The 71,405-nt window shown below is 47.1% G+C and overlaps 1 protein-coding gene and 1 pseudogene across 2 annotated transcripts; one reads left to right on the plus strand and one right to left on the minus strand.

Annotated features, from left to right (window-relative positions):
* Positions 1-3,596: 3,596 nt before the first annotated feature.
* On the plus strand, positions 3,597-15,331 carry LOC119088257 (annotated as a pseudogene).
* Positions 15,332-30,286: 14,955 nt separating this feature from the next.
* Cd2 (CD2 molecule) lies at positions 30,287-44,088 on the minus strand. 2 transcript variants are annotated; one of them, XM_037206937.1, is made up of 6 exons: positions 43,858-44,088; positions 43,446-43,748; positions 38,160-38,390; positions 37,866-37,965; positions 34,921-35,043; positions 30,370-30,633 (listed from the first exon to the last, which is right to left on the minus strand). In XM_037206937.1, exons 1-6 carry the CDS (start codon positions 43,910-43,912, stop codon positions 30,456-30,458), a joined length of 990 nt encoding a protein of 329 aa, XP_037062832.1. In that variant the 5' UTR covers positions 43,913-44,088; the 3' UTR covers positions 30,370-30,455. The 2 variants fall into 2 exon arrangements, with proteins under 2 accessions (XP_028733102.1, XP_037062832.1); XM_028877269.2 differs by lacking the exon at positions 37,866-37,965 and having other exon boundaries at positions 30,287-30,633; positions 43,858-44,069.
* Between the last annotated feature and the right edge of the window lie 27,317 nt (positions 44,089-71,405).

The following is a 71,405-nucleotide window of genomic DNA, read 5'->3' on the forward strand; positions in this document are numbered from 1 at the left end:
TGAGGGAAGGAAGGGATGATCAAAAGGAGTGGGGTGAGTCTTTAGGGCAGTGGACTCTATTGTATATAACATGATAATGGTGGCTACATCTCACTGTATATGGGTTCATATAGAATATGTGAACATACAGAATATATGGATATATAGACGGCATAGCAATGAGAGCCTTGATGTAAACTCTAGATAACAACATAAGATGGTCATTGAAACAGGTGTTCTAGTCTGATGGGGATGTTGATGTGGAGGAGGTTATAAATGTGTGAGCTCGAGAGTATAGGAAATCTATACCACCCTCTCACTATGCTACAAGCCTAAAACTGCTCTAAAATACATGGCCTATTAATCAAAAGAAACCAAACACTCACACCCTTCTGGAATATTTGCATTCTAACAGCATTCAGACCCTTAAGTCAAATACAAACAGCCTTCCTAGCATACCCTTTGTTTTCTATTGAAACAAAAATACAAGGAAAACAACAGAACACCATACAAACAGTTTCTAATTATATTTATTAAATTTACTTATTTATTTACTGTGTGTGCATGCACACACATGCACACAAGTGTCAAAGTGTACTTGTGAAAGTCAGAGGACAAGCTGGACATGATGGTGCACACCTTTAATCCAACACAAAGGCAGGTGGATCTCTGTGAATTTGAGACCAGCCTGGTCTACAGAGTGAGTTCTAGGACAGCCAGGGCTACACAGAGAAACCTTGTTTTAAAAAAAACAAAAACCAAAAAGTCGAGGACAAATTAGTGTTATTGATTCTCTCCTTCCACCATGAGTATCTCAGGGATCCAACTCAAGTTGTCAAGATTGGTGGCAGGTGCCTTTACTCACTGAACCATCTTGTCCAACAATCACAGCCAATCTTTACTCTCACGGACCTTTTCTGTGCTTAAGGCTTACCGTACAATTGTGACTGAATGAAAGACTGTCGGGGAAATTGGTCTGATTTGTAGCCACTGAATGTTAATATCCACACATTTGTCCTGGAAGTTGTTCCCCACTGGCAGTTCTTGTATGTGGAACCCTATCCTCTGGTTGCTAGTTGGTGCTACATGCAGAAAAGCATGAAGTTACTAATAGTGGAATTTCGGTTATCTATCGGTGGCATACCATCAGATAGATAGGAAGGCAGGAGGTTTCCTAATCTCTTCATGGTTCTGATCCCAAGACACTGATCTCTATGAGGTATAGGAGATCTTCACCCTACTTCCTAACTAAAGCTTCCCACTTGCCTGAGAGGTGAGTGAGAGGACACCCTGATGGCAGACGCATGCCCAAGTAGCAAGCATCTCTGATCTTTTACTCTCCCTTGCTCTCTCAGGAAGCCCTGTGTCTAGGGTATAGCATGCCACACTTGAATTCCTTTGTCAGCTCTGCAAGTACAGATGTCGGCGGAGTGACCAACTGAGATTGCAACCACCTGTCTTCCTGCCGGAGACGGCCTCACCCGATGGACGTGCTGGCGTGGGATCCATTAATCCACCAGGACACTGCTTATCTATCAGGCCTGCATTGAGTAACTCTGTTGTCATGGGCTGCCACTAGTGCTCACAATTTTAAGGAACATGTTGCCACTTCACCCCCAAACCATCCTATGGTAGCCTCAGTGTCCAGACCTTGAAGCAGGAGCTGCTCAGAGCAGTGAGTCTGTGTTGTCCTTTGTTGGCAGGCTACTCCCTACAGCTACCCTCAGCACTGACAGTCTCGTTCTACAAGTATGTGGTTTCTTTCTTTGCCCCTTGAATTTTCTTTTACTGTGGGAGCCCACAGTGACTCAAGTTTGTGGCTTGATTCCATCTAGACTTAAGGTCAGAGAGTTCAAGCTTGTCTTTGCTCTCTCTCATTGCTATGCTATCTATATATGCATATATTCTGTATGTTCACTGGAGCAAAGACTGGATAACAGGATGATTGGTCAAAGGTGTAGTTACTAGATATTTTGAGAATTAAGGAGATGTTTACGCTTACTTGTTTGTTCCTTAAATCATGATAAGGAGGTCCCCCTGCATCCCGCCTACCCCCGTGCTTTGTGTATAAAAAGCCTGTGAGAAATAAATTCGGGGCTGCTGAGGTATGACTCTGAGTCCTCCCGAACCTATCCTGTATCTCTGTCATTTCTTTTTGTCTCTGTTTTTCCTATCTGTTTTTTCTCAATCCTTACTCCCCTATTCAAGACTGTTCGACAGGTTGGGTGGGACCCAACATCTCACCAGATTGTTGCCTCAGCTTTCTTTTGGACCATATTTGCTTGATATTCATCCTTTTTTTTTATTTATTTAAATATTAGTACATTTATTTACATATTCACACACAGGTGTGTGTACGCCTGTGTCATGGTGCACTTGCGGAGGTCAGTGGTCAACTTGCAGGAGCTGGTTCTCATAGCCTACCATGTGGGTTCTGGGGATCAAGCTCAGGTTATCAGGCTTGGCAGCAAGTGCCTTTACCAACTGAGCCATCCCTTTGTTCCCATTCTTTTATTTTTAATCTTCCCATATTCTTCTGGGACAAAAGTCTTCTGTAAGCAATATATTGGTAGTTCTTTTAGACCATACATTTGGAGATATTCTATTTTTTTGAAGATTTATTTATTTACTATGTATAGAATCTTATGTCTGCATGTATGCCTGAATGCCAGAAGAGAGCATCAGATCTCATTACAGATGGTTATGAGCCACCATGTGGTTGCTGGGAATTGAACTCAGAACCTCTGGAAAAGCAGTCAATGCTCTTAACCTCTGAGCCATCTCCCTATCCCCTGGAGATGTTCTATTTTGTGATGTTCAAATTCATTTACATTTATTGAAATCATTTTATATTAGGGCCTATTTCTACAGTCTTACTCCACCTTTTCCACTATTGATAACTTTTAAAACTCTCTTTGCTTAGATCTGGAGAAATGGGCCAGTGGTTCAGAGCACTGGCTGCTCTTCCAGAGGACCAGGATTCAGCTGCCAGTCCAGAACCATCTATAACTCCTGTTCCAAGCAACCCAACAACCTCTTTGGCCTCTAGAGACTCAACGTACATACACAGTGCACAGCCATATGTGCAGACAAAACACCCATACCCAGAAAATAAAAATAAATAAAATCTCAAAAAAAAAATCTTTTTGCCTTAAACTGAACTGATTTGATTTTTCTTTTGCTGGTATAAAAATAACATTTTATATTTGTTCTTTCAGTGACGCTCTTGAAACACATTTACTTATTTATCCTGACTTATTAAATTTATGACTATCTACTTCTTCACCCACAAAGCACAAGTGGTTCAGCCATGTTCTCTTTCCTTCTTCCCACTCTGAGTACACATAATGGCAACACACACACACACACACACACACACACACACACACACACACATACACACACACCTCATGTAGTCTGGATAGAATTTTAGTTTGGGTTTCTTATGAATATAATTTTTTTCTCCATTTTCCACGTCCATCTTTTTTGCTTTTGTTTTTGTTTTCAAGAATAACTTTCATTTTATTTTCCCAGATGTTTTTTCTTCTGTCCTTGTGAAGCTACCTCTTTCCACCGGCTTTGGTGGGGGTCCCAGCATAGCATCAGCAGGTTAAATCATGGTGGGAGTGTTTAGTTCCTCGGAGCTCAACGAGACCGACCCGGACTACCTTGCTGTGAATGGCGCAGCTCAAGCAGCGGTGCAGCTGGACATAGTGAGAGGCACAGACGAACGGAAGACACTTGCTCAGATTTGTCCCCGACAGCAGTGGACTTTACAATATTCCAAGTGACAACATTCTTGTCCTTAGGCATGCCCTGGGCATAGTTCCTGGAGCGAATTGGCTACACATGGCCCAAACACCCACACCCACACACACCCCACACACCCTTATTTTTGAGCCAAGACTTGAAACAGCTTTGCTTTCTTAAAAGACAACACTAAATAGTTTGTTAACTGTTCTAACTTCACATTTCTCTACAGCAGTGTTTCTTAGCCTTCCTAATGCTGTGACCCTCTAATACTGTTCCTCATGTTGTGGTGACCCCCAACTATAAAATTATTTTGTGGCTGCTTCATAACTGTAATTTTGCTACTGTTATGAATCATAATGTAAATATCTGTGTTTTCCAACAGTCTTAGGCAAGCCCTGTGAAAGGGTCATTCCACCCCCAAAGGGGTCACAACCCACAGGTTAAGAACTGTTGCTCTGTAGCATTGTTGGATTTATTTTCCACTAGCTTGAATATTTCTTCCAAAGGTTTTTAAAAGCACAGGTTCTGAACCTTCACGGGCCAGAAGATATTACTACACTCAGAATATTTTTTTCATTACATCTTTCTATTTAGGTGTTAATTTTGCTGGGTATAAAAGCCAATGTCCATCGCTTTCCCTCACCACTTCCTTGTCTTGCATCCAGTGTTACCACCAGGAATTCTGAGGTTCATCTGCTGCTTGTTCTTTTGTGTAAGAGCTCCTATTTTTCTCCAAAATATTCTGTGTTTTTTCTTAGTTTTCAACGATTCTACTGCACAGAAACCGCCTAGTTTCAGAGGCTTATGACTCTGCACCACAGACTCTGTTCTTTCCTCTGTATTATTTTCCCTCCTACTGAATCACTATCATCTGGATACTAGAATTTTCACCCTTTTTTTACCTTGGCCTCTATCCCTTTTAATTTCTCCTGCCTTGTGGAATAAGTTTCATATTGATTTTGCAGCTTCTTACTGTGTCTTGTCACTGTGTGTATCTGTGTGTGTCTGTGTGTGTCTCTGTGTGTCTGGGCTCTCGTGCCGGCTCTTACACCTTTTGTTTCAGTCATTGTATTTGACAAACCTGATGTTGCCAGGTGGTTGTTCTCTCATCATATCACCAATGTTTTCCCCCGTTGAGTTTTTTGACAGGGAATGAACCAACTTGTATTGCCGGCCTCTTCCTCCAAGACTGAATCGCTCATAATTGGCAGTGCAGGGGGAGAAAGCATGGACATGAAACCCTAGCGTACCTGTGAGAGCCCCCTGAGATGCTGCTGTGACCCAGAATGTGAGCAAGGGCATGAGTTGTAATCATCTGAAATTGAAGACAGAGAGAGTGGGCCGTGGAGAGTAAACAACTTAGTTCCTCTTTGCCCTTGGCCTGCTGTCTGCCTCCTCACCACAGCTGTGGTGCTGCAGAGGTTTTGTCAATTTGACACAAACTAGAGTCACCAGGGAAGGAGGGAACCTCAGTTGAGGAATTGCCTCAACCAGATTGAATGGGCCTTTTCCTTGATTAATGATTGACATGGAAGGACTCAGTCCAACATGGGTGGTGCCACCCCTGGGCAGATGGTCCTGGGTTGTATAAGAAAGCAGGTTCAGCCGGAGGGTGGTGGTGAACACCTTTAATCCCAGCACTCAGGAGGCAGAGCCAGGCAGGTCTCTGTGAGTTCGAAGCCAGCCTGGGCTACAGAGCAAGATCGCAAGATCTAGGATAGGCACCAAAACTATGTGGAGAAACCCTGTCTTGAAAAACCAAAAATAAAAGAGAGAGAGAGAGAGAGAGAGAGAGAGAGAGAGAGAGAGAGAGAGAGAGAGAACGAAAGAAAGAAAGCAGGTTCATTAAACCATAGGGAGCAAGCCAGTAAGCAGCATTCCTCCATGGCTTGTGCTTCTGCTCTGCTTGAGTTCCTACCCTGACTTTCCTCAGGGATTGACTATGATTGACATGTAGAAGCCAAATAAACCTTTCTTTGCCCAAGGTGTTGTTTGTTTATTTGGTGTTGGTCCATGTTTTTTCACAGTAAGAGAAAGCAAGCTGAGTGGGTAGAGGGGCCACCGGAAAAGTCAATGTGAAAGCAGAACAAAAAGAGAGAGGGGCTGGAGAGATGGCTCAGAGGTTAAGAGTGCTGGCTGCTCTTTCCAGAGGTCCTGAGTTCAATTCCCAGCACCCACACGGTGGCTCACAGTCATCTGTAATGGAATCTGATGTCCTGTTCTGTCTGATGCAGGCATGCATGCAAATAAGCAAATGAATGAATCTGAGAGAGAGAGGGTGGGGGAGGGGAAGGAGGAGGAGGAGGAGGAGGAGGAGGAGGAGAAGAAGAAGAAGAAGAAGAAGAAGAAGAAGAAGAAGAAGAAGAAGAAGAAGAAACAGCAGCATGTGCACTTGTTATCCACAGTAGCTGAAGCCACTGCAAACCCGAGTTAGTAAATACCGAAACATTGCTCTCAGGGGAAATACAGGGTTAGATTCCTATGGGCCACCGATCACACTTTACTCAACAATCAATATGTAACTTTGTGTTCTGTGTATTTCTCTTTGCAGACATATTTAAGATCTACTACTGATGTGGTAACACTGAACTCACAGCCAACACTATAATTCTTGCTCCCCTGAAGCTTGTGTAACGGGAGTTTTCTCCCCATGGCACATCAGTCTGTCCTAACGAGCACTCGACAGCACCCCGGCCCTGCTATAGACGGTGGACCTCAGATCCCAAGATGAAACTGCAATCTCAGTTAGGTCAGTTGGGAGCAGGCCCTTTTTGTAAGGCCAGCGTCCAAAGGATAGGTCCCAACACAACGCCTTGTGAGAAGAGGAAGAGGCCCCGGCGAGTAGATGCAAAGGAAGGGCCATGAGGGTAAGGAAGCAGCTGCATGTGGTGGTGACCACCTGTAATCCCAGCACTTGGGAAGTAGTCCGTCATAAAGGAAGTCGGGGTAGGAACTCAGGGCAGGATCTGAAGCACAGACCACAGAGGAGCTCTGCTTCCTGGCTCCCATTTCATCCTCACTCTGCTTGCCTTTTCATATAACCCAGGAGAACCTGCCAAGTTATATGACATGCCCCCCACCCCTATAGCACAACCTAATGGACATATTTTCTCAGTTGGGGTTCTAGCTTCCCAGACGACTCTAGCATACATATGTCAAGTTGACAAAAAACAAGCCAGCTTGCCCACCCTGACTATCATGAGTTTGAGATCCTATGAGATTTTGATCCACAAATCAAAAAGAAAAAAAAAATGTGATCTGAAATAGAGACAGAGACCAAAAACCATCGCCACCTGGACCTTAACCTTGGGCTTTCTGCCCTTGGAAAAAGGAGGAAGTGGATTTCTGTTGCTTAAGCCACCAGGACCTGTCAAGGCAGCCTGAGCAGACGAACAACGCTGTGCTGGGAGCCACTTTCAAGTTCAAAATCAGCACTTCCTGCTCTTGCAACGGACCCAGGTCTGAATCCTAACTCCTGTATCAGGCAGCTCACACGTGCCTGCCACCCCTGCTCCGGAAAACCTGACACCCTCCTCTGGCAGCTGCTCTTACCTGTACATATCCACACACATGCACATGATTAAAACAAATGTTAAACACTAAAGAACTGTTTTTAAAATAATTTTTATGATTATCAATCAAAGAGATTTTTTTCAAAAAGAAAAATCTGCCTTAATTTTTTCATCTTTTCTTTAATAAGTTTAATTTTTTACTTATGTTAAGGTTTGTTTTTGTCCAGTAAAGAGTCAAAAAACTCCATATGTTTTGTCTTAGGTCACTTGGCTTTGCTATAACAGAAATAATGATACCAGAGACTGGGCAATTTGTGGAGAACATGGGTATAGTTCTTATAGCTCTAGAGGCTAGGAAGTCCAATTTCAAGAAGCTGACTTCTGATGAGGACACTGTGACTGCACCATTCCATTGCAAAGAAGAGAGGGAGAGAGAGAGAGAGAGAGAGAGAGAGAGAGAGAGAGAGAGAGAGAGAGAGAAAGAGAGAGACTCTGTTATTAAGATCTGATCTCACTGGGAGCCCAGGTTGACCTTGAATTCACGATTCCCCTACCTTAGCCTCCACGTGCTGGGATCATAGTCGTGTATTGTCACACTTGGATCCATACTCACATTAAAAAAAAAAATGTTATAGGTGTTTTAGGCACATGTATGCCTGAAGAGGATGTCAGATCTCCTGGAACTGGAGTTACAGATGGTTGTGAGCTGCCATGTGGGTGCTGGGAACTGATCCCAGGTCCTCTGCAATAGCAGCCAGTGCTCTGAACCACTGAGTCATCACTGGCCCCTCAAAATTCACTTTATAACAACCTGTCTCCATGACAGCATTGGTTAACCCGTCCAAGAGTGCACCTAACCTAATTGTTTCTTTTTAAATGTTTTCACATGTATTTATTTATCGGGAAGGTGTAGAGTGCATGTGTTTCAGTGTGTGGGTGGTCAGAACACTGTGTAGGAGTCAGTCCCCTCCTTCTGCTATGTGGACACTGGGGATGGAACGGTGGTCATCAGGCGTGGCAGCAAGCACCTTTACCCCTGAGCCACTGGCCCACGTAACTGCTTCTTACAGACCCTGTTCCTCTACTCTGTTGCCCTTAGAACCATCTGCAACACACAAACTTGGGGAGGCACATTACAAAGCCAGTGTTCTACCAGAGGCCTCCTGATGCCCCTTTCCAAACTCCCCACTCCCAGGAGAAGGCCGCCTTCAGTTCTTCACACTGATTCTTTCAGCATTTCATATCATTTCTCTCTAAAACATAATTATGCACTTGCTTCCTGATTGCTTTTTTCTTTCATTTTAGTCATTAGTGCTAGCCTTTTCATCCCTAATCCTCCCAGGAAAGCAATGCTTTCATGTCGAATAGATTAATATTCAGTGTTTATATTATTACCGATCATGAGACTGCCAGGCCCCGCTTAGTGATCTCATAGGCAATGATTTGCTTTGTCGAGCGGGTTATTCTTTTCTCTGCCATTAATTACTATCTTTGGTTTGTTGAGTCATGTCCTCTGTATTTAGGACTTTTTTTTCCTCCCCAATCTTTTCCCTATGTGCTTCAACATGCCAGGTTAGTTAAACTCACGTCCCTTTTTACTCACTTCCCCCTGGCTGCCCGCTACACCTGCTTGGCGGGGTCCTGTGTCTGTCTGTCTTTCTCTCTCTCTCTCTCTTTCTGATCCCATTGACAAAGCACATTACTCTAGCAGCTGGCTTGTAAAGGCAGAAATTAGAGGGAGATCTTTTCGAAGCTAGCCGCCTTTGAAAATGCCTTTATTCCAGCCTCCAGCCTAGTCCATTTGAACTTGAAATGTTACTTTGTTGTCTTTTAACTTTGGTGTAGCTGTTTCCATCTATTTCTTCATAGTTTTGTTGTTGTTAGTTTTGAGGCAGGGTCCCTCCTGTGCAGTGAGGCTGACCTCAGACCAGCTCTGCAGCTGAGGATAGTCTTGAACTCCTGATCCTCCTGCTGGAACCACGGAGGTGTGCCGCAGTGTCTGGCTTCTAATTCTTTAGCTTTTGTTTAATTGATCGACTGCACAGGGACAGACCCCGAGGCCTAAGGCCTGGGGTCCATGTCCCTTCCCCGCTTACTTTTGCCTCTGTGTTCTGGAATTTAAGTTACATGTCTTAGTCTGATGCATGCGTTTTCTTCCTTGGTGCTCTATCCTTAGTGAACACTCCAAGGAGAGGGGGCTTTCAGGATCAGAACGCATTCAGATTTACAGCACAAGCCAGAGGAACGACAGCTGTCCCGTACACCCTGTCCATGACCGCTAGCTGTTGGTGTGATAAAGGCCATGACCAAAAGCGACCTGAGGAGGGGAGAGGTCGCGTATCTTAAATTCCACATCACAGCCTCACATGGAGAGAACTCAGGGGAGGAACTCAAGCAGAGGCAGAGGCACACACCGCAGAGGGTCGGAGGATCGCCACTTACCGTAAGGCTTGCTCTCCCTGGCTTTTTCCCTTGCTTTCTATACAACCGGGACCACCTGCCCAGGGCTGGCACCGCCCACAGTGGCCCGGACCCGCCCACTTTCATCATTCATCAGGAAAACACCTCACAGACTTGCCTTCCAGCCAATCTGATGGAGGCAGTTCCTCAACTGAGGTTCCCTCTTCCTAGATGACTCAGCTGTGTGAAGCTGACAAAATCAGCCCTGTCCCACGTGTACACGGCCCTTCTCATTACCAACATGCCCCACCAGAGTGGTGCGTGACCATCATCAATACGATTAAACTGATGCCTTGTCTCCCTGAGCCCATGGCCAATACCAGAGTTCGCTCTCTGTTGTCCATTCTGTGAGTTTAAACAAATGTATAAGGACACATACCCACTGTATCATGCAGAGGGTTTTCTGTGCCTTAAAAAGCCCCTGTGCACCTTCTACCACCTTTTACCAAACCCTAACAACCATAGGTCTTTTCATTTTCTGTCATTTTGCCTTTTCTGAAAGGCCACGTAATACATTGGCTTCATTCACTCACTAATATTTGTTTCTTCCACCTTGTCTCATAGTATAATAGTGAAATTATTTAGCCCTGAATAATATTCCATTGTTTGAGTTGGACATGCAATTAGAAGGCAGAGGCAGGCAGATCCTTGAGAGTTTGGGTCTAGCCTGGCCTACAGAGTAAGTTACAGGGCAGCCAAGACTACATAAAAAGATCCTGTCTCAAAAAAAAAAAAAAAAAAAAAAAAAAGTTCGTCGCTTTCAAAGTTGAGCAGTTAGTAATATAGCTGCTATAAATATCTGTATGTAGGATTTTGTGTGAACTTTCAACTCCTTTGGGTAATGGTACTTATATTGAGTGTAGTTGAGGATTGTATGGGAGGAAGCCTGTAGAGCTTTATAAGAACCTGCCAAACTGTCTTCAAAGATGGCTGCCTCATTCACATACCCACCTCTAATGGCTGCTTCATTCACATACCCACCTCCAATGGCTGCCTCATTCACATACCCACCTCCAATGGCTGCCTCATTCACATACCCTCCTCCAATGGCTGCCTCATTCACATACCCACCTCCAATGGCTGCCTCATTCACATACCCACCTCCAATGGCTGCTTCATTCACATACCTACCTCTAATGGCTTGCTTCATTCATGTACCCACCTCCAATGGCTGAGAACTCCTGCTGTGTGACTCCTAAGCGGCATTCAGTGTTGTGGGTATTCTGTACTCTGGCTGTTCTAACGGGTGTGCAGCAGTATTTCATTTGTGTGTGAATTTTTGTCCCCCATGACATATGATGGGGAGCTGCTCACTTATTTAACATCTATAGACCTTCATGAGGTGCCTGTTAAGGTCTTTGGCTCAATTTTAATATGGTTGTTTGTGCTTTGTTGAGAAGTGTTTTCTTTAAAGATTTCTGTATTATTTATTTAAAGTGTGTATGTGTGTGCTGTGAGAGTATGTACATGCACCATGTGCATTCAGGTGCCCGAGAAAGGCAGAAACAGGCATTGGATAACCTGGAACTGGAGTTACAGGCAGTTGTGGGTGCTGGGAATCAAATCCAGGTCCTCTGCAAGAGCAGCAAATGCTTTTAACAATTGAGCTGTCTTTACAGCCCTGTGGTGGGGTTTTTAAGAGTTCTTTATATATTTTGGAGAACAGGGGTGACCTGACAGGTATCATGCAAATATGTTCTCCCAACCTGACACTGTCCTCTCATTCTCTTGACTGCCTTTTGCAGAACAGAAAAAAAAAATCTTCATTTTAAAGGGCTTTAGACTAGCAATCTTTTTCATAACCTTATCTTTCAGATTGTACCTAAAAAAAATCTTCAAATCCAATATCATCTATATTTTCTGCTGTGTTATTGTGATGGCTGGTGTCAATTGTCAACTTTACAGAACCCAGAATCACCTGAGAGATGGACCTTTGAGATGCCTATGGGGGACTGTCTTGATTAAGGTGAAGCAGAAACCCCACCCACTGTGGACAGTGCCGTTCCCTGGCAGGGTCCTGGTTGACACAGGAGGAGAAAGAAAGCTGAGCAGCACACAGTCACGGTGCTGTTGTTTGTGGATGTGATGTGACCAGCGACAGCACGCTCCTGCTGTCTTGTCTTCCCGCCACAGCTGACCCCTGACCTCTGAGACAAAATAAACCCTTTCTCACTTAAGCTGCACTTGCCAGAGGATTATACACGGCAACACAGGAAAGACAACTAAGGCTTTGTGTTCTTGGATTTTTTGATAGCTTTACCCTTGAAACTCAGGTCTGTGATCCATTTGGATTATTTTTTATGGCGCTTATAAGATCTGTATCTAGGTTTCACTCCATGTGAAATATATCTAGTTGTTTGGTGGAATCACTTGTGTTAAAACAATATTTCTGACTGTACTGCATTTGCCTTTTTATCAGAGGTTAAATAATTAATTTTCATGGATTTATCCCCAGACTCTCTCTTCTGTTCCGTTTATCTTGTCTACTCTTTCTGCTACAGGCTGCAAAAATAGGAAGCAGGAATTCAGTTGACTATAGCAAAAGCTAATACCTGGAAGAAGCAGGGCTCTTCCAGAGGGAAAAGCCAAGTCTCAAGGAGTTTTGGTGATATTAGCTTTTAAATATATATTAGCTGGTTCCTGCGATGATTTTCTTGTGTGCTATGGTAGCTTTCCCAATTAATTCTTCTTCTAGGAACTTCTAACAGTGTATTTTATCTGAGTTACCTCTCAAACATCCAAAGACAAATGGCAGACAGGATAAACATTCCAGACCACCTGCTAGTCTCCTGAATTAAGGTAAATATCTATACAGAGACACTTCCTAGGCCTGGTGGACAATGTGAAGGCTAGGTATATAGCTTTGTTTCTTGTGCAAATTAAGCTCAGATCCTTCTTTCTTCCTCAGGCCAGATGGTACCCCCAAGGTCTCCTCCAACAATTAGCTCAGAACAAAAGGGCTTTTTTCTTCTTACCAGGTGCATTCAAGCTATGATGCAGATTTCCTAGCTACCCAGCAGACTCACCCCACCAGACCAGAAAGCAGCAGGGCAGAGGATTGCTGATGGTATGTGTGTGGAGACAGTCACGAGAAGAGGAGAAGAAGGAACAAAGATGGAGAGAGGAACGAAGACAAAGATGAGAATGAGATGGAGAGAACTTAGATAGAACTATGAGAGGACAGGAGGAGAAGGGACAGAAAGGAGCTAAGTATGCGAGGAGAATTGAAGCTGTGTCGACAGAATTTTGTCTCAAAAGAATAAAGTGAATGGACTAAAGACTTTTGTGTAAGTAGATTCATTTGCTATCTCTCAGATTAGTATCCTTGCCACTTGTAGTGTCTTCCCCAGGACTCTGGGAGACATCTTCTCAGGACAGGCACCTGAGGGGATTCCATGTCTTTTACCAATATCACACTGTCTTGACTCTTTTGTTTGTTTGTTTGTTTGTTTTTGAGACAGGGTTTCTCTGTGTAGCTTTGTACCTTTCCCGGAACTCACTCTGTAGCCCAGGCTGGCCTCGAACTCACAGAGATCCTCCTGCCTCCGCCTCCACCTCCGCCTCTGCCTCCGGAGTGCTGGGATTAAAGGCATGCGCCACCACTGCCCAGCCTTGTCTTGACTCTTAAAACTTATGTCTTAAAATTGGACAGTTCAGTACTTGGATCTTCTTTTTCTCCTCTTTCCCCTCTCCCCCTCCTCCCTTCTTCTTCCTCCCCCCCACCCCCTTCTTCTTCCTCTTCTTCTATATCATGTTGTCTATTCTGGGTCTTGTGACTCTCCTTATACACTCTGAAACAGCCACAAAATAGCTGGTTAGAATTTTGGTTGGTGTTTGTAGTGGTTTGACTGAGATGTCCTTTCTAAGTCCCAGACCTTTGAATACAAGGTCGCCAGTTGGTAGCTGCTTGGGAAGAAAGTATGTTACTGGGAGTGGACTCGGAAATTTCAAAAGGTTTCCTCTGTTTGAGCTCGCCCTCTGCTTCCTGCTTGTGCCTGCGCCCACCATCATGGACTCTAACCACTGTAACCATAAGCCCAGTTAAAGGCTTCCTTTCATAATTTGCCTTGGTCATGGTGTTTTATAACAGCAATAGGAAAATAATTAATATGGTGTTGAATTGACTCTGTAGATCAAACTTGGAAGAACTGACGTCTTGACTACATTGAGTCTGTCTATACATGAACACGGACTATTTCTTAATTTACCTAATTTTTCTTTGATTTCTTTCATTGGAGTTTTATATTTTTCCCCCAATAGACTTCATACATATGTTTTAGGTATTTCATTTTTTTAGTGCTAATATAAATAATAGTATATTTTCAGTTTCAAATTGTACTTCTCATTGCTGTGTATAAGGGAATGATATACTCTCCCGTATTAATCTTGTTCTCTGCCACCTTGCTACAGTCTCATTACTGCTGTGGTTGTTTGTTGAGTTAGATTTTCTATGCAGATGATTTGTGTCCTCTGCAAAAAAAGACAGCTGTGTTCTTTATTTTGTTCCTTTCATTTCTCTTTTCTTTTGGCATTCCTTAGGAGTTCCGGTGTGATGCTGAAGAACACTGGGAAGAGGGACTATCATCACTGTGTTCCCAGTTTGAGTGAGAAAGTTTGGAGTTTTCCATGACTACGTATGATGTTTTCAGTACATTTTTTGGTAGATTTCTTTGTCAAGTTGAGAAGGTGTTTTTCTAGACTCAGTTAATGAAAACTCTCTTTTCTATTTTAAGTTTTGATTTGTTTGTTTGTTTGCACGGTCATTGCAGTACATTGAGCTCCACAGACACAGCACCGGGTCAAGCGAGGGTCAGAACGGCCCTGGGCAACTCTGCTTCATGGAAGAAAATCAATGGATGTGGGCAAAGGAGACCCTAAGAAGCCGAGAGGCAAGCCGGGTGGTGGTGGTGGTGGTGGTGGCGGCGGCGGCGGCGGCGGCGGCGGCAGCGCACGCCTTTAATCCCGGCACTTGGGAGGCAGAGCCAGACGGATCTCTGTGAGTTTGAGTCCAGCCTGGGCTACAAAGTGAATTTCAGGAAAAGGCACAAAGCTACGCTACACAGAGAAACCCTGTCTCAAAAAAAAAAAAAAAGAAGCCGAGAGGCAAATGTCTTCCTATGTATTCTTTGTGTAAACTTGCCAGAAGGAGCACAGAAGCACCCAGATGCTTCTGTCAACTTCTCGGGGTTCTCCAAGAAGTGCTCAGAGAGGCAGGGACTGTGTCTGCTGAAGAAAAGAAATGAAGACATAGTAAAGGCTGACAGGTCATGTTAGGAAAGAGAAATGAAAACCTATATCCCTCCCCATACACAAAAAAGGGAAAACCAAAAGGAAGTTTAAGGACCCCAACGGGCCAAGAGGCCTCCTCAGCCTTCTGGTGGTGTTCTGAGCATCGCCCCCAAACCAAAGGAGTACTTCCTGGCTTGTTCGTTGCACAGAAGCTGGGAGAGCCATGGGCCGGTGTGGCTGACAGGCGGCCCCGTGAGAAGAAGGCTGCTGAGTGGCTGCCCACAGAGCTCAAGGAAGACCTGGGGCCCAGAGAAGGGGAGGGGTGGGGCTGAAAAGAGCCAGAGAAAGCAGGAAGAAGACAGGAGGAGGACGAAGAGGAAAAGGAGGAAGATGACTGATGACGAATAGAGGTTCTAACGCAATTTCTTTTCTTGTCTATAAAGTATTTTTAACACCACCACCACCACCCCACCCCACCCCCACCCCCGCCCCCGCCCCCGCCCCCTGCACACAACTCACTCCTATTAGGGAAAAAGAAATTGAAATGTGAGGCTGGGTAAGAACTGGTTTTAAACTGTAGTGGGTTTTTTTTTTTTTTGTTATTGTTTTTGTTTTTTTGTATTGTTAATACACTTCCAAATGTGTCTTTAGGTAGCGCTGTCCTGTGGAGTTTTCAATAGCCACTAACCATGTCCAGTGGAGCCCGGGGCTGTAAATTGTCATGGACATTTAAAGCAGGTTTTTGTTGGTGCATAGCACAAATTAGTTTTGTACAGAGATAGTAGGGTGGTTAAGTTGTCTCCGATGCACCTTTGTGAAAATAATTGTTCTGTTAACTGACTACTACTCTGTAATTGTAAAAATAAGAAAAAACAACACAGCTGTTTTGTTGACATTCTTACTGTATCCTTTTCATAGGTCTGAAAATTTTCTTCTCCAAGGGAAACTCGTCTTTTGCTTTTGCCCATTTTGAGTCACATGGATGATCCTTTCATAGAGTTAGCTGGGGGGAAACAGCTTTTGTCTACATACCTTTCATATTGTGATGAGGGTATTAAAACTTAGAACATTTTCAACCATTGTTTAATCTCCAAAATCGCGACCAGTTGGATGAGAGATTTCACATAACCCACTGCAAAGCTAAGAGTGATCCATCCTGTCACACCATGGATTGTCAGACTCAAGCTGAATGTTGTCCTTGAAGGACTAAGAGAAAAGCATGTTCTAATCCTTATGTGAGGACTCTGCGTTCTTTAACTATCGTGTGTGGTCTTAAACTACTATGTAATGGCAGTTATATTCTGCAGTCCCCCTATGAAAGAGGACCTGAGAATGTATCCCCAAAAGCATGAGCTTAAAATCTAAGACTGTCATATTAAACTTTTTGTTGACATTAGTCCCAGTGAAGGCTATGAGAACACTGATTACAATGCTTTTCCCGTTTATGTAAATATGATAGCTTAGGAACCTTGACTGTTTAAAAGTATTTTTGATTAGTTGAGCCAGTTTTTATTAAAAGTATGCCACATTTAAAATTAAAGGCAGGGTTTATTTTCCTCTACTTTTGTCCCTCTTTAAACAGATACAAGGAAAGAAGATGAACTTCGAGTCTTAGTACCAGTTATCCAATTCACTTGGTGTTTCTTTATAAAACCCAAACTCATTCATTAGAGTCACGTTAATCTGCTTAGCAGTTTAGGGAACAATTGGGCAATTTTATGGGTTTTTTGAGATTATTGTTCTCTTAAAGTGCCAGTGTTTTAAGATAGAGCTCTTGTAATCTGACACACTTTTGTGATGGAGTGCTGGGTTCTTTCATTTTCGTTGGTTTATGTAATTTGAGGAAGAATACTGAACATGAGTCCTGGATGATACTAGTAAACTAATAATTGCAGAGGTTTAAAAAATATTTTTTTGCAACTATTGAAATGATCTTATAATTTTTCTTCATTTGCTGACTGAGGAAGAAAAATCGCAAGATCATTTCAATGGACTATATTAGTTGACTTTTAAGTATTGAACCAGTCTTGCAAACCTGGGATAAATCCCACCGGGTTATGCTGTACACTTCTTTTTCTACGTTGTTGGAGTCAGCTTGCAGATAGCTCGTTGAAGGTTTTTATGTCTGCACTCAGAAGTACTGGCTTGTGTCTTTGCTGCTGTTGTTCTGACATCTTGTCTTGGCTAGCCTATGGTTTATCTATGAAGTAGCTTGACTGTGTCCTCTGAATGAGATTGCAGAGAACTGGTACAGTTTCCGCATCGAGGGTTTGACAGAATTCACTGTACGTCCATTTGGGCTCGGTGCTTTCTATCTTGGAAGGCTGTTGGTTATCAATGCTGTTTTTATTTTTCGAGATAGTGTCTTATTATACAGCCCAGTCTTGTTTCAAATGCACACTTCTCCAGCTTCTGTGTTCCAAATGCTGGGATAACAGGTATATACTACCATACCTCACTTTGGGTACAGTTTTTAGAATGGAGACAGTTATTCAGCTTGTTGATTGATTGTGTGTGAATTTCACTTTGAAGAGTTTGCCATCTCACTAAGCTTATCATGTTTGTTAGCATAGTTATCCTTGGTATTCCTTGATTGTGCTTTTAATGTTCTTGCAATTTGTAGAGCTTTGGGTTCCATTCTTCTCTCTCTCTCTCTCTCTCTCTCTCTCTCTCTATATATATATTATTTATATTCTTTTTTTTTTTTTTTTTTTATATTATATTTCTATATCTCTTGATTTCCTGTTTTCTTTTTATTTTGAAGTGTGTGTGTGTGTGTGTGTGTGTGTGTGTGTGTGTGTGTGTGTGTTTAGGTGCCCATGGAGGCTAAGTCACTGCTAAGACATTTGTTAGCATTTCCTATCTTTTCTTCTGCCTGCTTTGGTTTTAACTGAGCACTGGGAGCTTCACGTTGTCCTCCCCCCTTTCTTAGCCTATCATTATACCTTTGTTTTATAGTGATTAGATTAGATTATAGTTTACAGTATACATTCATAGAAAGTCCAAGTCTACCTTCAAGTAACATGACACCACTTAGTGGGTGACATGATTTCTTGGTAATAATAAAGTAATTCCATTTCCAACCTTCTATTGCTGGAGGTCTTGCGCAGATGGGTTCGATGACCTGGGGTGGATGTGTGAAGTCAGCACCAAGAAGAGACTGTGACCACCTGTTGTTGTTCAAACAAGTGGCCCCGGACAGCCTGAGCGTCCTTATTTATACAGCTTCAGTGGTTTGCATGAAGTTTTATGATCAGTTTCACTTCCTAGGTTTCTAAAAACGGTTACAATAATTACCCGTTTGCTTCGTGCCTCTTTCCGCTTCTGTCTCCCAGCTCTCCCACCGGTAGCCATTACCTTTTATCTATATCTCTATCGTCAGAAGCTTAAGCAGTTTTGCAAGCTCCAAAGGAGCTTCTCTAACTAGGCACACCTACAGGTAGAACCGTGTGCCCAGTTGGCAGCACATGTGGTTACGGCATCACGCAGGGCGAGAGGGTTTTGTCTCTTGTGATTAATATTTACATCTGGTAGAGTCTGTGTTCTCACAATCAGCTCACCACCCAGAGCTGGATTAGTCCATTCTATATTCTGTACTACTCTATCCCCTCTGGGGGCATACCAGGCTTTTCCGTTTATCTTAGAGGCAATATCACCTGGAAACTTACTCTTAATAGCCAGCACTGTTTATCCCTTGTCTTTATGTCTACCTCTCTTAACTTCTTGGGGTATTGGTACAGCTATGAGAAATGAGAGAACTGTGGCTTTCTATGATTCTGCTTCATTCCCTGTTCCTTGAATGTTCCCATTAACTCCTATTTAATAGCATTCCGTTAAAAGCTCTTGTGGTTAAATCATTCTTTCCAGAACAGTTATGCACTTATGTAATATTAAACTTCATGACCCGCTGTGACTCAGTCAGGCCAGCAGTACGGCTAGCATGGTGGAATCAAGAAGAGCATGTAGCACACGTTCCCGGGGTCATGCCCGGAACTATGCAGCAAACTGTCCACAGGTCTTTGCCAAGTGGGCCAGGGTCTCCAGGGTTGCCACAAGGAGAGCCATCCATACTGTTCTCAGGCCTTGTTCTCTGAAGAAGTCACATGGCTCCCACCATTCTATCCTTTGTAAAATTGTTGTATCTCATTTCACTTACACATAAGTGCACAGGTGCATACATGTGAGCTTGTGTGTAGGCACACACACACACACACACACACACACACACACAATCAAATACCTTGTGGCTAACTACTGTGTATGTTATGACAACTAAGAATAAGAAAAAGAAGTGGATTTTATGTCCATTCTCTAGTTTTTTGTTGTTGTTGTTTTTAATATAGACCCAGTTTCTGATCTTTGTGATTTTTCTTTTTTCTAAAACATTTCCCTTGCCGGGCGGTGGTGGCACATGCCTTTAATGCCTTTAGTCCCAGCACTCGGGAGGCAGAGGCAGGCAGATCTCAGTGAGTTCGAGGCCAGCCTGGTTTCCAAAGCGAGTTCCAGGAATGGCACAAAACTGCACAGAGAAACCCTGTCTCGAAAAACCAAAAAAAAAAAAAAAACCAAAAAAAAAAAAAAAAAAAAAAAAAAAAACCATTTCCCTTAATCTTTCTTGCATGGCAACATCATCCTCCAGGTTTTGTTTGTCCTAACAACAACAAAAAAAATCACTTTAAAATTCCCTGGAAAGATGCATCCCTCTTGGTGGGGACCCAACTTAGCTCTCTCCCCCCCACACACCCTCAGCCTTCACTTCTAGCTTTGTGTCAGCCACCAGTCCACAGAAACACTTCCTGCTAGGGACCCCCAGTGGCCACACTGTGCTGGGACACAAGTAGGCTGTGTCCACTAACTTTCCTGTCTTCTATTCTGATCTCTCCAGACCGACTCTTGGTTCTGTAGCAACCTGCCTGCAGGCCCCTCCTCCCACCCTGCCTATACTCTCTGAGAGCCCCAGTCTTGCTAGACTTTTCCTGCTGACCCCTCAGCCCTTCTCCTACCCCATCTCGGTTCCTCTGTGCCACCCACTCACCCGCAGCAGCACTTTCTAGCAAGAACCACATTTGCCTCTGATCCAGAGTGGGCAACAGTAACAAAGAACAGAACACCCACCAACAAAGACAAGACCAGATATCTACAACAGGAAACACCCCAGACATCATAACTCCAGATGCCTGGATCTAGATGTAAAAACACAAACATGAACAGTCAAGACAATATGCTCCTCCAGAAGCCAGTAACCCTATTGCAATAGGCCCTGGGAAATGCAATTTAACTGATGCACAAGACAAGGACCTCAAATAGCAATTATGAATTTGTTCCAAGGCCCTGAAGAGGATATGAATGAATGTCTTAATGAAGACCATGAGAATACAAACAGTAGAATGAAATAATGAGAAATGAAAACAGTTCAATACACAAAAGGAGAATTTAACAAAGGATTAGAAGCACTAAAGGAACCCAAACAGAAATAAAACTGAGATTTAAAAAAACCTGAGATGTAAAATACAAGAACAAAAATCATCAGAGGTAAGGCTCACCAGCAAATACAAGACATGGGAGAGAGAATTTCAGGTGATAAAGATGAGAGAAGAAATGGCTCAGTCAAAGAAAATGACAAATCCAAAAAAATCCATGAAATATGAAAAGACTAAACCTACAAATAGTAGAAATAGAGCAAAGAGAAGAAAGCCAGGTCATGGGCACAGAAAATATATTTTGACAAAACCATAGATGAAAATTTCCCTACTCTAAAGAAGGACATGCCTATCAAGATGCAAGAAGCATGCAGAACACCAAGTATACTGGACCAGGAAAGAAAGTCCAAATACCACAAATTAATCAAAACATTAAATGTACGGTACAGAGAATATTAAAATAAAAGCTACACAGGAGAAAGACCAAATCACATATAAAGGTGGGCCTGGTAGAATAACACCTGACTTCTAAATAAAGACTCTAAAAGCTGGAAGGGCCTGGATGGTTGTTCTATAAACTCTAGAGACCATGAATACCAGCCCAGACTACTATACCCAGCAAAACTACCAGTCACAACTAACGGAGAAAGAAAAACTACTAATCCAGCTCTACAGAAGGCACTTAGGGGAAAACTTCAGTCTGAAGACATTAACTACACCCAAGAAAACACAATGAATAAATAATTCCAGAATGTAAATCAATGGGGTGAAACAGACACCCTAACAACACAATAACAGGAATCAATAAACACCTCTCATTGATAACTCTCAATCTTAATTATCTTAATTCACCAATAAAAAGACACATTAGAAAACAAGATCTATCTTTCTGCTGTATCCAAGAAACACACTTTAACACTAAGGAAAGACATCACCTCAGGGAAAAAGGGTGGAAAAAAGATATTCCAAGCAAATGGACCTGAGAAGCAAGCAGATGGAACCATGTTAAAATCTGACCAAAGAGACTTCTGAAAAACTAGTCAGAAGAGATAGGAAAAGACACTGCCTGCTAGTCAAAGGAAAAATCCAAGAGGATATCGCAGTTCAAAACATTCCTGCACCAAACACAAGGGCACGGAAGTTCATTTAAAAAGTAAAACCAAAAAACCCACTACTACAGCTAAAATTGCATATGGGTGCTCACACAGTGATCGTGAGAGGTTTCAGTACCTCACTCTCACCAACAGACCGGTCATCCAGATGAAAACTAAACCAAGAAATTCTGGAGTTAGATACTGTCACAAATCAAATGGAACTAACCGATATCTACAGAACGTTTCATCCTAACATCGAAGATTATATTTTCTTCTCAGCAGCTCATGGAAATTTCTTCAAAACTGACCACAGACTAGGAGACAAAGCAAGTCTCGACAGATTAAAGGAACTTTGAAATAACAACCTGCATTCTACCTGACCACCATGGATTAAAGATGGTGGTTTTGTAGTGTTTTCATTTGTGTGTGTGTGTGTGTGTGTGTGTGTGTGTGTGTGTGTGTGTGTGTGTGTGAATGCAGACACAGGCATGTCACAGTGCACATGTGAAGGTCAGAGGATGACCTGCATCAGTTGGCTCTCATCTACTGTGGGTTCTGGGGATTGAACTCAAGTCACCAAGCATGCACAGCAGGTGCCTCTACTCCTGAGCTGTGTAGCTCACCCTGTAGTGTTTCCTTGATAGTCCCACACGCACGGTATGCTGGGTAACCGGAATGGTTGTAAGTAGACTTTCAGTCAGGCAATGGTGGGTTGCATGCAGAGAGGAAGTATTCTACAGAAATCCCAATGGCACTGGTCTCTTAATGAGCCCTCTCCTCTGGACTGTGAATCTCACATCTGTTTCTCATTCTCCTGCCCCCTTTTGGGTGGACAGATGTATGGTGTGGGCTGAAATCGGATGCCTCCTTTTGTTCAGATCATCTACACAATGAGCAAATTGCTGCATGGTGGGATCTTGTTAGCCTCTCCTGAGGAAAGATTTTGATTTGAAAAATACAGTATTCTGTATTTTTCAAAATGACTTTTTTTTTCTCTTCCTGCAAGATGTTTGAGATTTTTTCCCCCTCAAATATCTCTGAGATTCTCATCAAACTCATGGAGACAAGTTCACAGAAGTTTGAGGGCATCCCTTGAGTGGGTATCCCTGGAGCTGTGCCTGGGCTTGGGGTTTTTCTGTGGCAGACAACAGTTTTCTACGTCTCCAACTCCTGTACACCTGTTTGCTTTGTGACCCCTTCTCTTGGCTGAAATTTCTGTTATTTGAATTTTTAAAAATTATTTGTGTATTTATGTGTTTATTTATTTATTGAGACGGGGTCTCACTGAGTAACCTGGCCTGGCCAGGAGCTTGTAATCTTCCTGCCTGAGTCTTCCTGAGGTAGAGGGTACAGGGGTGCAACTATCATACTTGGCTGAATTTTCAATTCATTCAGTGTTTTAGTTGTTAGAGTGTAATGGAGACTTCTAGCTTCAAATATGAGGGGCCAGGAACCATAAGGCTTTAGTGAGACCTTTTAGTATGGAAATCGTGTCCTTCCATTGTCTGGACTGCCAGCCCCCAAATAATGACACAGAAATGTCTTATTATTAATTATGAATGCTTGGCCTTAGCCTAGCCTTGGTGTCAACTAGCTCTTATAAAGTAAATTAACCTATTTCCACTCATCTACGTTCTGCCGTGTGGCTCTTTACCTCTCCTCCATACTGTACGTCCGACGTCCCACACACAACTACATTCATCTCCCGAGTTCCTCTCTCTGCCAGGAAGTTCCGCCTAACCTCTCCTGTCTAGCTGTTGGCTATTCAGCTTTTTGTTAAACCAATCATAATGACACATCTTCACACAGTGTAAACAAATATCCCGCAACATTCCATTCTGGAAGTATTCTAGAATTATCTTATGGGCCAACAAACCTCCGGCTCTCCTCTTTCTTCTGAAATGCCTTTCACTTGTAATTTGAACATATTTGTATTGTTCTACTGTTATATTTATAATTCCCCAGGACAGTCTTTGTTCTATAAAATTGACTGAGCATTTTACAGTTTTCTGTTCCTTTTGCATAAACAAGTGTTTCCCCATTCTTTGCAGTGCCTTAAACCTTGCACGGTGTCTGCACTTGCTCTTTTCTCCTGCATCTACTGTTCCTGTGTGTTTGAACCCTTGCCTCTCCCATTATTTCTCTCGTGTCTGTCATGGTCCTTGTCCATCTGCTCAAGCATCAGAGGCTGAACTCTCAGTGAGGGGGTGGTGTTCAGTGACTTCAGAACGCACTCCTGAGCCACAGAGCTGAGTGGTGTCACGAGGGATCCCTGGATGTTGATGTCATTAGGTCTTCTCTCTTCATCTACAAAAACTTGGATTCTGGTGGGCCATTTTCCAATAATCTGCCAGACACTTTATCATGAGCATTCTACCTGATCTCTGCCATCTGGGTCCCAACTTTCAGTAGAAAACTTTATCTAACCTCTCGTATTAACAGCATACCCTGTTGGAAACTATTCCCAGCATCCTCCAACCCAATGTTTAACCAGAAGAGTTACTGCCCCCGCCCCACCCTGGGTCTCCTATGTAGATCAAGGTCTTGAACTTAAGATTCTCCTGCCTCAGCCTCCTGAGTACTGGGATTCCAGTTGTGTGCCACTGTGTCTGACTCTAACTCTCCTTTCACTGATCTTCTACCAGCCCTTCATTGTGGCCTCATCTGTCCTTCAGGAGAGAAGACATGGTACGTCCAGTTCCTAATGGTGCCTCCAGTTCCTATGACTGCTCAGGATTTAATGCTGTGCGCTCATTTGCGCTGTCTTTTCCCTTGCTGCCCTGGTATTTGTGGGAGTTTGAATGAAAATGGCCACCATAGGCTAATATGTTCGAATATTTGATCTTGGTTGGTGGAACTGTTTGGGAAGGATTAGGAGGTGTGTCCTTGTGGAAGGAGGTGTGTCACTGGTGGTAGCATTGTGGTTTCAAAACGCCCCTTCTTTTCCTACTTAGTGCCCTCTGCCTCATGCTTATGAATCAGATGGAAAGCTCTCACCTACTGCTCCAGTACAATACTCCCTGCCATAAATGGTCATGGACTCTTACCCTCTGGAACTGTGAGCCTCAAATTAAATGCTTACTTCTATAAGTCGCCTTGGTCCTGACGTTTTCTCACGGCAATTGAAAAGTAACTAAGACAGTTTTGACTCCGTTTTTAGAGTCTCTTAGCTATTGGCCTTCATCTTCTTTCTCCAGTTCCCTAAACTGTGCTGCTATTGTTTTTCCTGTTCTCCCCTTACCGTACCTTACGTCTTTCGTGTTTGTTGAGTTTACTGTAACTTTGTAGAGCATTGTGGGAGAGTAAAAACTGGTACATGGGGTGTGTTGCTAGCCTTCCCTGGAAGCTCCCCAGCCTTGTGTTGCTCTTGTTCTGCCTCTGGCCTGAGGACAACACTGCATCTAGATATGGCTTCCTCAGCCCATATGTCTGGGCTTGGTTAGGCTGGTTCCTTTGATCCCCTAGGACTGGCTGAGTGTTTGCTGGAATCCGTGAAGGTCCATGACCCACCTCTGATTGCTGCAAGCACCTCCCTTCATCAGCTCTAACCAGGATGGGTGGATAGTGATGCCCAAAGTAGACAGGTTGGCTGATGCAAACCAGACCTGCCCTTGGCCCTAATTTAGCTGTGACTAAAGAACAGGACGCCTGACAAGTGAGATGCAGATGTAATATCAGGGTCATCCTGCTTACAGGGAGAGAAGTGATGTCAGGCTGGTGGCTCACACTAGGCTTTATGAGGTGGTTTCATAGATGTGTTCCTGAGCTTTTAATGCCTCTAACAGAGAATTTTATCCTTCTCTCCACGTGACGAATGTTAGGGAACTGACTCAGGTGGAGCCAACTCAGAGCAGTCTAAATGTTACCTTAGGGAGCACTTACTTATCAATTTACAGCAGACTGTGCCCTTTCCCAGTGACGGGACCAATTATATCTGTCATTCAGTATCCAGCCACAGGTATAAAGGGTGCAGGAGAGGGAGCCACACACAGAGTGGGGACAGCATGAACAGTGAGGGGGCAAACACACCAGTGGCCTTTGGAAACGGAGTAATCACAGCCCAGAGAACATGGAGAACCCTGGGGACACAGCACAGAGGGAGAGGACTGGTGAGGTGGTCTTCTCGTTTTTATGGGGTGGTGTCTGAGTTAATGTTCTATTGCTGTGAAGAGACCCCAACCAAGGCAACTTTTGTAAAGGAAAACATTTAACTGGGGACTTGATTACCATTTCTGAGACTTACTCCCTTATCATCATGGTGTGAAGTGTCGCAGCTCACAGGTGGGCATGGGGCTGGAGAAGTAGCCCGGAGCTTTAACACCCTGATCCTCAGGTATCAGGGAGACGGGGGTGGGGGGAGTGGGGGTGGGGGGGGGGGGAGAGGGGGAGAGGGGAGAGGGGGAGAAGAGGGAGAGGGGGAGAGACTGGTCCCAGTGCAGGCTTTTGAAACCTCAAAGCCCACCCCCAGGACATATCTTCTCTAAGGAGGCCACACCTCCTAATTGTAGCAGGCTTTTTCTTTGGGCCACCAACCAGCTCCCAAATCATGACTTATTAGTTATGAATGCTCAGCTTTATCTTAGCTCTGCTGTGGAATAATCTTCTCATACACTGTAAAGATTTGTCACTCAAATTGGTTTAATAAAATGCTGATTGGCCAGTAGCTAGGCAGGAAGTGTAGGTGGGGCCGACCAAACTAAGAATGCTGGGAAGAGGAAGGGTAGAGTCAGGAGTCACCAGCCAGACACAGATGAACATGCCGTGCTAATAAGGTACTGCCACGTGGCAAAGTATAAATAGAAATATTGGTTAATTTAAAATGTAAGAGCTAGTTAGTAATAAATCTGAGCTATTGGCTGAGAATTTATAATTCATATTCAGCCTCTGAGTCAATTATTTGGGACCAGACAGTCAGGACAGGACATGTCCCTTTGCATAGCTCTTATTTTAATCTGTTTCTCTTAATCTACGCTTTCCTCGGGCTTTTTATCTTTTTTTCTTTCTTTCTGTATATCTTACTTTCCTGCTGTCTCCGTGTCTGGCTGGAAACTGCCTGGCTTCTGGTCCTGAGCATGTCCCTCTCTCCCTCGATCTTGTCTCCTTCCTCTCTCTTGAGCCTAGATTTCTCCTCCTACTTATTTTCTCTCTGCCCACCAGCCCTGTCTATTCTTTCTCTGCCCAGCTATTGGCTGGTCAGCTCTTTATTAGACCAATCAGGTGCCTTAGGCAGGCAGGCAAGGTGAAGCAAATGCAACACATCCTTACATAATTAAACAAATGCAGCAAAAACAAACGTAACACATCTTTACATTGTTAACAAAGGCAGCAGAAACCAATGCAACACACCTTCACACAGTTAAAGTAATACTCTGCATCATAAACAAATGTAATGCACCTCTGCCTAGTTAAAATAATATTCCACAACACCTAATTCTTCTAAGTTCACCAACTTGGGACTAAGCATGCAAATCTATGAACCTATGAGGGCCATTTCCATTCAAACCACCACAGAGAGTGTGCCTCCTTGGTAAATGTGGCCAGCCCAGGAAGAACGGGGATATCCCAAGAATAGCCGATGAACCAGAGACTATACTACTGTCTCTTACAGTGGTATCCATGAAGGAAGATCCTATGGAGGCTCCCAGAAGTTGCATTGTCTCCGCTGTGGGAGATAAGAACACAGTGCAGGCTGAGCTGTGCACCCGGAGTCTTTGGCCACGCAAGGGATGAATCATGAAAGGGGTGTAGATGCCGTTCTGACCTAGCCTCTGGTTTGCTGGGCAAACTGGATAAAGGATAAGTTGAGGTGGAAGTGTCGGCATGCCATTTCTGATAGCCGGGGGACCAGAAGGAAAGGGAGAACAGGTGAGAGAGGTGGGGGGCCAGATTGCTCTGGCCCTACGATGGCCGTGGCAATGGGGCACCTGTGTGAGGTCCCCATGGACATTCGCCAGAATGAAGAAGCTTCATTACTCACAGAAATTGTGGAGAACTATGCAGGATAGTGCCTCTGAGCCAATGCCACTGTACTCGACAGTGGTCTTTTAAGACAGACAAAGAAGTCTTTCCACGCTGTGGTGAACTTCACCAACCTCTTTCTTTGGCATTTCCTTAGCTGCTGGTTCCTGAGATCAACTGGCACTTGCATGGATGGTGGTGGTCTTCAGAGATCCTGCCACCCCACCTAATGACGCCTCACTACATAGAGGCTGTGATGTCAACTTCTCAGTGTCTTACAGACTTGGAAAATCATCTGAAAGAGGTGCAGGTGCCCCTAAGAGAGCAAGTCTGGGAAACCAGTTCACCAAGGTACAAGGGCCCGCCCGGCCTAGCTGTGGCATTCTTAGGAGCTTTGTGGTTGAGGTCGGCATAGGTGACACTCATTTAAGTGACTGGGAAAATCCCACCACACCCTGTGCCTGTCAATGTTAGAGCAATGGTTAGAAAATGGGCAAAAGGTAGCCTGTGTGGGTGAAAAAAAAAAAAAAAAAAAAAAAAAAAGATGCTCCCAACAGGCATAGGTGACTAATGGAAAAACTCCAAGGTCAGGGAGGAGCGACCTCCCTACAAGCTGTTGGCCAGGGAGGACCCCAAGACAACACAGGCTGCTTTCAGCGCTGTTGAACGACCTCCCCTTACAGAAGAGAGAACAGCGAGAGCCCCTGGACTCTTACCTGAGATCTCAGCCACCCCCTCTCACGCACCCTCCCAGCCGTATATAGTTCTGCCAAGCTCCGAGGCTCCAGAAATATAATGTGAAAGTTTCAAAGTGGAGAAGTCCTCGCATGTGTGAGGGTGGGACTTTTTAGGAATGCACCTCTTTGGAGTCACTCATGTGCCTATAAGCAATCCCTCACCCATGCTGTAAGTAAGCTCAATAAGCTCCCTGGTTTGTCAAGTTAGACTCTGACAGAGTCGTACTGTCGCCTGTTGCTGTGGCCCTGTCTGCAGCGAGCAGACGTTCACATGTCCCCAGTTCATACAATCTGTCAATGTGGCAAAACATGACAGTTGGAAATGAATATGGCGCTTGTGTAAAGCAATAGCTGTTCCCTCACTGTGGGCAATTCTGCACCTCTGTGTCCAATCTGTTAGCATCTGTTGGCTTAGTTATCCTAGCCTCTTACAGCTCAACTCAAATGTCACCTCCTCCTGAAAAATCTTGTGCCACCCCTGTTTAACGACCCAATCCTCAATCAAAGTCCTTTCTTGAGCTCCCTCGCTTGCCTCTGACCTGAATCTGCCACCCCACGCTCTCTGTGTGTTGTCGTTGGTCCACTGCCCACCCTGCCTCTTGAGCTGCCTGGATACACAGATGTCATGGCTTCCAGTGTCTCACACAGACGCCAGCACAGATTCCCAGGAGAGTTCAATGTCCACCAAATGACTACATGGATGATGGTCAGTAAAGGACCAGACAGTTGCGTGTTAGATGTGTCCTGTGTCACACATAATACTACAGGACAGCAGAAGAAAGGCAGGGCAGGGATGTGGAAAAGGAGGAAGGCTTTCTGAAGGGATGGAGATAGAAGCTATTGTATCAGGATGGCCAGTGGACTCAGAGTCCATTGCTTGGGACAGAGATGATAAGGGAGAAAGCCTTAGGTCAAAGACCCTCTCCTCTCCTCTCCTCCTGGGTAGACCCTGGGATGACTACTTTGTGGCTGAAACTAATGTTTGACGTTACCTGGGCACTGGACTTAATTTGTCTTTGCCCTAGTCATTTACTGGGTTCTAAACAATAGATGCCCAGATTCAAAGGAAAACGCAGCTGAGCCCTTGCAGGAAGTCCTAAGTATACTCAGTCTTTGTGGTTTACCCTCAGAGCTTCCTGCCAGTGCTTACCCAGGCTTACCAGGCCTAAGAAGTCAAGGAGAAGGGGGCAGACTGGGCTACAGGCATGGCACCTATGATGCAAGCCAGGTGTCTCCAGCAGATCGGTTTCCAGTTTTAACTGAACGCTTTTCTCCTTGAGTCTCCAAGGGTGTGCATCTGCCATGAACTGGTCTGCCCTGATCACCAGGGACACATGCAGCACTCAGGAATGGACCCAGAGGCCCCTTAGCCTACCCCCAGGCATGCTGCCTGATGGGCTCCTGATGTCTCCAGGATCCATAGATCACACACCGCCACGCCCCCCCCCCCCCCCCCCCCCACTTTTCACTGATAATGCCACAGGTCATTATGACCCCATTTGAATGACCAAGAAAGTGAGACTCCATGGGCACGTCTTGTTGAAATGTGTGCACAGAGGTGTCTACACGGGATGCTGGACCCCCTTTGCAGCTGACATGTCGGGTCGATTCTGGTCATTCAGATGGGCATTCACACGCCTCCAGTGACCTGAGTGGATCAGATTTGATGTCACTACCACCCCAGCTAGCCTCTTTCCCGCTCTGCAGCTTCCTCTCCTGGACCCTGGTCTCCTGTCTAAAACAAGCAGGCACCGTGGCCAATCAATGTTTTCCTTTATGCCACTCAAGGGAAGTGGCCGGTGTCCATCAGGGTACCTAGAGAGCTCAAGAGACTCTGCCTGTGCACGTGAGCCAGTGGCCGTGTGGTGGCTCACATGGGCCCAGAACCTGAGAGGAAGGTAAGGTCTTTATACTGCTCCCTCAGCATCCTTACATACATCCACATCTTGATTATCTCTCTGTTCCTGATGTGACAGATCTAAGGAAAGGTCACAGATTCCGAGGCTAGACCACATGGCTGCAGGACTGTGTTAAAGATACTGCTTTGACTGTGCCCTGCAAGTCTTGGGAGGCATCTGGGTCCTAGTTGTATAAAACAATGGAAGAGTGTGCCTGTGCACTGGGTGGAGAGACACACATGCAGCTTTTCATGGGAAAGGACAGCATCTGCCTTTTTAATTAGGGGGCGGCAATGGAGCATCTTCTCCACCCCGACAGGGAGGTTTTGGTTGAACTCGAGGTCTGGGCAAGGGAGGACCTTTCTGTTGGTGAGCCTGTGTGCTTGATGGAGGAGGTCTCTTCTTCTGCTGGTGCTCACGGGTACGGTGGCTTGGAGGCAAGGGACGATGGCCAGGTGTCTGGAGATGATGGCCAGGTGGAGGAGGAGCTTGGGAAGCTCCTGGATTCTGAGATGCTGCGGCTGGGGTTGAGTACAGCTTCGGGCCTCTTTCCACGGTGCTCATTCGGGGGGCTTTTATCTCCAGCTCTTCTTCTGTAATGGCAAGACAAAGGCAATATATGAGCAATGTAATGAACAAGTGCACGTGTGCAGTGTGTGTGTGTGTGTGTGTGTGTGTGTGTGTGTGTGTGTGGCGCGCGCGCGCATAGGTATGCAGGTAAGCATATGTGTGTGCGCGCATCTGTGTATGTGTGTGCATATGTATGCAGGTGTGCGCGCGCATCTGTGTATGTGTGTGCATATGTATGCAGGTGTGTGCCAAGGGATAACCTCTGGTGCCATTCCTCAGGCACTGTTCACCTTTCTTGTTTTCGAGATAAGGTCTTTCTTTCTCTGTATATGTGTCTGTCTTCCTGTGTGTGTGTGTGTGTGTGTGTGTCTGTTTGTCTGTCTGTCTGTCTCTCTATCTCTGTCTCTGTCTTTTTCTGTCTGTCTCTCTATTTGTCTCTCTCTGTCTCTGTCTCTCTGTCTCTCTCTTTGTTTCTGTCTCTGTCTCTCTCTCCCCGCTCTCTCTGTCTCTCTCTCTTTCTCTCCCTCCCTCTCTCTATCTCTATCTCTGTCTCTGCCTCCCTCCCTCTCTCTGTCTCTCTCTGTCTGGCCTACAATTTATCAAGGAGGCTAGGCTGGCTAGGCAGAGAGCCGCAGGGATCCACCCCCCTCTGCTCCCAGGACTCCAGACACCACCTTGCCTTTTTAACGAGTTCTCTAAGATTGAACGTTGGTCCTCACGCTCACAAAGTAAGCACTTTGGCGACTAAGCCACCTCCCCCGCCCCCAAAACGCAACCCTTGAACATGTCTTCTGTGATAGGCATCAAACCAGATGCTTCAGGAGATGTGAGGAGGAAAGGAAGTTGCTCTCACCCTCTGCCAGTTCTGGGTGTTTCAGGAGAGAGAGAGATGCTGCCCCCAGTCACAGCGAGAGCATGAGCCACTTTAGAACTCAGAAATATGAGGGAAGAGGACACCCATGTCTGAGCTTTGTGCCTAAGGCACAACCTGATCCTGATCCAGGAGTTCTAGCCCAATGCTGCCTAAAGTTAATCAGCAAAATTGCTAAGCAACAAGCCGCTTGGTTGGAGCCCACACTAACGGGTCTGGGTGGCCATGAAGGACATTAGTAACTATTTCTTCTGCAGGGTCTCTAGGGTAGGTCTGCCTTTTGCTCAATTTGATCGTCATACAGCCTACACTCTGGAAGGAAATTGAGCACCCTCCAAGGAGCACTCTAGCCCTTAGGAATGGACTATCTCCTCTGAAATTCATAAGCAAAACCCATCCACTTGAGCTTTGGTGGGAAAGATGGTTCCTCTCCTCACGCTTTGGGATTTTTCTGTTTTGTGTGGCTTCTGTCCAGGAAGACATGCCTGAGACTGTGTAGATCTTCTTAGACTGTTTTTTTTTCCTTGCTTTTTCTTTTTCTTTTTTTTTTCCTTTTCTTTTATTTTACAATACCATTCAGTTCTACATATCAGCCATGGGTTCCCCTGTTCTCCAGTATGGCGGTTTCTCAGAAAATTAGGAATCGAACTACCTCAAGACCCAGCCATCCTACTCTTGGGCATATACCCAAGGAATGCTGATTCATACATAAAGATACATGCTCAGCTATGTTCATAGCAGCACTATTTGTAATAGCCAGAACCTGGAAACAACCTAGATGCCCGTCAATGGAAGAATGGATGAAAAAATGTGGTACATATACACAATGGAGTACTACTCAGCAGAGAAAAACAATGAAAGCATGAAATTTGCAGGCAAATGGATGGAACTAGAAAAAATCATCCTGAGTGAGGTAACCCAAACCCAGAAAGACAGTCATGGTATGTACTCACTCATAAGTCGATTCTAGATATAAAATAAAGAACAATAGACCACAACCCATAGACTGTTTTTTAAACCACATTGTAACTCTGTGGGAACACTCAGCTGCCAGAGGCCTAGAGGACACCGCTGGGCTCCTTTAGGCCACATTCTTGACATTCTAGTCCCTATGTTCAAGGCCATCCTCAAGGAGTCAAGGGAGCTTCTCCATGAGGTAAATGAATGATTGCTTGAATCTTTACAAAGACATGCGACTTGAGAAGCGTGTCTTGGCATCACCTGTGGGCTGACCATATTGACCCCAGGTGACGCCCCCGGCTACTGTAAATGCATTGTGAGTGCAAAGGTTCAAAGTCAAACTAGGCGGTTTTGACATCTGAGTGACCTGCATGCCCTAAGCCCATACATAAAAAGTCACCCACATGACAGGACATGTCCTTTATGCCCTCTTCGATGCCCCCAAAGTGACTGTGGTCATGTTTGGGAGGCTGTCAGTAAGACTTTGACCCTAGATATAGACGAGCCGTGGTGGCCCTTCATCCACGGCGGCAAGCTCAGGCGGCTCTTGGCTGGCTCTTCTGCCTGGTGGCAAATTGTTCGTCCTGTGCTCGCTGCACACGCTCTGTGTGTTAGCCCCCCACTGCTAAGCTGCAGTGAGGACGCAGACAGCAACACTGTCCTCAGTGAGTGACAGAGCCCCTGTCAGCCTCCACCGAGGTGAGGGACACCAGAAGGTGCAAAGAACCACGTGAGAAGTGGGAGGGGGGGTGAGAGGTATGGCCGGATGCCGAGCCCTGACACTGAGGTGGGCAGGCAAGCTGGCTTTGTGGAAGCTCTAGAGTTGGTACTATCTGTGCCCCCCACCTGTTAAGAGCAGGACCACGGGGCCCCAGTACAGCCTCTCTCCAGCAAGGTCCACCCCCGCCTAAGCATCTGCTCCTCTGGGGACCTGTCATGGTCTCTTCCTTACTTTCAAGACTGTCTCTTGGTGACTCAGCTCAGGTCATGGATGCGGGTGAGGAAAACCAGGCCCACGGGCGTCACACTTAAAGATGGGTTATGTAAGAACAAGACAAGGTTGTCCTAGAACTCAAGGGCTGGGTTTCTTGCCTCAGCCTAGTCACGCTTCAGCCTACGGGCTGCCGGGTCTGAGGTGCTGAGCTAACCTGCTTCTTCGTCTGGGTCCATGTCTACCTTTAAGACCACGAAGAGGGGCGTAGCAGTGAATCTGAAACACTGAACTGAGCTCCTGGAACAAGCCACTTTATCCCTGGGAGCTATTGTCACGTGGCTCTTCCCAGTCTGGGGGTGGCAGAGGTTGCCTTGTCTTGGGTGACACCTGAGGTCCACCTTGGAGGAATGTGTCTGATCGCTGGGCAGTGAGATTGGGTCTTGTAGGGAAGGGTGGAGACAGTATGAGCAGAGATAAGGAAGCCACAGGGTCCAGGGCTCTGCAAGCCACTAAGCTGTGTTAGATGGAGACCCTGGGGATGATATAAAACATGGAGGGTGCGGAGTGAAGAGAGATGTGCGTACCCGAGCCCAGGCTGGGGACGCGGTGTGCAAGATGACACATGGGGGTGTCAGCCTCAAAGGAGGACGAGGGCAACACTGAGAAATGAGGTGTGAAGAAGGAGCCACCACTGCGGAGAGTGGGCAGGCTGCTGTCCTGGAAGTCACGACTGTGAGCATGACTGTACCTACCCTAGGTAGAGACCAGCAGAGATGGGACCCAACTCTGTGTGAAACAGATTTCCCAGAACCCCAGGGACTGCCCATCCACTAGCATGTCCAACTAAAGCTGCCCTTCCTCAACATCTGCAGTGACAGCTAGACACAGTCCCTGACACATTGTCCCATGGGTGGTCAGACCCCTGCGTAGGATCAGCAGAACCAATTCCTGCTTTGTAGCTCGCAGGACAGGTCTGCATCAAGGGAACCATATTCCTAGCCTGAAAGCACCCCCCCCCCCCCCTAACAGCCAATCAGGAAAGGAAGGGCCATCACCCTGGCTTTGACTTTCTATTTTCTTTCAGTGCTGAGAATCGAACTCAGAGCCTCACACACACTGAACGAGTTTACTCTACACTGACCCACCCCTGGAGTGCTTCATAACTAGAGATGGTCTTACCCATATTCCAAGAGTTTGGCCCTGGACACCATCTGAGGCCAAGATATTTGTTCATAGTCATGGGGTTTGGGTGGGAATCTCTCTATCCTTATGGAAATGCATGGACCTCCACACTAGCCTTTCACCAAGGCAGCCTCACCTGGTGGATTCTGGGGAGGTACACAGCCTGGCTGCAGATTCTCAAAGGTCCTTCGTTGTTACCCCTGAGGACTGTCCTTCAGAAATCAACCTGAGCACGCCAGCAGACCCAGCCGTGACCTCGGGTCCAGCCTAGCCATTCCGACTCTCCCCATCTCCTACTTCCCTTCGCAGACTCAAGGAGAGATGCTCCCACGGGGACTCCGCTGTAGAAGTGGGGCTGCTTACCTTTTCTCCTCCTGTTCTGCTTTTTCCTCTTGCAGATACAGAAAACAGACAGTGCTCCGAGGATCACCAAGAGGAGGCCTCCTGCGCCAGCCCCCACGATGAGATAGAAATGCAGACCTTTCTCTGCAAGAAGAGAAGATGGCTAAGGGAGAGAGTCTTGGGCAGAGCGGCCCAGTTGTTGCCCTGGCCTTCTACATCAAACAAATGAGAGTCCCATGGGACTTTTCACCTCACGGAGGCGAAACTTCCAGGACCTGGAATACTCCGAATCTGCAAGGGCTGAGGAACCTGCCCACCTCACCCATCCCCCACCCGAGGAGAGCATCCATGAGTTGCCTGAGGCCTCACAAGACCAAGTCAAGCATCCCCCAGTCTCAGTGTTCAGTGTTTCCTCCTCCCAGACTCTCCCTGGGCCCTGGAAAGGGACCTAGATCCTCAGTGGTTAGCCGTGGTGTGTATGGCTCTGATCCCTTCACCCACCAACACAGTGAAGAAGCACAGAGAAGGAAACAGTGTCATGGCTGTTAAGGGCCATGGGCTTAGTTTTAGCTCTTCCAGGTAAGAGCTGTGTGACCTTTGATAAGATGCTCCACCTCTCTGAGTCTGTTTCCTTCTTTGTAAAATGGAAACAATGTGGCTTACATCACAGAGTAGCTGTCGGAAGTCAGATCAGATAATGGATGGAAAAGTGCTTTGTAAACTGTAAAAACAACACCTAGATGTGAGGGCTTGCTCTTGCTCGATTCTGCACGGGTGTTTCTGGTACCGGTTTCCCAGGAGGGGGGCTAAGCCATCTGGCCTTTGTGAGTCAAGAGCAGTTAGAGAGAGCAGCTGGAGCAGGCAGGCGTCAGAGGACTGCCCTGTGGGGAGGATGAGCCGGGAGCTGAGCCCAGCCTCACAGAAGCAAGGCTCCAGCCAGCCAGCGCCCAGAAGCAAATGTTAGCAACCAGGGATGAGGCCTGGGCAAGCTGGAGGCCAACCAAGCAGGGCAGAGTTTCAAGCCATGTTGTTGGCACTGTTGGTGCGGGTCACATCCCTTCCTCCACTCTCTGCCTCGCCCAGTCCTTGCCTGCCAGCTGAGAACCTCTCTGGACACTGCCTGTGCCGGGGTGTCCCTCAGCATCCCTGAGGCTGCGTCAAGGCTGGATGCAGGGACCTTCCGGCCCTGTTGGCTTGCCAAGGCCTGGGATGCCAGAGTCAAGGCTGAGGGGTTCCCAGGTGTGAACGGAGTGGGCAGGGCATCCTGTCCAAGGAGAATCTCCAGCACTCCTCCCTTGGGTTCTCAGGCAGTCCATCTACCCCTTCCTCAGACACTCTTGAAAAGCAGGCGTGCCTTCCAATCTGGTCTCAAGTTTACCCAGGGCAACTCTGGGTGTCTGGTAGTTTCCTGGTGGGGACATCAGTAGCTGTGGTTGTCATAGGTCCCTCAGTGTCTCATCCCAACTCTCCTTCCCTCCCACACTTCCTCTTGGAGACCCTGTGCCTATGTTTATGTGAGGGAGCACTACGTCTGGGGGGGCCAGGCTGCTTCTTCCTCTTAGGAATTTAAGTACACACTCACAGCCTCCTTAAGACAGCTTAGCCTTTAGAATGGGAGGAACATTCAAATCCCTTCAGGATCTTCAGGGGCGTCCACATGCTCCCATATACTCCTCTTTCTCCTTGGGGGCCATTTCCTGGGCCAGCTTCAGCTTCTGCTCTGAACCACGGAGTGAGGGATCTGCATGGTCCCCCACCCCAAAACCTTGCATCCTCTCCTTCCAGGGCTCTCCCTCATTGATAAACACTTATTTTTTTTTATTCTGGAGGAAACTAGTTTCAGTAAATACAAAGGATGAGATTGCCAGATAAAACACAAGACAGCCAGTTAAATTTGAATTTCATATAAACAACGAATAATTTTTTTAGGATCAATAAACGGAGCTGGCTTTTGTTGGCTCACTGACTTAAGTCCCTTGTCTCTAAGGCAGGGCCTCCAGGAGAAGGAAAAAGCTTTGGAGTCAAGGAGAGGCAGCTTGCCCCCCCCCCCAATGCCTTCGTGATAGGGAAGTGGAGGGTGGGGCCAGGGAGGTGGAACAGAGACCGCCCATGAACCCGAGGGGTGAGGAAATGCCATCTGAGTCTGGGGCTGGCAGACTCGGTGCCTTCGGTGACCCCCACCTCCGGAAGTGTCCCTGCTGGTGAAGTGAGACAAGTAAGTGACACACTGAAGTGATGGGACAGCCCTCCTGAGGTTACATTGCAAAGGCTGTCACTGGCCTCTGGGACCCTGATTCTCGCTCCCAGGTTGTTCTGACCACCGAGCTGCCACGTTGTAAGGCAGCTCTCGAAGGCCCATGTGAGTGAGCCGGGGAGTGGGTCCCAAGACTTCTCCTCGATGCTCTGAATCTCGGGATGCTTCTCTCTGTGGACCATGAGATGGGAGCCCGCAGAGGGGCGGGCGCTCTGTTAGGGTCGTGCCGACTGAATTTGGATCAACTGACACTTGACGTCTAGACCTTGGCTTCCAGACTGGAACTAGTACACCACAGAAAAAAAAAAAATGTTGCTGGGGGCTGGGCACAGTTAGGTACCCCTGTAATCCCAGTGGGAGACTGAGGCAGGAGGACGGCTGCAAGTTGGAAGCCAGCGGAGGCTACACAGCAAGACTCTCCCCGAAAGCAAAGCAAACAAAAACACGAGAACAAATTCTTTCTGGGAGCTGTGGCAAGGCCAGGTTCTGGAGCTCGCTCGGGCCTCGGGAGTTGAGGGCTGACTAGAGGCACTGTGGTGCAGAGCCGTTCTCGGGGGTGGCAGGAAGGGTGTGCCTCTCTGTTCCCCTTTACTGCTCTCCCCTCCCAGGCCTTCCGAGGCCTGGCTCCTCACAGCAGATGCTGAGCTCGAACCCTTCCGAAAAGGAAACTCAAAGAGACGTCAGAATCCCAGTCACCAGCTCGCAGAGGCACCTCGAACAAGTCGGATTTCCTCCAGCAAGAGTCTCCCTCCTCGACCCCACGATGCTTCCTTCCAGGGGAGGCTCCTTCCCTGCCCGAAGCCAGGTCACACCTGTGGATGGACTGCCAAAACGGGTGGCCAGCAGCCCACCAGGAGAAATAGGTGCCTTTTCACCTCCCACCCTGAACCGCGCTGGCCTCCCGCCCCAAGCACTGTGCAGCCAAGGTGACACCCGTCACAGCGCCCTAGGCCTAGCAGGCCACCCCTGTGCACCTGGGCCACCCTGACCTCTGCTCGCACCGTACCTGAACAGCTGACCACTGCCGTGACGGATTCCTCGCTGACCTTGTTTTTCGCATTGCACTTGAACGGCCCACTCAGGGTGGTCCATTTGTGGCCTATGATCTTCTGATGTCCGCTGGCGAGAAGTCTCTTCCCTCGATACAGCTTTAGTTCAAGGCCTGTTCCTTCCTTGACCTCACAGGTCAGGGTTGTGTTGCTACACTCCCAGGTGATCGCTGGCTTTGAGACCCTCTCTAGAAAAAAGATCCCGTTTTTATTAGGCAATTTTTGGATACTTTTTTTTTCTTTTTAAAGACCAGATCTCACTCTGTAGACTGACTAGTCTGGTTTAGAAGTCCTTCTTCCTTCAGCCTCTGCCTCCTGAAAGCTGGGGTTACAGAACTATGCTCCCACAAATAATGGCCATGTTTTTATAATGCCTGTTAACATTGAATTAGTTTGGGACCAGGGAAATTCAAAAGTCCTAGTTTTGTTTATGTTCATTCGTTTTTGTTTGTTTGTGAGACAGCATCTTAACATAGCTCAGGCTTGTCTCGAACTCATGAGGTAGCCAAGGGTGCCCTTGAACTTCTGATCCTCCTCCTGTGAGTGCTGAGATCATGGACAGGTGCTAGCATGACAACTTTTGGATTAGACCCAGGTTTTCCCGTGTGTTAGTCAAGCATTCTACCAACCAAGCTACATTATATTGAAATGCTTTTGAAAATCATTTTATTTAATTGACACAGAACATCTAGAACAAAGTCCCTTCCGGTAAAGCTCGTAGACACAGGATATGAGTTGACAAGGCACCACAACCGATGCCCATCTACTATTCGTACCCTCCACTGTTTTCCCGTACATGACATCACTTGGTTCTAAGATCAAGGCTCATGTTTTTCTCCCCTTTTACAGATGGCATGTCCAAAGCTCTTCGACCTTCAAGGCTTAGCCTTAGGGTATCCATTAAACATGACAAGTCAGGATCTGCAGAGATGACTCGGTGGTTAAGAGCACTTGCTGCTCTTCCAGAGGACCTGAGTTGGGTTCCCAGAATCCACGATGGACAGCTGATCATCACCTAGCTTAGGAAGTCTGACCCCCTCCTCTGGCCTCTGTGGGCACCTGCACACATGTGGTGGGGACACACACACACACACACACACACACACACACACACACACACGAATAAAATTAATTTAAAAAAATATGGCAGGCTGGAAGAAGAACCCTGAAAAAGATTTCCAAGTCCAGGGGTATAGGTAAGGTCAACCAGGAGCCCCATCTTGGAGGAATGGCTATGTGAGAGGCTCATAGCCTTAGCTACTCATTGCCCCACAGCATCCTGGGAGCAGAGGGCCAGGCCAGCATGGGGGTGTTGAAGAAGCCAAAGCTCACGAGAGGAAAGGTACCATCTGAACACCAAGGAGGCCGCGGCCATTCCTGGCCCAAAGGTGCTGAGTTAGTCTCTGGCCCTGTGGGGCCTCAACTTTAAGAAACAGAAAAAAAATATTCCCTGCCTGTCTCAAACCAGACAACCTGTGGCCAAGCCCTGGACATATCACCAGAGGTGGTTCTCACATGCACAATGCAGACTCCTTGCTCCTCCTGTTTGACACAATACTTTTTAAAGGCTACACCCTGGGGGGAAATGCCCTGGCTTTGGTGTTAGTGAGGTCAGACCCAGTGTCCCCTCCCCACTCTCTCCCTGAAGACCCACGTCTCTTTCCTTCACACCTTACTGTTTTCCCGGACGGGCCATCTTGTCACCCTCTCACTGGTCTCCATTTGTTACATGGGCCAACGGTGAATTTTTCCGATTTCCTCTCTCTCTAACTTTCAGACCACAGTGTCTTCCCCACGGGCCTCCCCAGTTTAATTCCATTTCCGTCCCGACATACAAGCAGGCAGAAAAGCAGTTTCCTTCCCATCCCAAAATCCTGTGCATCTCAGAATAAAGAAATGGTGCAATCGTCAGCATCCAGCAGAGCAGTGTATAGTTTCAGGGCTGCCTCGCAGGGGCTGGCTGCCTATCTTTCTAGAATGAAAGAAAAGTTCTCCTAGTAACATCCAATCATCTCAAGACACTGACCAAGTTGAAACAGGCTGTAAAGGCAATGGAAGATCACCTGCAATTCTGCTATTTTTATACATAAATCCGTAATATAATATTTTTAATTAAAATTGGGTTATGTACCTGGGGGCAGGGAACAGTGTTGAGGGCTGAACCCAGGGCCTCCGGCATTTAGGCAAGAACTTATCACTGCGCTATGCCCCCAGCCCCTGAATCACGTGACTTTTTAACCTGCCTTCTATCCTTTACTATGAGATTGCATCATTACATTCCCTTTCCACGGGCATCAGTGAATGTTCATCTCCTCCATCTTTGTGACTGCTGCTCCTAATTAAGTTGCTAAGGCTTTAGCTTTTAAATGCACGCTCGTCTTTCACGCAGGCAAACACAATGATGGGCAATCTTATTTGTAGATAGTCTCCCTATAAAACAGCTTTCTGAAAGTGGCTGAAGGCTCTCCCCAGATAGGGCTTCTTTTTGCTTGTTTGTTTTGGTTTTGGTTTTTGGTTTTTGGTTTTTGTTGTTGTTGTTTTTCCAAGACAGGGTTTCTTTGCATAGTCTTGGCTGTCCTGAAACTCACTCTGTAAACCAGACTGGCCTTGAACTCACAGAAATCTGCCTGCCTCTGCCTCCGAGTGCTGGGATTGTCTGCCACAGCCACCCAGCTAGATGTGGCTTCTTAATCTTGGGTTTCGAGGATCCTGTCCTTCTCCACTGGTGTCTGGGGGCCCTGCACTGTCCCTTCAACCAGCTGCCTCCTAGGGGAAGGTAGAATCTAGGAGCATAGAGAAACCAAGCAGAGGGGACCCTCAGCACTAAAAACACAGGCGTGGTGTCCCAGGACTCCAGGACACCTTCACACCCCTCACTGAATGTCACAGGCCTCATGAGTGCCCCTAATAGAAAATCTAAAATTTTCCAAATTCAAAACTTTTTGAGCCACAGTGCTATACCACAGGTGGAAAGTCCCACATCATGGGACCTTGTTTCCTGCACAATTCTATTTAAAATACTGTGTTAAACTGCCTTGAACACAGCATTGGAAGCATATATATATATATATACACATATATATACATATATATATATGCACAGATGAATGTCATGTTTACATTTGAGTCCTGTCTCCAAGATACCACATACGTATATGTGCAAATACTTCAAAATCTTCAAGAGGCCCCAAATCCTAAACACTTCTAATCCCAAACACGTTAAGTAAGTGATACAGAACCTGCATGGGGTAATCAGGTTCGGGGCCGAGAACAATTTCCAGTCCTGTGTGATACATAATGATGACAGGACCACAAGTTGAGTCAAGATACTGTGTGGCATTGGCATTTGCATACAATAATGAAGTCACTGTTTTTAGTCTAAGGGGTCTGGGTTTCCTTTGGGGGTAAAGAAAAGGTTGCTCAGGGTGATAACCACATAACTCTGTGACTATGCAGAAAGTTGTTGAACTGTGCGTGGTAAATGGGCAAGCTGTGTGGTGTGTGAATCATTCAGCAGTGGATGAGCTTTTTTGGGGAGGGAGTGTCACCCTCCTTGTCAAGGAAGCCCCCGGTTAGTAGCCTGACTTTGCTCCTGTTTAACAGTGAGAACCTGGCCAAGTCATTTCTGAGCAGGCGTTTCCTCATAGATGGATAGACGCTTGTTGTTGTAAGTCCTCAAGATGACTGGGTGCTTTAAAGAAACCAGGTTAGCAAGGTCCTGACTTCTCCCCAGTAGCCATTATCACCCCCAAAATAAGGGTGACAGTGTGAGAGCACATGCATAGGATGCTGTGCAAGGCTCAGTGTGGCTCAATATCACAACAGGACCCTAGAGCGCCATGGCCTGCAGTGGTGACTCTGGCCATTCTCAGAGCCCGTGATGGGTGGCCATTCTCATTCCCACCCCATTTCTGGAAAGTTCCTCTCTAGACAGGGTTACAGCACTAGGGTCCGGAAGGGAGTCATTCATAGAGGAGCTGACAGCAGGTCCTGGATGAGGCTCGTGCCAGGCCCAGGCGCTGAGTACCGGGTAGGAGGGGCACACCACAGGTAGGATGAGGGGAGCCCTTTCTCCGGTGACATCTCCTGGGTGAAGCTCAGAATGTATGTGTGCTCTCTGCATGGCTGACCTGTGACGTGCAAACATTCTCAACTTCCTCTGCAGGCAAAGGGCAGGCTCCCTCCTAATAGTGCGAGCTGCCACTTGTCCCGGGGATTTCAACATCAGTGATGTTTGGGGTCTCTTTCTCCTCCTTCTCACCCACCCAAACTCCCTTGATTTTTCTCCCCACGCCCATGTATTTGCCTTCCTTCTCATCTCCAGTCACCCTTTAGACCAAGCCAAGTGGCCGCCAATGACAACTGCTTACTAGAAGCACTTGGAAAACTATAGATCTCACCAGTACACGGACTCCATGCCAGGGGCCTGGGCATCACTAACTTCTTACAGCTCTCTTGCTGTTTTGTTTGCTTGTTTTTCAAGACAAGGTTTCTCTGTGGAACAGCCCTGGCTGTCCTGGAATTCTCTTTGTAGACCAGGCTGGCCTTGAACTTACAGAGATCCACCTGCCCCTGCCTCCTGAGCACCTGGCCTGTGCCGTGTGCCAGCTCTTGATGGTTCTTATGTGTTACCAAGACTAAGACCACCCACAATTCTGCTTGGCCTCACATGGATTGCAGTAGAGGCTTTCTAACTCTTCTTCCCACGTCTACCTTCAGTATCCTGCCCCCTCAGTACAGGCAGAGGCAAAGCCGCACAGTTTAGTTCAAGCACCAGTAAAATCACTGTCCATCTTTTTGTGAGGATGTTGAGAAGACTAAGAAGAAAAGATGCAGGTCCTTCGGCTCAGCATCTCCAGGCCTTTCCTGCCCTCTAACACCTCCAGAGCACCCTGACTTCGTCTTAGCTCTCCAGACAACGACTCACTGCTCCATGGGCCACTCCTTCATCCGCCACTGAGGATATCCTCCTTCTTTCTCTGCTAGCCTGTCCTCTTTCTGATGAATGCCAGCTTTAACTTGGGATTTTTTTTTTTTTTTTTTTTTTTTGCATATAGCTTCCCGGCTACCCCAAAGAGGGAATGAGAGGCAGATAGACTTGAGGACCAACCCCACCCACCGGAGTCTTTTTTTGTGGGTCACGGAGAGGATGCTGGATGGGGATGTTACAAGAAAGCACTGCTTCCCAACTTGCTACCTAGCACCCGAACTGAAATGAAAAGTTCCAGAGAGTGAAGACTCACCCAGAATGCTCAAGCGGAACGCTTTTTGCAGCTTACTCTTCCCGTCCACATCATACACCTCCACATCATAGGTGCCATTATCATCTCTCTTCAGCTGTTTGATGTGCAGGCTTCCATCTGCTAAGATCTTAAAAGCTTCTGATTTTGAAAAAGGCTTCGTCCCCCTTTTAAACTGTGCGACCAGATTGCCCCCCTTTACCCATCGCACTTCATCAACCTCAGTCACTTGGATGACAGGGATGGTCAAGTTGATATCGTGACCCAGGGTACCCCAGATGATACCGCTGTCCGCGGAGACTGCGCCTGTAAAAAGCAAGATGGTTTCTGAGGTTCTTGGGACTACCGAGAATCTCCCTCTTTGGCTCTCACGCTCCTTCCAGGGTCTCCAGAGAAGCTCCACGCACGGGCTTACCTTTGCTGGAAATGCTGAAAAGCAGAAGGAAGCTAGCCAGCAATTCACATCTCATCTTTAGAATTTGTTGCCCACTGGTGGTTCTGAGTTCTTCTTTCTAACGGGATGGCCGGGAGACTGGCAGAAGCCACGCCCAGCGACCTGAACCACGTGCCTTCCACACTGGCTGTTCTCGGTAGAGACGAAAACACACACAGCCCCTCAGCAAACGACCCACGTGCTGCCTTTCTCTGCCAAAACAGGTGCTCTGTGAGGCTGTGTCTCAGCGTCCCGTTTTAATCTTCACGAATCTGTTGAGGCTGGTGGTTTCAGTGCCCCACTGCAAAGGAGAAGAGCCCAGAGGGCAGTTGCCCAAGCTGCCCTTTTGTAAACCAGGGCTCAAACTCACTGATACAGCGCAGGGTCCATTCAGCTGTGCTGCCCCCAACAGGACCAAGTAGACTCACTGGTAAATGTTCAAAAGGGCACGGGATTCAACTGCGTATCCTCTGGTGAGAAATGCTATTAAGTGTATGCATGGGAACGGATTAGAGATGGACTTTTCCCTCCTCCTTGAATTTTTTTTTTGTTTTTGTTTTTTGTTTTTGTTTTTGTTTTTCGAGACAGGGTTTCCCTGTGTAGCTTTGCGCCTTTCCTGGAACTCACTTGGTAGCCCAGGCTGGCCTCCCAGCCTCGAACTCACAGAGATCCGCCTGGTTCTGCCTCCCGAGTGCTGGGATTAAGGGCGTGCGCCACCACCGCCCAGCGAAAATATTTTTAATATTCTAAAATTGTTCATGTAGGAGCCTAGAAAGACGGCGCGGCAGTTAAGAGCACTGGCTGCTCTTCCGAAGGACCCAGATGACATTTCCATTACTCACAACCATGTATAACTCCAGTTCCAGTGGGGTCTGATACCCTCTTCTGGCCTCTGTGGTCATTGCAGGTAGGTGTTACACATGCATATATGTAAACAAACACACATATAAAATAAAAATAAACAAATATTGGGAGGCCTGGAGATACGGCTCAGTGGTTAAAGGCCAATTGCAGAAAACCTGAGTTTTGTCCGGAACACCTACAAGACAGCTTACAAACCTCTGTAACTCCGGTTCCAGGGGGTCTGATGCCTTCTTCTGGCCTCCATAGGCCCCAAGCATGCAAGTGGTCCACATACACACATACACGCAGGCAAAACACTCAAACACATGGATAAGTATAATGAAATCTTTAAAAAAATTAATGTTTTAAAAATTGTTTAGGTTGTAAAAAGAAGCCAAGCTCCTCCACTATAAATGCTTTCAATCCACCCATCTTATATTTAGCATACATTTCATGACTCTATTGGAATTCATATTTAAGTAAAGAAAAACTTGTTCCAAATCAATTTTTTTAAAAAGTAGACGACTATGGAATAATTTTTTTTTTATTTATACGTGAGGGTGTTTGCCTGCATGTATGCATGTGCACGATGTGTACCGTGTTGGTTTGAATGAGAACAGCTCTGATAGGCTCTTCTATTTGAATGCTTGGTCATCCTTTGGGAAGGGACTATCTGGGAAGGATTGAGAGATGGTGGGGGAATGTCTTTCTGTACACTGCGAATATGTGTTGCTCTGATTGGTTGATAAATAAAGCCATTTGACCTATGACAAGCCAGCTTAGAGGCAGGCGGGAAATTCAAAGAGAGAGCCAGGAAGAAGGCAGGGAGAGATGCCAGCCCGCCGCCCAAGGAGCAGCATGTAATGGCACACAGGTAAAGCCACGGAACACGTGGCGACATATAGACTAACAGAAATGGCCTGAGTTTAAGTGTAAGAGCTAGTCAGTAGTAAGCCTGAGCTAATGGCCAAGCAGTTTTAATTAATATAAGCCTCTGTGTGTTTACTTCAGACTGAGCAGCTGTGGACTGGGTGGGACACAGGGAAACTTCCAGTTACAGGAGGTGTGGCCTTGTTGGGGGCTCATCACTGGGTATGGACTTAGAGGTCTTAAAAGCCCATTCTGTTCTGTTCTCTCTCTGTCTCCTGCTGCAGACAGGAAACCAAGCTCTCAGCTAATGCTCCAGCACTGTGCCTGCCTGCCTGCCTGCTGCCATGCTCCCTGCCATGATGGTCACAGATACCAACTCTCTGGAACTATAAGATCCTAACAAATTCCTTCTTCTATAAGTTACCTTGATCACGATGTTTTGTCATAGCCATTGAAAAGTATCTAAGACATGTGTGCAGTGCCTAAAAGAGGCCAGAAGAGGGCGCAGGATCCCTTGGGTTATAGATGGTTGTGAGCTGCCATGTGGGTGCTGGGAATTGAGCCTGGGTCCTCTGGAAGAGCAGCTGGTTCTCTTAACCACTGAGCCATCTCTCTTGCCCTAAGACTATGAAATAATAGTGAACAACCAAATTCACAATATCTAGGGTGATTAACACTATAGATGGTTAAGGACATGGAATGAACAGAACAATAGAACTAAGAGAGAGAAAGAAGAGTTTGTGTCCAGGGGGAGCATCAGGGATGCAGAGACCAGTTTTTTTTTTTAAAGACCCCCAGGGAGGTCATATGGACAAGAGATAATGTCCAGGCTTTGGATTCTTTAGAATTCAGTGAGAAAAGATCTTCAAAGTTATGATTTCTGTTTCAGGTACTTAGAACATCCACAACACTACATTACAGTTGAATTAACCATTAATTCTGAGAAAAAAAATCCAACTGTAATACTACTTAACAGAAAACATATGAAGAATTTCTATTCTTGAGTATAAAAAATCTGTGTGTGTGTGTGTATACATATATATATATTACATAATTCAGAAATAGGAAAGATGGACGTTATTGGCCACATAAAAATGTAGAGTCTATGCATATGCAAAGGGAAAATGAAAATGTGAGAAGTCATGACAAAATATTGTGAAAACAGTTAATATCTAAGATGGAAATGTCATTTTTTGTTCTCCCTTTAGGGTGCTGAGGATGGAGCATTGACCATGCTAGGCAGGCACTCGACCACTGAGCTACATCCCCAGTCAAATGTATAGTTTCTGTCAATCACTAAAAAACATTTTAAAATAGGAAAAAAAATAAAAATTACCAATTTATCAAAGAAATTGTGTGTGTGTGTGTGTGTGTGTGTGTGTGTGTGTGTGTGTGTGTTGGGGAGGAGGAATTGAACCTGGGCCTTATATATGTTAGGCAAGTGTCCTACCACTGGGTCATCCCCTCAGCCCTACAGAAGAAACATCAAACATATAAGAAGAGACTAAACACACACACACACACACACACACACACACACACACACACACCTTAGCCATAAAATGCCATCTTACAGGATGACAAAGTCATAAAAAAATAACTGACATTATCAATATTATTGTGGTGATAAATATGGTCCTTTACAAATACTGGAAAGAATATAAATTAATAGGTCTTGGAAGACAGAATTTGGAAACTTCCACCAATGTTTTAAAAATATTTTTGACCTAGTAATTTCAATCTGAGAAATTAATCCTGCCTAAAAGATTGCACAAATATGCAAAATATTCTATTGAGAATGCATGTTGAAGCATTTTTATCATAAAAATGACAACTAAAATTATAGTGTATTCACACTACTGGTCAAAATAGAATGCAGTAAAATAAACCTATGAGATGTGGAAGCCTTGGGGCCAGAGAGCTGCCAGTAGTTAGTTTTAGAGAACCCTCGTTCAGTCTCCAGCATCTACACGGAATGGCTTATCACTTCCTGTAACTCCAGTTCCAGGGAACCTGATGCCCTCTTCTGGCCTCCGAGGGTGTCTGTACTCATGAGGCACATATATGTGCAGGTGCCCACACACATAAATAAAAATGTAAAAAAAAAAAAAATTGAGACACGTTCTCACTGTGTAACCCTGGCTAACTCAGTAGACCAGGTTGGCCTTTAAGTCAGAGATCTGACTGCCTCTGGCTGCTGATTGCTGGGATCAAAGGTGTACACTGCTGTGCTTAACAGCCGTGCGACTTTGTATTTACTATATTGTTACACCACACAGTGCTATGTTATAATGTATCCATGGAAAGTTCTGAAAGGGTTCCTGCTGAGCTCTGACAAAGCTCAGGATACACTGAGAGAGGCCAACAGAAAACTCTTTTTACTATGTCAATTTCCGTGACGTTTACATTTTGATAACTAATGCAGTATTTTCTAAATTTTAAATTTACATGTAGTGTGTGTGCGGGCATGTATGTCATGAGCATCCCTGGGGAGGTCAGAGAACAACCTGCTTTGGTTCTCTGCCTCCACCTGTGGGCACTGGGGATGGGGTGCAGATCTTCAGGCTCAGTGGCAAGCTCTCCTACCTGTTGAGTCCTCTCCCCAACCCAGATCACACTGCTTTTACAATGAAAACTTTGTTTACGTAAAGGATGCCTTTCTGAGAAACAATTAGCATGTACCATTTCTTCTGCTGTGTTCCACGTCACTGGCCACCAGCCACGCGGAGAGGTGTCACGTAGCGTCCTCGGCTTCGTGCCAGCTGCCCCCTCTTCCTCTCACTCTCCTGTATTTTTCTAGGCTCTCGGGGAGCGGTGCTCTGCTCCCCTGACCTCAAGCCTAACTCTGCTCTTTCCACATCCGCTTCAGTTCTGAATGAGAGCCAGCTTCAAAGGGGGACCATGAGGAAGGAGGCTGGACAGCATGAACTTGGTAAAATGCAAACGTTTTCTAGGTCAAAATTTTGTTTTTTAGAATTGAAAGACTGTATAATAGAAGAGGCAAATTACTGACAAGATACATTAAAAATACATTAATTTTTTAATAAAAATTAGGAAAAATGGACGGCTATACAGGAATGATTCACAAAGGAGCGATTCAATTAAATGACGAAGCTGAGGAAAAGGTAGCTAACTCGTTAACAAAGAGACATCTGGTTTAACAGAGACACATTATCCGAGCAGAAATGCAAATAGAGCTAGTTATATAGCCCAGAGCAGGAAGAGAGCTGGCTCAGTAGTTAAGAGCACTGGCTGCTCTTCCTGAGAGCCTGGGTTCGATTCCCAGCACCCACATGGAGACACAACTTGTAAGTCCAGTTCCAGGTAATCTAACACCCTCCACGGGTACTGCACCTGGTACACAGACATGCAGGCAAAACACACACACACACACACACACACACACACACACACACACACACACACAAAATAGAAATAACAAAACCCCAAGTGGGAGCTGTCTGTGCAAAGAAGAACCCAGTTCCAAGCCACCCAACCGACAGGCAGGGCAGAACCTGGCCTCATGTGCTATCTTAACTTAACCAAAGATAAGTGGGGTTAGGGGGGTCTCAGATAGAGACAGCCGGTCCCGAGGTGACCAGGACAAGTATTGTACACGAGGCCTGAGCAGCACGAGGTGTGTTTACAGACTGAGGTCAGTCCATAAGAGGTCAGAGGCCAAAGTCCTCCTCTCCCTGCCTTAATAGAGGAGGAAAAGGAAACATCTTTCACAAATAGGTATTTCCTTTATAAATGCTAATTTCCCTTTCCAAAGAAACCCTGCGCTCTGTTTATGGAGCTTGCTTTGCTTGTTTTCAGCAGCATTTAGCATAAAATAATCCACATTCCAAAGAGGCACGATTTAGGGTGGCATATTGTGGTACCCTTTAGGTCAAAAAACATAAGGTCATTTTATTTTGCAAAAGGTGATCGCCCGGGGAGGGGGGGAGTGTCTGCTGTTCCGCTTACCGCTACTATTTTAATACTCTTACCCTGGACATGTATTGCTTTTAATTGACTGGGTCTCCATCCTAAGCATGCCCTACCCCTTATTATATTCCGGTTCCCGGGACTGAGTGTGGTTGTAGCCTCTGCCTTTGGTTGGGTGGGTTTCCAGGGCACACCTGGTTGACACTCCATCCGGCTTCTCCTTACACACGCTCTGCAGTCCAAGGCTGACCTCCAGCTCTGTCTCCACTCACTCGTTTTCTTGCCCAAACTGAGGCTCCTGGGAGGTAGACTGACGGCGAGAGAATAGGAAATGGAGGAGGAGGAAGACGCCATTCGCAGGGGTCTCGGCTGAGTTCCCTGTAATACTGAGGAGTGCAGCTCTACTTCCTTCTCTCTGAGACAAGGGAGAGCCAGAGTTTCCGGTCAAGCTGACCCTGGGAGCAAGACGACATTTCTAAATCATATCCTACTGGATTGCTTGAACTGTGGGGTTCTAGAGCAACTCACGAGAGACTCTGTCTCCACTTGAGCAGTCAGGGAGGGTTCTGAGTCCGGGGAGTTTCTGGACCGCACCTGCCCAGTTAGATCAAGCTGTCATTTGGTTTTCAGTCCCTGGAAGCGGGGCTCGAGACTCTGGAAACTTCCTGTTTCCTCCTGTCCTAAGGCCATCCCTGAGTCCTGTTTCCCAAGCTTCCTAAGAGGGGCCCCTGTCCCCAATGCCAGTCAAGTCTTCGTCGCACTTTGACACTCAGGCCAAAACCCACCCCTGCAGCCAAGCACGTAAGCACTGTTCACTAAAAACTTGCATTCACCGAGGCTTCTGTGATTGTCAGTCCGAGAAGCCACACTGCCTGCCTGCTCTTGGGCAGCTGTGTTGGTGTTCAGCGTGGTCATATCTGGCTGGTCCCATCTGTTCCAAGCATCCCATTCATGGGGACTGCTGTTGCCAAGCAATGCATCTGGGTACCCTTGGCCAGCAATGTATGTTCTGTGACAGGTGATGCGCTCTTTCTGCATGGACCACCTCCTCCCTGCAGGTCTTCCCTCCGCCTAGAGCTGGCTCCTGAGGCAAAACAATGGAGCTTCCTTTTCCTCCTTTACCCACACAGTGGAAAAAATCAACCTATGTCACCATCGGCTCCAGGGTACGGACGGCGTGGGTTCCGAGACTAGAGTCACCAAACCTGGAAGTCCCCACAGGGTAAATGTCTCCGAGAGTACATATTTGCCTGTCATCCGCTGAACAATCATGTGATTACAGAGAATACTTCCTCCCCTCCCCCATCATACACTGGACATGTGGCTCTAGGCACAGATACGTATGTCCTTGAGCCTCGGTTTCTGAGTTTGTTGACCCTCCAGCTCACTGTGAGAGTCAGAGAAGGTGACACACCCCACAGTGTCTGAACGCTAAGACAGCCTTGATGCCTGTCAACTTTGCTTCCCTCTGCTTGTGTGTTCCTGTTGGAGGGCCTACACTAGCCCCTTTACATAGGTGATACACCCCACGAACCCCCATTAGATCTGGGGACTGCTGACCCTGCACGTGCCTGTGATTAGGTCTCATTTACAAATTAGGTACAATAGGAGATTAGCGAGGACTAAGGACAAAATTGAGCAATTGTGGCAAAACGCTATGAGAAAAGTTATGGAAAACATATGAATTGTTTACTTCTGGAAGTTTCCGTGTAATATTTTGGGAGTGTGTTTGATCTCAGGTAACTGAAACTGTGAAGAGAGAAAAGAAGAGGTGAGGAGATGCTGTATTTAAGAGAGTGGAAATGGGGGAAACCGAGACCCTTTACCCCAAAGGTAAGCTCATAAGACTTGGGGCCCTACAGGCTCCCAATGGGGCATCTGAGACAAGGGCTAGCAGGAACTAGGAAAGTCTGGGCAGCAGACACAGCTCAGTGGTGGAGCTCTGCCCAGCCTGTGGGCACCCTCAGGTCCTGTTCCTCCAATAAACCTAGAGAGCTCAAAGACGGTTTAGGTATGAGCTACCTTTCTTTTCTCCTTCTTTCAAAGGTGCATTGGTGCGAAGGTGCTAGATCTCCTGGAACTGGAGTTACAGATGTGGGTGCTGGGAATTGAACCCGGGTCCCCTAGAAGAGCAGCCAGTGCTCTTAACCACGGAGCCATCTCTCCAGCCCCCTTTGTCTTTGTTTTTATTTTTTCTTTGTAACCCTGCTCCTGGTGATATCTCAGGGTTGCTCATCTGTAAGACTAGCAGAGCTTGTGAGTTTGTGAGCTAAAAGCCCAGGCAGAGAGGCAGGGTGCTTCTCAGCAGCTAGCTTGGGAGCAGGCCATGTAGGAAGTGGTGCTGTTGTCTGGGTAGAAGGAAGGAGGCTGGGGGGAGGGAGATGCTGTCCCTGGTAGACGGACTTTCCTTTGGTCTGCCAGCTCAAAGACACAGAGACTTATTATTAATTATGAAAGTCCGGCCTATAGCTTAGGCTTGTCCCACTAGCTCTTATAGCTTAAATTAACCTGTTTCTATTAATCTACATTTTGCCTCGTGGCTTTTCACTTCTCTTCCATCTTGTTTCCTTCCCGTATCCTTTCCTATCTCTCTCTCACCTAGATTCATCTCCTCTTACTCTTTCTCTGCCTGAAGTCCTGCCTAGCATCTTCCTGCCTAGCTATTGGCCATTCAGCTTTTTATTAAAGCAATCAGAAGGCGCCTTGGCAAAGACATATCTTCACAGTGTATAAAAAAGATTATTCTGCAACAGTCACCAGCTGGCCAAGGTGACCCATTGACTGGGATGCTGGAAGTCCACCCAGATGTCCAGTGAACTGCAGGAGCCCCAGATGCTGGCTGGAGGAACAGCTGAACAGAATGAGTGCTGGAAAGGGTGGTGTGATGGAATTGGAGTTAGACGATGCAGGCTTAATGTGGGGACTTCCGCGTTTCCCACCTGCTCTCTCTGAGATCACGAAGGCCACCTCTCCGTGCCCTGGTTTCCTTGTGGTTAAAGTGCTGAGGTGAGGAAAGGGAAAAATTCTGCCTGCTCAGTCATCTCTGAAGTTCATGGCAACGACTAGGCGAGGTCTCCAGTGAAAACCCTACACTGTAGCAGGAGAAGCACCCTTGCCATTCCGGAGCTCAGAGAGCTGAGGCTGCGGGGCGGGGGAGCGCCGAGGAGGAGTGAGTTACAAGCTGCATAGAAATATCCTGTCTCAAAAGCAAACATTAAAAAAAAAAGTCTCAAAAGCAAACATCAAAACACATCGCATGCTTGTATGAGATTCTCAAGGAATTAATAAAAACATTAAATTAAAAAATGAAACAAAACAATTTAAAAAAATAACAACAAAAATCACTAGAAATTGCTCAACAATATGGTGAGGTTAAGGACGAGAGTGAAAAAAAACGCCAGGGGTCAGCAGTCAGTCACTGGGGAAGCTTCTGGGTCTGGTTCTGCAGTGGCCAGATTCCACAGCAGGAGGGTAGGCAGTGAGTGAGCTGGGCTAGGGCAGACGCAGTCAGTTTAGCCCCCACCCGCGGCTTTCAGGGCCGCTTTGCTGCAAAACATCACGAGGCAAAGCCCCTGTCTGCTGCTGCCACCCTCTGGCCACAACCTGAATTGCACCCTTGATAATTTCCCTGCCTGGAATTCAAACACTCAAATTTGTGTTTTTCAATCTACTTCCCTCCCCTCCAAAAAGCATGCTTTTGCTGGTTGTGCAATATGCCTATAATCCCTGCGCTCTCAGGCTGAAGCAAGAGGATCACTACTGTGAGGCTAGCCTGGGCTACACAGCAAGATAAGACCCTGTTTTTTTTTTGTTGTTGTTTTTTTTTTTTTTTTTTTTAAGAAAGGTACAGGAGGACCAGGCGTTCGAGGCCAACCTTGGCTAAATAGTTTTGCAGGAAAAGAAGACACTTAACTTGGAAACGTTAACTGCATTGTACAGAGACACAGCTAGGCCATTCCATGCTCTGCTCTGTGTTCTCTCCAGACTTGGGAGTGTGCGGATTCATCTTATCACTCTTGTAGTAGTTCTCAAAATCGACAGAATCCAATCATCTGTTCCTCCCCCCCCACCCATCCCCAAGCAGCAGTTGGCTAGGAGTCAGCAGCGGCATAGACACCTGGGCCCACGTCCTCCTGCTTTCCAGACTGAGGAGGGAGGTGAGGCAGGCACCTAGGGACCTCTGTGTCTGTGAGAAGTGTGACTGGTGGGTCCAGGGAGATACAGTACCACAGCTGAAGGTGCTGTGCCTGGGCCAGCTCCAGACACCCTAGGCAAAGGAACCAGGTGGAAGAGAGGGATACTTGCTCCTGCCCACTGAGGAGAGAAGCAGAGAAGCTGGAGACAGAGGCTGAAGGCAGGTCCAAGGAGACGTGGGCTCCCTTCCAACGGCCCTGAGAAGCCGCCGTTCTTTGCGTCTCTCACCTGTGAATTCAGCAAGCATGTTTGGAGATAAACACACCACCGTGTTGAAGGATAACAGCAAGCACACTGTTGTGGCGTGGTATTCTTTGATGTTTGCAGTGAATACTTATTGAGCGCCTACGACTCTTGTGCCTGACTCTTCTAGACCCTGGGGAAGTAGCCCTATCCATATTTGATCTCACATTCTAGTGGGGGCTGATAATAAACGATATGAATGAATACAGTATTCAGTGACAGGCCTTCTGGGGAAGAATAAGGCAGGAAAGAGATTGCTCAAACCGGGGCCCAGCTGTGTGTTGGGGAAGTGTTCCGTTTGGACGGAACGTCCCCATAGCTTGGTGTGTTTGAGCAGCAGATTCCCAGCTGGTGGCGCTGTTTGGTAAAGGTGAGACTTGACAGGATAAGATAAGTCCACAGGAGCGGTGTGCTCACGGGTCATGTGTGGCCTGGCTGCTGTCTGGCCCTGGGCTCCCTTTCTACTTCCTAATAGCAGAGATATGAACAAGGTTCCACCCTCTGGACTAAGCCGGTCTCAGCTGCCATGAAGCTAACCGTGAGCTAAGGTAAGTCCTCTGTCCCCTAAGATGCTTGTCCAGAATTTGGTCACAGCAACAAGAAAAGCCACTATTATAGAGAGGGCTCCACTGAAGAGGTACTGGCCTAAAAGCACCGAGAGGGGACACAGGGACACGTATTAGAGGGAGGGTAGCCAGGGAGGGGGCAGCAGAGCCCCGAGGTGAGACCATGTTGGGTGTATCTGCGGACCAGAGAAGAAGCCATCATCGCTGAGGAGTACAGACAGAGTGGGAGTCAGAAAGCAAAAGACAGACTGGTGTGTGGGGGGGTCACGGGAGGCCTTGTTCAGAGCAGAAGCAACTCGGGGGTGGTTGCTGCGGAGTCCAGGTCTTTCTGTGGGGTTTAGTGATGCGAACAAAGCCTGGCTCACAGTCAGACCTTGGAGACCTAAGTGAGGTGTGGGAGGTACTGGGGGGAGGGGCTGGGAGAGGTGGCCTTTGGAAGACACACTGATCACTTTGAGTGTGTTCTAGCTACCGATCCTATAGAGCACGTCATCAGTGACCTGAAGCAGCCACACACACACACACTGATGTTTCTGGAGCCTTGGCTTTTCATTGTCCTACCTAGGGGAGGCATCTGGTGCCTGGGCTGCTGTGGATGGCGGGATATTGAACTAGGGAGATGGTGGCTTCACTGAGGTGCCCGAGGCCTGCACCTGGAGGCTTGATTAGCACTTCCCACAAGGCCTCTGTCTGGATTGTGGCTCCCCACAGGGTGGGGCTTCTTCTTCAGAAGAAGAAGAAGGATCCAGAACAGGCAGCCGGAGGACCGGTGAGCCACCTAAGAGAAGCAGCTGAGCTGTCTGGCTTTATGTGACTTGGCCTCCGGTGGCCACAGCATCCTTCCTGCAGCCCCAGTCAGTGTGGAGCAGAGTCACAGAGCGCGGTTGGAGAACAGAGGACTTGGTGTCACCTCTTGATGTGTGGGAGAGCCAGCCTGATGAGCAGAGCTTATAGCCGTGGGCCCTCCACTCCTCCACCCTACCCAAGTCTCGGCCAGAGCCTAGGCAGCCTTGAAAGTCCTGTCTGTTTATTTCTACCTCCTGCAAAGTTAACGCCACAGTCAGGTGGCATGGAAAGGTCTTTCGGCTCCAGATCACGTGCTCACACACCCGAAACATCTGGTTTGGACAACGGGCTGTGAGCCTCTGTGCTAGTGACTGGTGACCTCCTAAGCAAGAAGCTCTCATCTGCTTTCCAGGACAGACTGTCTCCAGGCTGGGGTGGTGGAACATTTGCCTCCAGTTTGCATGGCCTCAAGATGACTCTCCAGCCTCTCGAAAGGAAGGAAAAATGAAAAGGTGTCTGTACGTGTGTGAGCCCTTTCACTGGGGGTTTAGGTAGCATTCCAAGTGCCATATGACCTAGGCGTTAGCTTGCCCTTCATGCCCAGGTTGCCAGGGGCAGCAGCTTTCTCACCTGGGATGGCGGTGTCTGGTTCTCGCCACCCCTTGGCTGGAAGAAAGGGCACCAGTACCCACCCAGAGCATCGCCTGGGCTCTCTGATATGACTCCCTCCACTCCTGCCATGACAATGGGATGGAATTACAGACCGTTAGGAGCCGCCATGTGAGTGCTGGGGACCAAACCCAGGTCCTCTGCAAAAGCATCCAGTCCAGTGCTCTTAACGGATGAGCATCTCTCTCCAGCCCACGGAAGCCTGATGTCCCTGGGATTGTTTCTCTAGTCTTGAGGCAATGTCCACAATTCTTTTGTTGCATTTGGAGTCACACTTTCCCTGCCCTCATGCTTGGTACAATCCTACATTTTCATACAGTCAAGAAAAGAGCATTTGGCTTCTACTGGGTTTGTTTTAGTGTGCAGGGTGGGAGTGCTTTTAAATGCATGTATGCATATGTATGTGTATACACACGTGGAAGCCAGACTCTCAGGGGTCCATCCTCAGGAGGGCCATCTACCTGCTTTAAGACAGAGTCTTTAGGTTACCTGGAGCTCATTAAGTAAGTTAGTCAGCTGACCAGCAAGCCCAAGGACTCCTTCTCCTGGAGCAGGGATTTTAAGTGCACATTAACCTGAGTCTTCACTCGGATTCTAGGGACCAAACTCAGGTCTTTATACTTAAAAAGCAAGAATTTCACCGAATGAACCACTCCAATCATTCTACCATTTGAGCTGGATTTTCCCATCTGTTTTCTCGATTTTAGCCATTAAACATACGTTATAAAATAACGCAGCTGGTTTCTGTTCTCAGACTTTTCAAATTCCTCTTCTTAAGAAGTGAGAGTCAGGGGTCCACTGAATCCCTCTGCACCCCTGGGAGCCCAGCGCTACATCTACCCTGATTCTTGGGGGTTCTAAATACTCCTTTCTGTGACTGTGAGGAAGTTAAATCCCCAAAAGTCTACAGGAATCCTAAAAAGAAAAAAAAAATCACCTGGATAAAAGTTGGTAGACTTAGGCTGAACTCCAGGAATTCAATTGATGAGAGAGAGGAGAGATTCTGCAGGTGGGGGACATCGAGATCATGATGGGAGGACATGCAGAGATGACCGGCCACACTAGTGGAAACCCATAAACTGCGGACTGGTGGCTGTGGAGCCCCCATGGGACTGGACTAGGCCCTCTGGATACCCAGGCAGGGGGTCGGGATCTGTCCCTGGTGCATGGGCAGGCTTCTGGGAATCCGGTGCCTGTGGTGTGACACCTTGCACAGCCTTGGTGCAATGGGAAGGGCCTTGGACCTGCCTAGGCTCAGTGTGCTGGGCTCTGCTGACTCCCCATGGGAGACCTCAATTTGGGGCATGTGGGGATGCGGGGTGGCTTGGGAGAGAGGGCTGGGGGTGGGAGGAAGGAGGAGGAGGGATTTGTGGATGGTATGTGGAGTGAATAGAAAATTTCTTAATAAAGAAAAATGAAGGGAAAAAAGTTGGAAGACTTCAGCATTTAATATGAAGTAAGACCACACAAGCTAGATAGTTCGGCTTTCTGGCCGAGGCAACACAAAGGGTTAAAATGCTGCTAAATGTTGGTGCAGGCAGTATTTTCTCTCAAAAGAAGTGACCCAAGCATATTATCAATAGTAAAGGCAGAGAGCCATGGGAGAGGGACCTGAGCCCGGCCTGAGTATGACAGCTTTTCAATTATTGGCAAATATACTGTCTTTGCCCCTATTTCAAAGATGAATTCTGTGGACTGGTCAAAAGTCAGAGGAACTGTTATATCATTTGTCGTTAGGAAATATTATAAACCATTCCTTACTAGATTGGCCTGATTTCTAAAACAAACACCGTAGAATGTCTTAGACCCTAGTTTGGAATCAGAACGGGACCCCAGTGACCTTTGACATTGTGACCTCATGTAAAGCCACCTGTGTGTCTCTGAACCTCATCTGACAGAAAAATCCCCGGATAAAGGGCCCCTACCAGCCTCCCTCCCCTGTGGGCTGTCCTCTGCCCCTCCCCGTGGGGCACAGGGCAGCGTCGTGTGCCAACTTGTGCCAAGCGTGTATTAATAAGTTCTGAACCGTATTGGCAGCTTTGTGGGTTTCTGTGGCCTTTTGCAGCCTGGAAAACAGTCTCCAGCTAGAAGCCCCTGTTGTTTTACCCATTCCGTGTGAAAGCAAATTAAGCCTGTGCGCATCCACTGGGGGCTGCTGAGTAACATCGAGGGGTGCGGTGAGGGGAGGGAATTCGAACATGAGCTAATGTGGCCCGTGGGGAATGGCTGGGGAAGGGAAAGCGGCCCTGGCTGGAAGCGAGGGGCTGGCAGAGGGATCTGCCACATATTGTGGCCACTTAAGGCTGGAGCACATGGCTGGCTGTTGTCCGTGGTTTGAAGAATGCTCTGCTCAGGGCTGGTTTACAGAAGGGGGGGAATTCTGATCTCACAATGCAGATCCGGTTTCCTGAGTGCCATCTGCTCGCTTCTCTCCTTCCCGAAGAGCCCGCAGTCTCTTGTGGGAAAAATTCAGAATGTTATTGGCTTTCAGAGAAGAGGGGATTGGAAATGCTGGATAAATAGCGACCACAAGCGACAGAATTTCATTGTGCTCCCCCAGGGCTGTGGGAAGAGCCACGTGGTGAAGCTGTGGGACTGTGGATAGAAATGCAGAAGCAGAACTGTGGCCTGGGGACAAGGTGACAGGCTCTCCTGCTCCGCCAGACCACATCCCCCTTTCCAGTCATGTGAGGGGCAGGCAGCCTTTGCCGTGTGTATCTTGCAAAACAGTGTGAGGATGCAAGGAGGCCGTGGATATAGTAGAATCGTGGGACCCAGCCGGGCGGATGCATTCAAGTCTTCTATGGAGAGGTCACTCACCACCTAAACAAAGCTGTTCATCTACTCACGTTTAAAGCAAATCTTAACTGAATTCAGTACTGGAAGGCTCTTGTCTGCGGGGGCAGGAACTCGGTTTAAAATGCCTCACTCAAAATAAGGAAATGATTCTTTAATTCATTAAATCAATAAATTGATGATGCTTTACTGAGTGCCTGCCTGGTGCCAGGAGGTGTTCTAGAAATTTCTGTACTTATTAGCAAAGAAGGCAGGCCATATTCTCACATGTTCTAAGCGTGGTAGGTGAGTACAGCCACATAGGTGCAAATACATGTTTGTCGGGTAGTGGTAAAGTCTAGAAAAACAGAACAGAGCAAAGGGACAGAGGAGCAAGAAGGTTCCATGTTTGGCAGAAATGGTTTCAATGGCTCAACCAAAGCCTGCAAGGCAAGAGGGAGCGTGCCAAGGTCCTGAGGTGGGAGCTAAGAGGTCCACCTCAACTCCCCTCCCTTATCTCTCTCCCCAAACCTGCCCCCTCAAAGCCCGCCAAACAGCAGCCCCTCCCCCAGAGCTGCCCTCCCATTCCAGACTTCTGCCGCCTCAAAGCCCACCAAAAGCCAGCCCCTCCCTGGGGCTGCTCAAGACCATGCCTCCAGGGTACTTGAGGCCTGGTAGCCATATTTGCCATGGGACTCTTCCCCTGGGACTCTTCCCCTGCTTTCCCAGCGGTCACCCAGGATTGCTTTGCTCATTAAACCTGGATTTATTAATTCGGTTGGATTGGCTTATTACATCAGCAGCGGCGGGAACCCAGCAACCAGGGATTTAAAACTTATCAGTTAGGTAAGGCTCTTGGAGGTAAATGCAATGTCTTTAGGGCTCTGAGGAGGCCAGTGGTCTCATATGACTTGAGGTTTTCAAGCCTGACCTGGCTGACTCTGGAATGAGGGTAGAGGCAGGGAGACCCATCTGCAGGTTACTACTGGTCTAAACAAGAGGGCTAGGAAGGTGGCATCCGACGTGAGGCGGGCGTGGGTTCTGAGTGTGTCAAAGGCAATGCTGGTGTGCTTTACTTACGGATGAGATGCAGGGTGTGCACATGGCAGAGGTCTAGGAGGGGTTCAGGTACAGCTGGATCATGAACTCAGGCAATAAAATCAAGGCCCCGTTCTCCTGTATCTCTTGGCATTGTTCTACATTGGCTTCATTTTCAGCTCTTTACATATAATGCTAAAGATGTTCACTGTCAACTCTGGAAGTTCTCTCAGAAGACTAATGTGATTCCAAGTTCCCAGGGGGGAAAAATAGGCTACACCTATGTAACTGATTCTACATGGCTGATGGACTGATTAGAAACTCATGATTGTGGAGAGTTGGAATGTTACAGATCCAGAACCAAATTATCTTGAGCTATCTTTAGTCCATTTAATTGCTGTTCATTGCTCACCTCTGACCTCACATCCCTGCAACTATCGATGAAACCTTTTGGAAAGTATTAACAGACCACTAGCATCTACCAACCCAAAAGGTGAGAAGGACCTCAGACAGCATCTGGAACCTAGAACAGAGACACATCCATTTTGCTAGACTCTGCCTGCCCAGTGTTCCCACCAATGTGTTCATCTATGACTTTCTTATGTTGGGTAACTTTAAAAACACCACAGAACCACTTTTATTACATTAGAACAGGCCACCCGAGGCCATCCGAACCCATGTCCCAAGGCCATGGTCACTGGTACTAGGCTGAAAAATTAACTATCTTCTATTCCCTTTGAGGTGAGAGCTATTTTACGTTTACAGAATGGGAGCTTTTTGCCCCAGATGTCTGCAATAAATGTCCTCTCTAGTGTGACTGGCTCGAACTATGTCACACGCTCACCCTGGCCAAAGGAGAACAGTCTGAGGAGAGAACTGTGCTGACTGGATTCTGTCTGATCCTCATCTGTGGCACCCAGGTTACAGGCGAAGTCAGTTTTTCTAAGGCATAGGTGTGGTGATATTGCTGTGGATATTGCTCTATATAAATAAAACACTGATGCCAGTGACCAGGCAGGAAGTAGGTTGCCAGGCAGGAAGTAGGTGGGACAAGGAAAGAGGAGAATTCTGGGAAGCAGAAGGCTGGGGGGGGGAGACACTGCAGCCACCGCCAGGAGAAGCAGCATGTGAAGACGCCGGTAAGCCCACCAGCCACGTGGCAAGGTATAGCTTTATAGAAATGGGTTAATTTAAGATAAAAGAACAGTTAGCAAGAAGCCTGCCACGGCCATACAGTTTATAAGTATTATAAGCGTCTGAGTGATTATTTTATACATGGATTGTGGGACTACGGGGCTTGGGGAACCTGGAGAGAAGCCCTCCAACAACATATTTTATTTGTGCTCTAACAAATGAAGCTTGCCCAGGGATCAGAGGAAAAAGCCAGGCACCATATTAAACACAGAGGTCAGGCAGTGGTAGCACAGGCCTTTAATCCTAGTATTCGGGAGGCAGAGTTCAAGGCCACACTGGGAACAGAACCCAGGCGTGGTGGCACACATCACAAATCCCAGCACTAGCTAACCATAGAGGTCTGGAGGTCTGTACAGACAGACAGGAAGTGATAGAGGAAATAAGATGGCGGGTCACAGAAAGGTACATAAGACGTAAGTATACAGGAAGTAGCTCTTTTGGGCTGAGGATTTCCTAGCGGTAAGAACTTGTGGCTGGCTTGTTCTAGTCCTCTGCTCTTTCAGCGTTCACCCCAATATCTGGCTTCAGGTTTGTTTTTTATTAATAAGACCTTTTAAGATTCATGTTGCGCACGTGAGGGAAGGATAGGGCCAGACGGAAACAATGGGAGGAGAAACGAGGAGCAGTAATTGAGGAGGGGGTTGACTGTGAGTGGCCATACAATGCCCACCTTGGCCCAGGATGGTTTAGTGAGGGCGTCCCATGTGAGCGTGAAGCAGGGCACACATGAAAGGTGCCAGCTGGTGATTGTCACACGTGGAGGTTGACGGACGGGGTGGCAGGAGATGTCTGTACCACAGCAGGAATAGACCAGTAGCAGTGGGCACCCCAGGATCCCAAACTCATTTAGGTTGCGAGAGTAAGGAGGGGGTTACATTTGGGACATGTAAAAGAGACACACAAATAATCACGGGTCACAGCAGAATAAAACAGGTGCTAAATGAGAAGAATGGGCAAAATGCACTGTGTGTGTGTGTGTGTGTGTGTGTGTGTGTGTGTGTGTACTACAGTTGTGGTGACTTGAGTCACAGATGGCAAAATGAACAGCATTCAGGTGGATGCTCAGGGCCCGCTACCGAGTGTCCTTGTCTTTGACAATGAGCACTCGATTATGCATGGAGGCGGAGCCTGCCAGGCATCCAGCTCTTTCCATCATTAGCTTCTCTACCAGTCAATGCTAAAAGGGAAAAGAAAGGCACCGGGCAGCTGCTAAAAGGAAGCCCTAAGACGGCTCAACATCCTTTCTTCCTTCTTGCCCCAGGCTCAGCTTTCTGTGCGGGCAGTAAACCAGAAAGGACGCCGGCCACCCGGGGACTCTACAGGGAAGGCTGGAGCTGGGTGTCTGTCAGGGAAGGAGGGACCCACGCATAATTAAAACCCAGTCCGGGACTTTTTCTAAAGGAGAAGCAAAATATAATCAACATGACATCCCCGAGGACCGTGAAAGGTCTGAAAGGAAGGACATAAGCATCTATGTCTGCAGAGAGAGAAGGAGAAAAGAAAACCAGAGTCTGCAGCATCGGCTTCCTGGGCAAAGATACGGAAGGGGAAAATTGGAATTAGATCACACCAGCAACGCAATTAAGGAGAATAAGATGCGCTTTTGCAAATATCGAGGGGGAAAAGAGATTATAGAGAGGAAATAGGAGTTAATAAACGCAGAGGACCATGAAATGAATGGTGACCACAAATGGCTGAAATACCCAATTCCACTCTTTGTTGGCCTTTAACTAGGAAAACAAAGGAGAGAAACAGAGCGATTAAACAAGTGAGGATACCTTGAGGAAAATGGAGTAGACGCTGGCAGGGACCAGCTAGCTGCCTCGGGCCTTCCAGAACACAAGCACACCATGGGCTTCCAGGAACAGTCCTGGCCCCACACTGGCTCAGGCTGGTGAGCACGGGTACTGTTTCCTGAGGAGCCAAGCAAGGGGAGGAGGGTGAGGAAGGAAAGAAGGAAGGAGGGAGGGAGGAGGATGGAAAGAGGGAGGGGAGGAAGGTAGGCCCAACCAGGCACTCCTAACCAACAGTGTTAAAGTTTGAATGCTAAATGACACCCACGGGCTCTGCATCCTGTCCCCAGCTGGTGGTGCCCTTTTGAAAGTCATGGAGCCTTAAGGGGCTGGGGCCTGGCTGCTGGAATCTGTCCTTCGACTCTAAAAGGCTTTGAGGCAGGCTTGAGTTTCCGGCCTGCAAGCTCTGCTTCCTGGTCTCCACCGGTGAGAAGCCACTGCCTTAGGCTCCTGAGGCACCAGAGCAGCCAGCTGCCATGCATGCCTTCCTCACTACAGGAGACTGAGGTCCCTCTGGAGTCTGTGCCAAAGTAAACCTCCCTCCCCTAAATGTTTCCGTCAGGTAATTGCTCACAGCGGTGGAACACTGAGAATGGAACTCTGGTGACCCACCCCTACACTCTCTACCTCCAGTCAGGCCCCAGCTTTCAGCCGTAAGGAAGACTCAGCCCATCGTCAGCATGGTTCCTTCCCGTCTCTTTCCTCCCTTTCCTCCTCACTGACAGCTGGGGGTCATGGACACCTCTGTTGGGGATCTCCCTACCCAAAGCACACTTACAAGGTTGTCTTTTTTTTTTTTTTAAGTGAAAGGAAGGATAGCAAGCCAGGAGCACACTGAGTGAACAGACGGCCTCATTGGTTTTTGCTCCAGAGAAGTTGATTTCTGGATCTTGCAAGTCAAGGTCCTGGTATGGCCAGGTTCTATGACAGGCACTGGGGGTGCCAAGGTACGGGACACGGGTGTAGACGCCAAAGAGCTCTCTACTGATTAACGTGTGTGATGCCCGCAGTCATGGCGGGTGTTCAGACAAGGTATGGGGCAGGGGTGTAGACGCCAAAGAGCTCTCTACTGATTAACGTGTGTGCGCGCACACACACACACACACACACACACACAGACACACCCCCACACACCACACACACACACACACACACACACACACACACACGGTGTGATGCCCGCAGTCATGGCGGGTGTTCAGACAAGGTATCCTGGTGGCTCGGAGGAGGGAGCTACTCCATCCTCACAGACCATGAGGGCTTCCCAAGGTCTCTGGGCTTGTTTCTGATGAATGACCAGAGTTCTGACAGGTGGCCAAGGCTGGCTCTTCAAGACAGCAGGAGGCCCATCTGTGAAGGGCGAGAGGCATCCACGGTGCACAGCATTCAGCACGCGAGGCGTTTGCTTTCCCTTCGGAGTCCCCTCAGCATAGTCCTCCAGCAGCCTAAGTGTCTTCTCCTTCACCGGTTTCCTTCCTGCTGGAGAATTTCAGGAGTGGCTCTAACTCCTTCGTCAGGGCACCCCACCTCCTTTTATTACCTTACAAAAGGAAAGACTACACTAGGCAGATAGGACCTTGTCAGCAGCATCAAGGGGTCTCTCTAGGGAGATGCCACCAGCCCGGGATGGGGGAGGGCGCAGGGAGTCTTCTCCAGGCCAAGGCAGGCAGGATGTGCATTGGCCCAAGCAGCAGCAAGAAGACCAAGGCAAAGGGGGCTGAAGCCAGTGGGGCTGGAACCAGAACAAAGGGCGGGGCAGGGGCGCAAAGGAAGCTGGGAGGGTGAGCAGCTTCCAGGACCCAGAGGCCTGAGGCCACGCCCTGCTACTGAGCAGCATGGGAGGTGGGATGGTCCGTCTCCACTGTCTACCTCAATGGATGTAGAATCACCTAGAAGGTACACCTTGGGGGTGACTCCGAGGACATTCCCAGAGAGAAAGGGCGACCCCGCCCCCATGTGGGTGGCACCATCTCATCAACTGGGGTCCTGTAGTCTGCAAACATGGGGGAAGGAGGAGGCTGCATTTGTCTCTGATGGTGGGTGCCATGGGACCAGCCGCCTCACACTCCTGCCACCGTGCCTTTGCTCACATGATGGACTGTGTCTCGCAGCCCATGAGCCCAAATAAAGCCTTCCTCAAGTTGCCTGTACCGAATAGTTGGTCCCAGCAATACGAGACGTGATGAATACAACTGATCTTGTCATTCCATATTATTTTTTGCCAACGTTTTTCTTTGTAGGAAGAGGTGAAGGTAATAATCAAGATAAAAGAACTAAAGAGGAGTTGTTGACTTGGTAAACCACCCCGAGAAGTCAGGCAGTCAATCAATCATACAGTGTCAGAACTGGAAGGAAACTTCAGAGGGAAGGAAAAAAAACAATCTCTTCCAGATCAACACTGACAGCTGTTCAAACACCCTCTGCTCCAGGGTTTCAGTCCCTGGGAGCAGACTGCCTCAAAAAGCAACCTTGGCTTTGTGAGAGGTTCTGAAAGCCGGAGGGGGTGGAGCGGAGGGACACGGTTTTCTTATATGGAGTCACAATGTATCTCCGAGCGACTTCAACACATTTGTCTTGGCTCTGTTCTCCGAAGGCAGAGCAGGCCAATGTCCCTTTTAAATGTGCTGCCCAGAAAGCAACACCAGACTCTAAATGTGGTCTGATTTAGTTAGAGCCCCATGGGGAATTGGAAGGGGGTGGGAAATAATAAAGCCACCAAGTTAACCAGCTTTGAAAAATGACAGACATAGAAAGCTCGCATAAGTAGAGCCTTAAGATCATAAGCTAACGGGGGGACTCTGAAAATATGCAGCTGGGTTCTCTCCCACAGAGGCAACTCACACCTAAACCTGTCCACGCCAGACAGGCTGACCTATTTTTCAAGGTATCCTAAAGTCAGGGTTCCGTGGATGTTGACTGTGGAGAGGTTCCTCACAAATCACACAAATCAAACGCTGTGAATTATTTTCGAATCAGTTTTCTTGTAGACTGATTTATTTTAGCATTTCCCCTCTCGAGTGCTGGTATCTCTTCTGCCACATAAACTGTCTCCCAGATGAAGCTGCTTTTTCTGTCATATTCCGGGAGTGTGTGTTCGTCTGCTCCTGCGGTGTTTTGGTTCCTACCGCATCGATTAACCACACTTCCTCCATTATTTGCCTTGTTTGTTTGTTTGTTTGTTTGTTTTCATGGGATGCATGCTACTAATCCTTATGCCTGATGCTTTGCAAGATGTGCGCATGCTCAAAGTGTGGGCAAACTGAGTCTCTGGCAGGTGAGTCCCTTCAGTTAGGAGTGCCTTCCAAACGCACTTACTTTGAGTTGCTATCTGGGGGCAGCCTGGGAGAAAGGAACACATCGGACCCTTGGAGCCAGAGAGGATAATGCCCCAGTGTGGGTGAGGTGGGGTAATACCTCCCCAGCATTGTAAGAAATGAGTAACTGCACTCGGTTCTGCAGCCCAAAACACAGCCATGCCTCCCTGTCTTCAGAATGAAGAATCCTTTTTAAAGTAAATGTTCTTCTCGATGATTTTTTTTTTTTTACAAGTTCTGAAGTCCATAAACAAACGCAGCATCTATCAAATTCCTCATCGGCCTTCTCTCCAAACCTCCCCAGGGTGGGGTCCTCCTCACAGCCCCTCCCACACACAGAGATTAACTTCTGTGATACAGCAAAGGCCTCACCAGGTTCCTGCTCCAATGGCCAAGCTGTTTCTCATTAGCATTTGAATGTCTCCTCCTGAAAGTAGGGCACCTAAAATCCTGGCACTAGGGAGGCTGAGGCAGGAAGATTTGAGTTCTGGGAGAGCCTGGGCTATGTAGTAAGGCCCTGTCTCAAAAACAAAACAAAAAAAAAGCTTTTATTAATTAGTATAGTAAAACAAAGTGTCTCCTTCTCACTTCCCTTTTCCACATTACTTGGGTCTTTTTGTTTTCCTCAAGCTCTCCTCTAGAATACAGCTTTAAAAATTGATTTACTAATAGGGTCCGGTCTTGGGGCCATGGTGTACTGGGGGATCCGGGGACAGCTTGTGGAGTCAGTTCTCTTCTCCTTCCCCTCGGTGGGTTTGGAGAGCAAACATAGATCACCAGGCCTGTGCAGCAAGCGTCTTCACCCGTTGAACTCTCTCAGCACCCTAAGCTGGGATTCTGCTATGTATAAGATCATCTCTCCTGCCTGCCTTGAGTCCCTCAAGACACCATCACAGCAAGAAGGAATGCCTATGCACCCTCACTGGGACCTTCCTCCTGATGCTCCAAATTCTGGAGACTCCAGTGTCTAATGGTAACAGTTCTTAGGGTGTTGTTCGGATCTTAGATGGTCTTTTAATGAAAAAACCCGGTCCCAGACATTGGCGTAAAAGCTGAAAGATCAGAGAAGCAGAGCAAGCCACAGCCAACCTCACCAACTCCACAAATCCTCAGACTGAAAGCCTCTGAGTCCTCCTCACTCCATAGGTTCTCAGCTGAACTGCTTTAGTTCCTGTCTCTTCACGCCTTCTATACCTTTTTTCACCCTGCCGTCACTTCCAGGGATTAAAGGCATGTGTGCTTCCCAGTACTGTGATTAAAGGTGTGTGCCACCACTGCCTGGCTCTGTTTCCAGTGTGACCTTGAACTCACAGAGATCCAGATAGATCTCTACCTCCCAAGAGATAGAATTAAGGGTGTGTGCCACCACTGTTTGGCCTCTATGTCTAATCTAGTGGCTGGCTGTTCTTTGATCCTCTGGCAAGCTTTATCGGGGTACACAATATATCAGCACATTAGGGTCCACGGAGCTAGGAACTGAACCATAGAAACGCTGCTCTTGAATGTTTTTAAAGCTCAATGAAAAATGAATATATGGCAAGTTGGGTTTAATGTGGACTCCATCCCCTGAACTGGTTTCCATGAGGTCAGCCCTGTGGGGTACTGGGGGTAAAATGATGTGGTTCAGTATTTGAACCAGTCAGAATTCTTGGTTGCAAACAACTGAAACCCAGTCTAGCTGATATGAACAGAGAGAATGTGAAGAAGAGAAGTCAGCTGGAGCAAATGGGACCCCGTTCTGGAATTAAGACAATCTGATGGCCCGGGCACCTCTCTTCCAAGACATGGGAAACCACTACACAGCAGAGCGAGTGAACCATTTGGTTTATCTGTGTCACTCAGAGTCAAACCCCACAGGGAACCTTGCAGCTAATGATTTGGAGGTGCTCACATCCAAAGGCTGGAGGGCAGGGCAGCAAGGACTTCTTTTCTTGGGAGGAATCCCCCCAGTCTGTTGCTGGGCAGTGCCCCAAGTGAAAATTGTCCAGTGATTGTTGAATAGTTTTCAAGTTTTGTTTTATTTTTGATTATGTGTACAAGTGTGTCTTTGTGTCATATGTACATGTGATTACAGGCACACTTGGAGGCCAGAAGGGGGCGTTAGACACCCTGGATCTGGACTTACAGACAGTTGTAAGCCTCCAAACTCTGGTCCTGTGCAAGAGCAGCAGGTGCTCTTAACCACTGAGCCATCTCTCCATCCCTAGGAGGTCTTCCTGATGAGTGAAACAGCCAGCCTTGGTGGTGCCCACTGGTCATCAGCTGAAGAGGATGAAGCAGGAGGATCTGAAGTTTGAGGCCAGCCTGAGCTGTGTAGCAAGATCTTGTTCCAGAAAACTGAAAGAGAAGGAGAAGGGTGGCAAGGGGGGTGAATAGGTCAAACTTAGTCAATGGCAGGACCAAAGAGACAGTTGAGCAGTTAATGTGCTTGCAAAAAACCCAAGAGGGCTCCCAGCACCCAGGTTAGGTAGCTTACAAACCCCTGTAACTCAAGATCCAAGGGGAACCAATGGCATCCATTGCCACCTGCACTCAAGTTCACATATGCTACTCTTGCCCACTTGTGCATAATTTAAAATAATCTTTAAAAATAAAACCTGTAGTTGGCTTTTTTTACTCTTTGTTCTTTTGAGGGGCCCACCACCCAACTCCTAAATAAGTACACAGAGGCTTATTCTTTCTTATAAATGCCTGGCCTTAGCTTGGCTTGTTTCTAGCCAGCTTTTCTTAAATTGTCCCATCTACCTTTTGCCTCTGGGCTTTTATCTTTCTCTATTCTCTACACCTTTTTTACTTCTTATTCTTGCTGTGTGGGTGGGTGGTGGGCCCCTGATGTTCTCTTCTCCTCCTTTTTCTTGATCCCTGATCTTATCTTCCCAGATTTCTCCTTATATTTATTCTCTCTGCCTGCCAGCCCCACCTATCCTTTCTCCTGCCTAGCTGTTGGCTATTCAGCTCTTTATTAGATCAACCAGGTGTTTCAGACAGGAAAAGTAACACAGCTTCACAGAGTCAAGCAAATGCAACATAAAAGAATGCAACACATCTTTGCATCATTAAACAAATGTTCCACAGCACAACAAATGTAACACATCTTCATCTAATATTCTACAACAAAACCCAATGGTAAAAATCTTGCTTGTAGATCCATGGAAGGAAAAAGAAAAGACAATGAAAGGGATTGATAAATGAAGAATGATTGAAAACTTGGAGGGGAAGTGTTGAAAAAACAGAAGACCCAAATTGTGGCTCCTAGGGTTAGAGGCTCCTTGTAGTCAGGATACATGAGCTTTTCTCAAACTCTTTGTTTCGCTCAATCTATGCCAGAAAAACTTGGGATTGTGGATTCATCATCACTCAGGAATAATTTACTCACAGCTGCTGTATCTGAGAGAGAAAAGGCATAATATCTTAACCATGACCTGGAGATTGATTTTCCATAGAAGAAATCTGGGGGTGGGCAGTCCTGGCCTGAGCTGTTGGTTTTGTGGTCTTCACAAGACCAGGCCTCTTTGCTGGTTTTCTTTGTCTTCATTAGCTGTCTATTGCTCCTAGCCACAAGGACACTTCAGAGCTGCTGGACCCCCAGCCACTGTGGCCGCACTCCAGACATGAAGTGGACAGAAAGTAACAAGGACAACTGGAAAACAAACAGCAATACAAAAAAGAACCGGGCTTCTTTGATGACCCTTAAACTCAGGATCACGTTTAACAGTGTCTTAACAACCACCAAAACTGTAAGCCAGCCTGGGAAATCCTGCTCACCGCTACTCAACATGGAGCCTGCAATTAGCGGCCCAGGAAGTCTCAGAGGGAGATGGAGGTTTGGTTGGTGGTCTTTGTCTCCTTTTGCTCCTACTTTGTCCCTTCCTCAAGTCCCTTTAGGGAGTGTCACTTAAAAGCAAGGAAACCCCGTGTGAGACGCCAGAGCAGATGACTCAGGGGTCTGTTTCTGTTTTGGCATCACGGGGCATCATGGCATCATGGGCATCATGGGGCATCATGGGGCAGGGCACTCTGAGAAGCCAAGGCAGGACACTGGCTGGCCAAAGCATTGCGTGACCACTTCAACTCCAGTGGTTTCCCCCTCCTTCTCATAGCTACTCCATGAGGTGGGCACTGTGGCACCCGCTGAGGAGCCAAGGATCAGTGGCAATCGGGAGCTAACCTGCTGACGGTGAGTGTGAAGGCAGGTTAGAGCCCAGTGTCAGGCTGACTCAGGAGTCCAAGCTCTCAGCCAACATCCCAAAGGCACAACACGGCCCCACCTTTAATCCCAGCCCCGGGACACAGAGGCAGGTGGGGCGCTGAGTTCAGCGCCAGCCTTGTCTGTGTTAAAAGTTCTAGGACAACTAAGGTTGCATAATGAGACCCTGTCTGGAGGAAGAGAAGGAGGAGGAGGAGAGGAGGGAGGAGGAATTATTCTATTCCTTAGTCAGTCTAGGTATACTTTGGTGACCACACCAGTATTTCCAACATAGCAGAAAGTTCTAGAAGATGACATTTTGGGACTTCCATTCCTTGTCAGAAAGGTAAGGAGAGGATCAATCTCCTCATCGCCAGCCTCCTCTTATTTCTACTGTCTTGCTTCATTAAACCATCAGCTCCGCCTTGCAAAGGGATGGAAGGAATTCTGGGAAGGAAAGAGCCAGTGAAAGCTGGAGCTGGCAACCTGTACCATTAGTTCCTTTTCACTCAGGGACAGAGGGTTGCCAGGGAGTTACCCGGCAGGTGAGCACTAGCCGAGCTGAATGCCTGGAGGTGACCCCACGGGCACGTGGCTCAGCTTGTTCCTCCTTTCCGTGGCCTGTGTTTCTCCTTTCCCCATTTCAATAGAGTGAAGTGTGCTTCCGTGCAAACCTCCTCTCTGAAAAGGTCACAAAGCTCCCAGCTGCGGCAAGGAGGGGGCTGCAGAACACATTGGCATCTTTTCTCGGTTGTTGCCCTAATTACACATAATAAAGGTATTTAGTTCTAGAAGAATAGCTGGTGAGCCTGAACTATCATAAAAAGGCCTTGCCAAGAGCCGTTTCCTTTGTCAAGAGACAACTTGCTTGCAGACAGTGGGAAGCTGTGATTCATCCTTAAACCACAAGTGTTACAAGAAATCCGATTCACGGGGAGTGGCTGTTGCCCAAACTTTTAAGCAATGACAATATCCCCAGTCCTCGGCTGTCTTCTATGACTGCCACCAGTGCCGAGACTAGAAGATGTATGATGACAGAAGATCACTGCAGCGCACGTTGGGACTCGTTTACCAAGGATCAGCAGCCTTTGTTTGTGGCAAGCTGCCTATTTCTTTAAATAAAGTTTTA

The sequence above is a fragment of the Peromyscus leucopus genome, chromosome 6 (genome assembly GCF_004664715.2).
Source record: "Peromyscus leucopus breed LL Stock chromosome 6, UCI_PerLeu_2.1, whole genome shotgun sequence".
In the NCBI taxonomy this organism is placed as follows: Eukaryota; Metazoa; Chordata; class Mammalia; order Rodentia; family Cricetidae; genus Peromyscus; species Peromyscus leucopus.

Coding starts and splice junctions, on each gene's coding strand:
- Cd2 (XM_028877269.2), bottom strand. CDS start 43,912: ATGAGATGTGAATTGCTGGCTAGCTTCCTTCTGCTTTTCAGCATTTCC. Junction 38,391..43,445: donor GTTCCGCTTGAGCATTCTGG/GTGAGTCTTCAC, acceptor TCTTTTTTCTAG/AGAGGGTCTCAAAGCCAGCG. Junction 30,634..34,920: donor GCAGAACAGGAGGAGAAAAG/GTAAGCAGCCCC, acceptor TTGCCATTACAG/AAGAAGAGCTGGAGATAAAA.